At 36.2% G+C, this 72,089-nt stretch overlaps 1 protein-coding gene across 2 annotated transcripts; it reads left to right on the top strand.

The window, feature by feature from the left end:
- Positions 1-4,496: 4,496 nt before the first annotated feature.
- Positions 4,497-45,974, top strand: CRISPLD1 (cysteine rich secretory protein LCCL domain containing 1; the record flags this gene model as incomplete). Of its 2 annotated transcripts, XM_082858625.1 has the most annotated exons (14): positions 4,497-4,754; positions 28,836-28,954; positions 29,302-29,434; positions 30,466-30,581; positions 31,358-31,458; positions 33,115-33,255; positions 33,425-33,485; positions 33,595-33,661; positions 33,859-33,989; positions 35,837-35,880; positions 35,974-36,046; positions 39,076-39,151; positions 43,113-43,243; positions 45,885-45,974. In XM_082858625.1, the coding sequence occupies 14 exons, from the start codon at positions 4,497-4,499 to the stop codon at positions 45,934-45,936; spliced, it is 1,503 nt and encodes a 500-aa protein (XP_082714751.1). In that variant the 3' UTR covers positions 45,937-45,974. The 2 variants fall into 2 exon arrangements, with proteins under 2 accessions (XP_082714751.1, XP_082714752.1); XM_082858626.1 differs by lacking the exons at positions 4,497-4,754; positions 28,836-28,954; positions 30,466-30,581 and having other exon boundaries at positions 29,367-29,434.
- Between the last annotated feature and the right edge of the window lie 26,115 nt (positions 45,975-72,089).

Consider the following 72,089-nt stretch of genomic DNA (forward strand, 5'->3'; position numbering starts at 1 on the left):
TTTTTTTTTTTTTTTTGCGGTACGCGGGCCTCTCACCGTTGTGGCCTCTCCCATTGTGGAGCACAGGCTCCGGACGCGCAGGCTCAGCGGCCATGGCTCACGGGCCCAGCCGCTCCACGGCATGTGGGATCTTCCCGGACCGGGGCACTAACCCATGTCCCCTGCATCGGCAGGCGGACTCTCAACCACTGCGCCACCAGGGAAGCCCAGTGTGCCTCAGTTTGAGATTGAGGTTTGGGGTTGAAACTATACAGTGGGTGAAATACCCAGAGGTGAATATATACCCGAGTTTGCAATCATGGGGATAGAAAAAACACATAAGAATATACTTAAAGATAATTCCTAAGTATGCACATGAGCAGAACATAATAGCAGCAGCAGCATGGAGAAAACATGACATTGCCAGAGGAAAGTATCTTCTTTGTAGAAATGTATCTATTAGAATGCTTTAAGCTGCAAGTAACTGAATTCCCAAGTCAGTGTGGCTTAAACAATACATTTACTGCTTTTTATGGCTAGAAAAACAGAGGCTAGGTGTTCAATGATTGTTCAGTGTTAGGGAGACTCAGGCACTATCTGCCTTTCTGCTCAGCCAAGGTGATAAGTCTGTCTTCAGGCTTGTCCCTCTTTACAGGTGCATCTTTCAATTTCACAAACTGATATATCAGTGCCTGAACGGACATTTCCTCTTTTTGCCTCTTTTTATCACACAAGAAAACCCTTGCCAACCTTCTCTTCACCCCCAAGCAGATTTCTTCCTTTTTTTCAGTAGCCAAGTTTGCAAGGCAAGCCCATGCTAAGTCAATTACTGGTAACAGGGATGGAGTGTGATGATTGCCTTTGACCAATCAACATCCACCTCCTAAGGATGCCAGTTTGAGAGGATGTGAGAGGGCAAACACCCCCAGTAAATTGGAGGCTATGGGCTTGGAAGAAAGGGGGTGGGAGGCTGGTTTTGGGTTCGGCAACCAACAGTGTCTGCCACAAGAAAGTAGTAATGCTAAAAGCGACTGTGGCTTTATAAGTAACAGCCTTAGCCACAAACCAAAGTGCCCCTTTTACATGAATTCTGTGACATTTTCTTCTGTCTACACACAGATTTCTCAACAACAAATTAAAAAGTGAACACTATCATCTTTGAGTATTCCAGGATATTGTGTTTGATTACTCTTGAAGATGACATTTTCAGCATATATATTAAATCAGACATGACACGATGTATTATTGAAGTGTTAATACTTAATATTGTGAATGTTTAATTCTTTTATATAAAAATATGACCTGCAGTACCAAATTGGAAGCCGACAGAAAGACTGAGACAAGGAATACAAACTTTTTTTTTTTCCCTTACCTGGAGAAAGTTTTGGAATTAAAACCTTAAAACCAAATCTAATTTTCTTTAATGTAAGCCTTTAGGTGTCTGATTTGTATATTGTGTGGAAAGGTTTATGATAGAAACATTCAAGAGTCAGTGCATTTTTCATTTCTTAGCATCTCAATTCCCTTCTTCACAACTTAAATTCTCTTTGAAAATGTTTCAAGTAATGTTATTACTTTTAACTGTTTTTTATTTGATACTCAGTATACTTTTCAATACCACATTAAAATTTCAGTATATAAACGTGTTCTTCATCCGATGTGACAAATGACAGTTCTTTTACCACATACTTTGGGGTCTTCCATCAGTTTCCAGGAAGGAAAACCAATGCATGAGAGTTATAAGTAACTCTGAAAAGTGCAAATGTCAGTCTTTTTTTGTGCTTAAGCTGCTACAAAATTGCAAAATTACACCTTCTGTGAAAGTGGTACGTGCACCAAAACTTCACTTTCTGTGCCCTTCTGATAGGTCATGTTTCCCTTTTGTCTCTTTTCTGTACTGTGAGACGAAGGAAGGTCTCACATTCACCAGAGGTTTAGATTTGAATTTTTTGATCGGATAAAGTGTAATCGGGTGGTGTGGAAAGAGACAGGTTGCAACTTGGGATGATTTGGGAATTACTATCAGAATGTTTTACTTTCTTTGACCATAGGCCATAGACGCTAGCATTTAGAGAAAAAAAAATTGAGTTCATGGCTCACTACAGAAGGGAAGCAAAGGTAAGTAAATTAAATAAATGCTTAATAAAAAACATACCTGTAGAAGAGCACCACATTAATTAGGGTGAGCCTTTGTGAATTTAAAATGAGTAATTTTCCTACTTCCAAGTATAGCGTGAACAACAGCGAAACTGACTCAGTTCACTATCAGTTCTAGGTTTGGATTTTGAATTCCTGTCAAGGTAGCGCTGATAAATTAACTGAGGCTACCCTTCATATCAACTCCATAAATGATTACATCATTAGAAAAAAAAAAAAGTTCTGTGGTCACCTTAGGACCCGAATGCAACGCATTTTATGCATGAAGTGGAGCTCTCAACTGTCAGGTAATCCTGAGTCACAGATCACCCACCATTCTATGAAACCTCTTCCCCATTTGGTCATCATCATCAAGGTTTTAACGGAGCCAAAAAGAACAACTTCCCAATTCTAGACAATGGGTCTTGATAATGGAAGTGATGCCCTGGAGAAAATAAAAGGAAAAGACTTCTGCTCCCCAGCCTACCTTCTCCCCAGTCCCCTCTTCCCGCCGCAGTTCTCCTTCTAAATCGCCAAAACCCAACGTGTTAACCCCACCTCCACCCTCTCCGCAGGCCCTCTAGGGGGCAGCTCCTTTTCTGTAAGGGTTGTTAGAGCCATTTTAGTTAGCATCGAGTCAGGAAGGAACTAGGAGAAGGACCTCTGAAAGCAGGGGAGCTGTGAGGGGCGGAAGGACTTGGGGGCCTCCTTGCATACGCCTCCCACAGGGTCCAGACCTTCCACGCCCGGGTCCCTGAAGCCCAAAGCACACGCACAAAGGCCAAGTGTCCCGGCTTCGCTGGGCCGAGGGGTGAGGGGCGTGGGGAGAAGCAGGGCGGCCTCTCGTTGCTCCTGCCGCGGGCCCCCGTCCAGGGCCGGGCAGAGGTGGGGTGGGCGAGGAGCGGGAGCTCACGTCACGTGCGCGCGCGCTAGGACCGCAATAAATGCCCGGGAGCTCGAGGAAGCGGCGGAAGCGCTCGGCGCCTGGCTCTGCGCGGGGCGGCTGCACCGAGCGGGGGAGCGAGGTCTTCTCCAGCCTTCGCCGCCCAGCCCGGCCCGGGTCCCCGCCCCTCGCGCCGACTGATAAGGCTCCGAGAAGCTCGGGCGCCCACCCTGGAGAGCTAACCGGGCAGCCGCTGTTCCGCCCCAGCCTCGGGCTCTTAACTTTGGAGCACTTTTTGCCTGCTCCTCCTTCCAGGTCCAGGGAGGAGCCGCGGAGGCCGGGGCCCACGTCCCCCTGCAGGCAGCGCCCCCGTCGCCCGAGGACGCGCCGTGCCCGGGTCCTGCCCGAACCGGGCTGTCTATGTGCAGTCGTGCGTGCGGGCTGCGGGAAGCCGGCCGTCTTGTTCGGCTCAGCTCTCGTAGGGAACTTCACGCTGGAGAGGTAAGGGCATTTCTAAAACCGCACCGCCTTCTCCAATCTACTATTGGCTTCTTAAACTCAACTTAAAAAAATAAAAAATCAACGTGCAGAGAATGGTCGGTCACTGAGGGTGGGTGGGCTGCTCGGAAAGCAGCCACGATGGAGATTTGTGGGAGCTCCTTCTGAGTTTGTGAGTTTCACCTCCTCCCGTCGCGCCCTTTGGTTTAGGTTAGGTGAACAGTGCGCGCCTGCGGCGGGTGGGAGGAGAGGCTGTGAAGCTGCCCGCGTACTGTTGGCTTTATCGGGTGCGGGCCACAGGTTAGGCACACACTTTCTAGGAAATAAAGATTTTCTTCTTGACCTGTGGCTGTATAAGAAGAGACTTCCCCCAGCGACCGTAACTATTCACTCGCATTAATTCAGGGGTCCCTCTAGAAGTACCCATGGATATATGTGTGAATAACAGTTTGTACCTCTTTACAGCATTCACCCTCAATTTCATAATTTCGTTGACATTCTGAACCAGAGATGGGACACTTGAGATAATACCTTAAAACAGCGAGAGAAACGTGAAGCTCTGGATTGATTGATAAAACATTCTAGGGACATCATACGCTTTGCAGGCTGTATGTAATATCTAGCCATTTAAAGCTTTGTAATTCAGAAATTGTTTTCAAGCTTTGGCTCCTCTCGGTTACTTTTGCCATTTATTTTTGGCGTCATGCACATTATCTTGGAAAATGTTGCGGTCTATTTTGTGGAAACAATTGTGAAAAGTCCTCTGGAGGAAACATGGATGGGAGAAAATTTATTTCAAAAAGTGCATGTCCATTTGCTGGCATCATATAAACAAATCAAACCGACTCCATCCCTTTGTAACTGTTGGATTAGTTTTGTTATTAGAAAATTAATATCTGCTGGGATTTTCACCCTAATTACACTGCATGTCCTTATAGCCAGACGGAGTGGAAGAACCTTTCTTGGAGCTTTTCCCGGGGACATCCTGAGATCATTCATTATGAAGTGTACTGCGCGGGAGTGGCTCAGAGTAACCACAGTGCTATTCATGGCCAGAGCAATTCCAGCCATGGTGGTTCCTAATGCCACTTTATTGGACAAACTTTTGGAAAAGTACATGGATGAGGATGGTGAGTGGTGGATGGCAAAGCAAAGAGGGAAAAGGGCCATCACGGACAATGACATGCAGAGTATCCTGGACCTTCATAATAAGTTACGAAGTCAGGTGTATCCAGCAGCCTCTAATATGGAGTATATGGTAAGAAAAATTTTCAAATGGTATGTACATAGAAATGTTTAATAATGCTTTTAGCTTCCATGGTTAAATTCCATCATGCTAGTATTTAACCTTTTACTATTCATCCTCTATAAAATTTCAAAAAAAAAAAAGATTTTCTTCAAGAGTATCTTCTTCCGCATACTCTTTTATTAGGGCTCCTTTCATTCTAAGAGCTCTTGAATTTCAGAGTAGAAGTAAATACCTTTAGGTCTAATGTTCGTACTAAGTACTTTAAATTCTACTCTTAGGAGAAAGATTCCTATCCTGAAAGTGCTGATGGTTGGTGTATTTGCTTTTAAGTGACTTAGAATAATTGTTTCCTAATTCCTAACCGATGGAATCTTCTTATGAATGGTGGATCTGAAAAAAATCAAGGATCAATAATTTGAAGATGCTTTCCAGATGGCTGATATACATATATGGATACATAGGTAGATAGATATAGATATATGTCATTTCTTTTTTTTCTAGAAAAGAGTATTTTTATTAACTGTCTAATGCCCCCATATTACCTTTTTTCCCTACATTTTTTTTGAATTTTATTATTTTTTGTACAGCAGGTTGTTATTAATTATCCATTTTATACATATTAGTGTATATATATCAATCCCAATCTCCCAGTTCATCACACCACCACCACACCACCCCCCAATTTACCCCCTTTGGTGTCCATACATTTGTTCTCTACATCTGTGTCTCTATTTCTGCCTTGCAAACTATATCATTTCTAATGGGCCACTGTTTCTTAGAAGTATGTAAATGACATATTGTAAAGTGTACATTTCTGTGGTTGCTTTTTGTTAAGGAATACTTTGGCAATGGCTTTTTTTTCTTCTTCTGGATTTGTTTGTGAACTTTGACGTGTGAAAATAAGCCTGGGTGAAGGATTAAATAAAAATATGTGACTTATCCGTAATAACTTTATATTCACTCAGAGTAAGTTAGCAAGTTGGGGAAACAAAATTACTTTTTAAAGACTATTAGTTATTACTCTTGTAAGACTATAACTCATTAATATTAGCATACTTCATACCCTAAATATTCAGAAAAAAATTCAAAAATCTATACTACTTGCATGAATTAGGAATGCACTAGCAAAGGCTGATAATAATCATTGGTGACCGGAAACTTAAGGAACAGTGGTGCTAACATTTCTCCTTTGGACACATTGCAGGGTACAGTTAATTTGAACACATTCTGGTTTTTACTTTTATTTTTGCACTTATATTAGTTTTGATAGGTATTCTCTATTTAGGTAATTTTCATGAAACATGGAAATTCAAAGGTAACATTACCCATTACAAAATATTTCATTATATTATTTTAACTTTTTCTAGAAAAATATTTTACCCTAAAGAAAGTAGGTAGCACTCAAGAGAACTCATCAGAGATTAAGAATCAGGGCCCAAACATCAGGCCATCAGGGTTTAAATTCTGGCACTGATACTAGCTAGGTGACTGTAGGCAGCTTATAAATTTCCCTCTACTTCAGTTTCTTCATGTCTAGTACATGCACTCACCTCAGAGGGTTGTTGTGAGGATTATGTGAGGAATGAGATGACCTGTGTAAAGTTTAGCTCATTATCAGACGTATTGCAATTACAAGGTCCCAGTAAATGTTACTAAGACATATAACTAATTTTATGTCTCCTTATACTGTTTAAATAGAATATCTGACGAAATTGTTCGCTCTTTTCAAAATTCTGTGCACGATATGACATCCGTAATGTCTCACATTTCTGATTTTTGTGTATTTTAAAGTGTTTGTTCAAAGTACAAAATTCTATGACTTCTTCATCTGTGAGCTTTCAAACAGAAAGAGCCAATTATGGAGCTTTTCCAAGTAGGCCACTGTATGCTTATTCCATGTGGATAGGTATTCAGTTGCTTTTTATTTAAAATAAGGAAGAACTTGAGAGTTTAAACCCGCAAAAAGAAATCTGAGAATATGTGTGTGTGTTTTAAGTAATATGGGAATAATGAAAGAACATTCTGTGATTTGTTTTCATGTCTGACTTCCAAAGAAAATAACTGCCTATTGTATGATGTCTGGTCTAGGATGTTTATATGAGTTTCTTTTTAGTTTCACTGGTTTCATTCTGTCCTTGAAATGTAGATTCAGAAACCAGCCAGGGTTTATGTTGTGTTGCCCTTAGATACTGTTAGTACTGGAACTATGTCCTGGCCAATAACTGGGCTGCAGAGGAGTTTATTTCCCAGTGGTAGTACTGGAACACATTTTCTAGAAAACGTATTTATGGAAAAGTCTAAATGAACAATACTGTTTTATTTGAAATACTGTTGGTTTATAGCTTACATAGTAATAATGGAAGTACAGATGTAGATCAACCCGTGAAAACAAAATTTGTTCAAATAGTTGTTTAAAGTGTATTTATTTTGATAAAACAAAATTAAAAACTAACTGAAGAGCCACTTCCTATAAAATCTGCAATGCCCTATGATAAGTGCCACCACTTTTGGCCACTTACACTCTATGTGTCATATTACGTTAAAAATTTGCATAGCCAGTTACCTTATTTACATTTGGTGCTTATTTTAGTGTACTCTTTGTGCTTGAACTCCGGCAGCCAAGTCACATCCACGTTTATTAACATCACAATGCTACCCGTACTCTAATGCTCATTTAATAGGGTTAAAAATGGCTTCTGCAAGGTCACCTCTTCCCTTGAAGAGCTTATAGGCTGATTGAGAAGAAAGAATAGACATATTTGAAAATTTTCAAGTGAGCAAGGACACAGAGTTCTTTGTTCACGTGTATGAATAATGCCAGGGGAGCACAGAATAATGGAGAATAATTTAGGAATATTCCTAGGCGAGAGAGTTAATCAGTGGGGAAGATGAGGTTTATGTTGTTCCTGGAAGGTGATCAGGACCACAAATTGTGGCCAAGAGTGGAGGCCATTTCTCAGTTAGAAGAAGAGGAACCAACACACATGGAGTAAGTGGCAGGCTGGTTGTAGGAAACTAGAAGCAGAATAGGTTGATGAAAGCAAAGCCCTGTGGCAGAATCAGGAAGGGGAGAAACGAGTTGTTAATGATAGAAACCAGTGAACTTAAGGAGAGAGATTACCAGCATTTAACTTAGGATACATTGAAAAACTGGGGCTTTTAGGTCATCAAATGAAGCTGTTACTGAAGAGGCAATGGATTTTTGAGGAAAAAACACTGGCGCTGGACCTAGGTTCTCGTGTTGTCTCTGCTGCTTACTGGTATGCGAAGTCTGACGGTCAGCAATCATTTTGGGCATGCTTTTCTCATCGGTAAAATCAAGGTAGGAATATAAAACCCACAGGCTGCAATGAGGTAAGAGATTTGACCCTGTTGAGCACACTCTTAGTTTTCTTCAAGCCTTTGCTTTCCATGGGTTTTGACCCCATCACTTGGTTCTTTTATTTTTCTGGTTATTTCTTCAGCATATTCTTGTTTGCTGTTCATCTCTTAAAACTTTACTTTTGGCCCCAACGGTTTCACTTTCGGCCTTCTCCCTTCCTACAGGACTTTATCTACTCCTTTGACTTTAAATACCATCCGTATATTGATGGCTCTGTAGTTGACACTCCATCCAACAGTCCTCTTTGAGCATTGTTTCCCTATTTCCTACTGCCCACTGGGTCCTCTCCATGTAATTTGACTCCCCAGTTACTTCAAGTTTAAGATTTCTAAAAAGCAAATGAGCTGCTTTTGTTCCATCCTTGCCCACGGTCCTACTTTTCTCCCTGGATGTCATGGACATCGGCTTAGTCCTCTCTAAACAGAAGACAAACAAACAAAAAGAAAACTGGGCACATCCTCAGCTGCTGCCTTGCTCTCATTCCCCCTACCCACTTCCACGTAAAATTCACGCACAAACATAAATACACAGTTACTTGCCAGATTCTCTAGATACTGTCTCAGAAATGTCTTTTGAATCCATGTCTTCTGTTTCATCCTAACGGATGCTCGTGGTCTCGCCCTCCTCCACCGCCCCCGTGATGGGTACCGCAGCTTCCCCTGCAATGGACTGTACCGTCTAGTCCTACTTTATTTCTACTTTAGTCCGCCTTCCTCTCTGTTACTCAGTCTGTCTTTTCCCTCAGACAAATCTCTGGTGGTCACTCAGCTGCCCAAAGCTTCTGTGAACTTCTGGCTGCTCGCAAGCTAAAGCCCACCTTGAATAACTTACAAAAGGTCTAGCCCAGTATGCCCCATAGCCTCAACTCCTTTGCGTATCTTTGAATCTGTGTTCACACTTAAAATATACACTGTTCTTAGAGATGGTGGTGTTCCTCATGCCTCTGTGCCTCTTTGCTTGTTCAGTTTCCTCTGTGCCCGGAATGCCTGTGCATCCTGTCTCCTCCTGACAAATTCAAGAGTGCGCTCAGACTCTGTCTTTCTGTAAAGCTTCCTCTGATGCGCTCATTCCCCTGCCCCACTCCTTCTGTGCTCCTAAAGGATTTTATTCAAGCCTATTTATAGTATTGAAATTTTGTTGCAATTCGATATATACGTGTCTATTTCCCTTTCCAAGACTGAATTCCTAGAAGGGTAAGGATGTACCCTGCTTATATTTATAACCCTGTGCCTGATGCAAAGAAGTACTCAGTAAATATTTGTTGACTGAACATTGCTGAGTGATAGTAAATATGTGTTGAATAAAGGGAGGGATGGAAGAATAGGTAAGATTATATATGGATAAATATGAAAGACAGGTGAGAAAGGGGAATTAAAATAATAAAAGTTCCGGAAGGTAGGATATCACCAACACCAGAGATAGTGACATGGAAACTGGAAATACCAGAGATGAAGGAATAAATAATCCAGGATTTTTTTTAAAAATATTCATGCTATACTAAAAATCGTCCTGTAATATAGAGCTGCTGAGATAATACTCAAATGCTCTGGAATTTAAATAATAAATTAATTTAAATAATCATTTAATTACATAATTAAATTAATGAGTATTTACCCCTTCTAACAAATTTTTAATAGAGCCTCTAAAACTTATTGATTGGCTAAAATCCAAAATAGCTCACTGTGATAGAAAGCGTACCTAAGTCTAGAATGTATTTTAGCAACATAAGGACACGTTACCTAAAAATGACATGTGTCATTATATCATGCTAATTATATAAGCCATTTCCCACTATTATAACTATTTCCATGTCTTTTAGAGAACTGTTTTTAATTTTATTTATTTTTTATACAGCAGGTTCTTATTAGTTGTCTATTTTATACATATTAGTGTATATATGTCAATCTCAATCTCCCAGTTCATCCCACCAGCACCATCCCCCCGTTAACAGATACTCTGCTCTGTGCCTGCTTGCTCTCACTTCACATATGGTGAGACTAGGGGCAGAAACTTTGCACAGCATTTTTCCAAATGTAGCACAAAATATATCTGGATATTTATCCTTTTGCTGGGCAACCAGAGGCTCCAAGCCAAATAGCCAGTGGTACTTGCAGTCCATGGTACATATTGATGCAAACAATGGCTTAGTTCCATTTGTCACATATATTCTTTATATGGTCATGCTTAACACTGGAAATCCAGATATTTTTCTTCTGTGCTTCAGTGCAGCAGATAATTCCAGAAACTGGACAGGGGATAACCTAGTTTGCTGAACAGGGTGATGCTAGTCTGAGTTCTGCCCTATTTCTGACTTTCTGTAGCATGAATCCAAGCCTGAAAAAGTGATTTTTAGCTTGTGAGTTGCTCTCACAAAACAACTCTCGTAACTTCACATTTTCTGACATTATTTGCCACCAATGACATATATCCAGAATAAATGCAAAGAATGAAATGATGGCATCATAACTTATTTACCAAAGCTCAGTGTCTACACATTGCTAAAAGTGGCAGGAATTCACTATCAGGAAGGTTTTATTGCAACTCTTGATTCCTAAAACAATGATTTTTCTCTCTGTATACTGGCACTTGTCTGGTAGCTTTCAAAAGTTAAATATTTGCATCTCTTAATGATGTACAGTATAATCCATATGCACTTAGAGGTACATGAAATATCTTTCTTGCTTCAAAGAATGTTATTCTTATTTAAAGTTTATTGTATATTTAAAATAACATTTAATTTTCTTAAAGTGTTTTTTACTTCACTAATGTTGTTTACTTCACTAATGTTGTTTAGATACAATAAAGCTATGTTTTGTTTATTCCTCTACTGAATTTAAAAGTTTTCAAAACCTTAATTTGATACATAGTTGTTTGTTTTTTCGTTTTTGTTCTTTTAAAGACATTGACACTTTAATGTAGTTTCCTTTTTGGAAGTTCCACTGTAGATGGCAGTACCTATAGGAAGAGAGTGACATTGTAGCTCAGTTCTACTGAATTTAGTAGTGACATTGTAGCTCAGTTCTACTACCCTGGAGTTCTGGGAGATTAAGATTCCTCATTAAATGTAAGCAGCAAACCTAGGATCTTAGAAAGGCAAGAGACGACAAGCAGTTTCATTAGGAGAGTGGAACACCCAGAGCCAGAAAAGTGTCAAAATTTTAAAATTGTTATTGTTGTTTATTCCTTCATTCAGCAGGTATTAGGAATTTATCAAATGCCAGGCACTGTCTAGGACCCAGCAGTAAACATAACAAACATTCTTCCTTTCCTGGAATAGGTGTAAAGATCCTCATATCCCAACTCAGCAAGGGGGCCCATGTGGCTGACACAGAGTGAGTGTGGAAGTAATGCAGAAAACGAGGTCAGAGCTTTATCTGAGGAGAACAGATACACATCACTGTAGTCATTTTAAAGACTCACTCTGAGTCTGAGTGACAAGCCATTTGAGCCATTTGAACAGAGGAATATCATGGTCTTACTTATACTTACTCAGAATCGATTTGGTTTGTTGAGAACAGACTTTAAAGCGGTGGGAGGTGGGGCAATGGTGTGAGCAGGGATTCAAGGCTATTGCAACAATCATTCCAGCAACTGATGGTGGCTAGGAGTGGGATGGTAGCCTTGAAGGTGAAGAGAAGTGGCATGGTGTGAATCCACACTGAAACTCCTTTGTAGTCACAACATCAATATTGATAAATTCAAGGAAGCCTTGTTACAAGACTAGTGCAATTGACTTGGCCAGCCAGGCAGCCAATAGGCTGGGAGTTACTGCATCTGGTGCAAGGTCTAAACCCACCCAAGCCCTGGCTGCGGTTTTTGAAAACTGGTGGCAGTTTCCATTCTGGTTTAAATATCGATGGGGAACTTTCAACTTGTACTGACTTCAGAGTGGTTACAGAGATTCTAGAAATCAGGTTACTGATATCCATTTTGCCAACCCAATTCCAAGAGGTGAGAGGAGGTGGAAGCAAACTCTGCCTCCTTGCTTCCCAGGATAAAGGTGCTTGCTGTTTCTCCACGTGGTCTGCGCTCACCTCCAGTCTATTCTCCCACCCCCCCTAAAAACAAGAGAAGGTGAGAACTTTAGCAGAACAGGTCAGTGGCCCAGTTCCTGTTCATTAAGTACTAGTTGCACTATCATGGAGTGTGTTGTTGGGATTTTATTCCATCTTGGAGGTAACACAGACAGATTTTGGATGTGGGGTGTGGCTGTACAGATTTTGCCTGAGGAGCTGGAAGTATTGGAGTTACCATTTTTTAAGACAGGAAAGGATGTGGATAGACCAGCTTTTGGTAGAGAAAGCTGGAGCTCAATTTTGGATAAATTAAATTTAAGATTTCCCTTAAATATCCAAGTGAATTTGTCATGTATGCAATTAGATATATATAGTCTAATCTGGACCATACAGTTAGGATTCATCAGAATTTAGATGGTATTTAAAGGCAGTAGAAGAGATGAGATCATCAAGGGAATGAGTACAGAAAGAAGAAATGTTCAAGAAGTGAGCCCTCGACATACTTTACAGTGTAGATGTAGGGAAGGAGAGGAGCCGCAGCAAAGGGAATGGAGGACCAGGAAGAAAACCAGGGAAGCAACATGTCCTGAAAGCCAAGCGAAGAAAGGCAGAAAGGATTATCAACTCTGTTAAATGTTGCTTACAAAGATCAAGTAAAATGAGGACCCTTGAATTCTGAGATATGGAGGCCACACTGGAGGTCTGATAAAACAGTTTGGGTGGCATCATAGTGATCCTAGGATGGTTCAAGGAAGAATGAACCACCTCCTCTGGGCCAGGTGGGCTCTGCAGCCTTAACTCTCTTCTAACCAAAAGTTTTAACTTAGTTTTAGAAGAGGTAGTTTAGTTAGGGAACATATCCCAAACTTATAATTATGGTCAGTAGGAAAATGCAATTTCTTAGCTTAATTGTTTTTGTAGTTACCTTTACTGAATGCCTTCATTAAAAGCAAACGTGGTCATTTATAATCATTTATAATCACAATTAAGAGTGACGTTTAGTTCAAGAACATTCTTTGCTCTCGTTCAGCTTTGTTCTTTCACATACTTCTTTTAGGAATTTATACAACCACGTAACTGTACATGATTTAAAATTTAAATTCTCGTATTTTTGATGATTTTGACTAATTGAATTAAAGTTTATGAAACTAGCATAAATCTATGCTCGTTTTGTATGTTATTATGTCTTTTATATATATATATATATATAATATATATATAACATAAAACATTTAGTTCATTGGAAGAAAATGTGAAAATTGAAATGGTAATGACTTGTCTGGTGAAGGTATTACAGTAAGTATGCTTAATAACCCTTTCCTTATTTTTCTAAGTATTTGTTGTCTTCATAATTTCAAGAAGTTACAGAAAGGCATTTATAATTGATTAAAACAATTTGTTATTCTCATTGATAAATTTGTGATTAGAAAAACATTTAATTCAACAACTACTGATTGAGCATTTTTGTTCCAGGCACCGTTTTTTGGTGCTGAAGCATACATTAGTGTGTAAAAAGTTCAACAACTAATGAAAATAAGCAAAGTGAGATGATAGAGAATGATAAAGGTGGAGCTAACATGTTAAACAGTTGCGGAAGACCTCTCTGAGTTAGTGGCTTTTGAGCTGAGAGCTGAATTACGAGAAGGAGTCAGCTAAACAAAGCTCCAGAGATCTAAGCAGAAGGAATACTGGGCAAAAGGTCTTTAAGTCAGGAATGAGGTAGGAGTCTTCAGGGACCACAAAGAAGGCTAGGGTGGCTGAATTTTATTTAGAAATGAGGAAAGTGTTCGAAAATGAAGTAGACATATAAGCAGGGGTGAGAATTCCTTTTGGGTCATTGGTGAAGAGAAATTTGGATTTTATTTTGAGTGAAACGGAAGGTCATTGGAAAATTCTTGGCAAGGAATTGACCCAGTCATATTTCCTGTTTCATAAAATTACTCTATGTTATGGAGAGTGAGCTGCAGGAGGGTCACAGCTGAAAGCAGAGAGATAGTTAGGAAGCCACTGGTATCTTCTGAGTGAGAGATGATAGTGACTGAGACCAGGGTGACAGTGGTAAAGATGGAGAGAAGTGGGTAGTTTCAGGGTATGTTTAGATGGTATTGCTGATAGTTTTCTGATAGCTTTAATGTGAAGGGTGAAGGATAAGGATCTTAGATTTTTACTCAAGCACGTTGGTGGATAGTTGAAGCATTCGTTGAGACAGGAGGAGAAACAGAAAGGAGAAGGTGGCCATGAAATCAGGCGTTTCTTTCTGGCCAAGCTTATCTTGCGATGCCATGTCATCCTCAGTTGAGTTTAATGGTCAGTGGAGAGGTGGGACTTGAGATAAAAATGTGGAAATCATGTAGATGCTATTAGGGACCATCTTAACTGACTGAACAAAACCATCTGAGAAGATTTTTATGGACGGAGGTTGAATGCCTTGAATTGAGCCCTGGCCCAGCAACATATGGAGGTTGAGCAGAAAGGAGAAGCTAGCAAAGGAAGCTGAGAACAAGTGGTCAGTGAGGTTGGGGGAAAAGACAGGCTACCCTGGTGTCCCAGAAGCCAGGAGAAGAGAGTGCAACAGCTTCCATACTGCTGAGGAGTGAAGTAAGAGGAAGAAAAGCCAACAATGGTTTTGTGGACACGGAGGCTGCCGGTGACTTTGATAAGAGTCGTTTCAGGGGTGGAGTATGACCCGAAGTCTCACTGAAGTGGGAGGAAGAGAATGAAAGGTGGGGAAGTGGAGAAGGAACTAAGTAACTCCTCAAGATACCGTTGCTGTGAAGATCTGAGAAATGGAACTAGCTAGCGCTACACGGGTATATGGCAGTGCTCTTGGTTTTGTTCTTTAAAGAGCATGCTTGTAAGTTGATGGAAATGCACAAGTTGAGAAAGCACTTGACATGGAAGGGAGAAAATATAACTCCAAAGTCAGTTCATTTATTTTGACAGGCTGAGGTTGTAGGTACACAAGCAGGTCGTTTGGTGTATTTCATGGAAAAAGAATTTTCATGTGGTGCTTCTGTTTTTCCCAGTGAAGTATGTAGCAAGATCGTCAGCTGAGATTGAGAAGGCAGGAATGGAGGGGTGTGAGGATAGGATATTATGAAATGGTAATTTTGGAGTTACTATCTAAAGATCTCTGTGAAGTCAAATGTATGAGATGTTTGGAAGTACTTTAAGTTCATTTGGTTCACCATGCTTTAGGTTACAAAATCTAATAGATAGGGAAGAGGTTTACTAGGGTATGTGTTACTAGAGTAAGTAGTAGTAAAGTATTTCCAAAAAGCAGGAAGGTTTAAAGTAATGATTTCTCTAGTTTGCCATAGGTCACCCCACTCTTTCCAGCCACGTCATGTGGTGTCACTTGCTTGACCTCTGAAGACATTTGACTAGGCAGCTCCTGGAGATGTGAAAGACATTAAAGGCATGTTAGCCCGGGTGGGGGGAGGGCGGTGGATTTTTTAAGTATTCAGATAGTACATAATACAGATCAAGTACAGATACAGATATAGAGCAAATAATGTGTTTGAGGTTCAAATTGCAGAGTGAGGTTAAATACACATAGTTGGATGGGAACTCTAAAAATTAAATTATGGGAATGACCCAAATATGTGACTTGGATTAGTGGGTTATTAAACTCACCAAATGTAAGAACCTGGAACTATGATCCAGTGAAGCTTACTTTTTTTTTTTTCTTTTAACTAGTTAACAGAATCAATGAGGTGCAATTAAGTCAACTGCTTAGATATAACTTATTGGGAAAAAGGCAACAGATTTTCTCTAGTAGAAACTCATTAACCTAAAGGCAATATATGAATATGGATACAATCTACTTAATAGTCTATATTAAATGCTTTATATTTTGTTTCTAATCAAAGAAAAATTTGAAATCAAACGTCAGGAAATTGAGTAGCAAGTGTTTTTCATGGGAAAGCAGCTAGGTATGATTTGGGGAATAGAAATAAGGGGCTCTTTAGTCTAGTGCCACTCAAACTTTACTGTGCATACAAATTCCCTGGAACCTTGTTAACATACAGATTTTGATTCAGTAGGTCTGGGTGGGCCCCAGTATTCTGCATTCCTAACCAGCTCCCAGGTGAAGAGGCAGCTGCTGTCTGGGATTGGAACTTTGAGTAGAAAGCTTTAGGCTCTCCGGAGAAAGCGAGGTCTAAATTAAGACAAGTTGACGCGAGGATCCAGATTCTTTCTTTTTCGTCTCAACTCTCACATTCACCTTCTCCTTTTTATAGCAACTCTAGCTATTAGTGCAGGAAAATAGAAACTCCTTTTCACTCCCTTTCATGAAGTGCTTAGAAACCACAAAGATAAAGAAGCTTGAACAGTAAGAGTCCCCAAGACTCAATGTTTAAATCAGCTTGGAGGAGGGGTAGAAAATGACCCCAAGACTCAATGTTTAAATCAGCTTGGAGGAGGGGTAGAAAATGACCCCAAGACTCAAGGTTTAAATCAGCTTGGAGGAGGGGTAGAAAATGAAATGTCAAATTTAGCTGATGGCACAGTTCTGCAGGATGGTGGAAAGTGAAGTGCAGTCAGTGACAGGAGAGACTCTAAAGGCCATATGAGTGAGAAGGAAGTAGAATTCCAAAGCGAGCAAGAAAGGAGGTGGCAGTGTGGGGCTGGGAAGGGTCAACTAGATCAGATAATGAGCTATTAGGTAAGACCCAAGAATGAGCATGGGAGTTACTCTTTATAACTCTCCCCTTTGCGTTATTGTTGCAACTCAAACAGTACAAAGTAAGCAAACAGTACAAAGTAACCATCTAAACAGGGGAATAAAATATAAAACTATATCTTATGTTTGCTGAAGACATGGCAAATCCAAATCTGAAATACTGAAAGATTGACTGATATGCTCAAAAGAAGCTACAGTGAGATCAGATGTTGTCCAGAGGCAGGAAACCAAAGAGATAAAAAGGGGTGGGGGAGGGAGACTTTTGAATGAAGATGGAATAAAAGCATCAGAACTCCTGTCTAGAAAGAAAGGGCTGAGAGAAGAGCTTTGTGAACTGAATTCCGTGAACGTAGTGAATACATCTAAACAAATAAAAAGCGGTGCTATTTCACAGGAACATCTGTACTGTTATTCCATATACCTTGGATTTTTTTTTATGCTGTAGGGATCTTGCCAAGCCCTGTTGCTTTTGCAGATGTTAGAATGACTTATGTGCATCTCGTTTTCTCTCTAGTGAATTTCTGCTCTTCCTTCAAGACTCACCTCTAAAGACGAATCTGCTCTTGTCTAAACCCTCCTGTACGGAGTTAGGTGCACTTCACCCCAGTTCCCTGGCTTCCACAGCGTTTCCTACCTGCCTTTGCCTCTCTTATTTACATCCTTGTCTCTTTCTCTAGCCTTACTTTCCTTTGTGGGAAGGAACTGTGCTTTCGTAAGTTTTGCATTTCCCCGGCTGAGAGGCTGACACATGCTCTAAGCTCAGTTTATGCTAGTTGAAAGGGAAAAAAATGGAATGAATGAATGAAAAAATAAAAAGATGATTGGATTTTCAACAGTGATTCTAAAATGGGCAGAATGAAAGAGGATTTGATTTGTTTTGACAAGAAAATACTATTAGAAAGTTGCAAAAGCATTCATTTCAAAGTGTTTATGTTTTATTTTTAAGTACATTAGCTTTTTGGTTAGGGTAAAATCATTCTAATAAGTATGACAAGTGGCTAAATTAGCATTGGATTTTAGTGACTTTTCAGAGTTATATTGGGTTATGGACACCGCTGTCTCATGAAGTGGGGATGCCCAGACCCTTCAGCAAGTAGGGATAGAGTCTTCCAGGAGACACAATGATCAGAATGCCATGGCTTTTGCTGGAGAACTGTTTTCAAAATGTAAATCAGAGTGTGATAAGAAGTACAAATGAATATATTTTAAACTGTATATAAATCTAAAAGTATTTCAGAATAAAGCAGTAACCAGGAAAGTCTTCTTAGAAGAGGTACATTTTGAAATAGTGTTTGGAAGACGTTATAGTCAATGTGTGGTAGGGGCCGTGGTTGAGGGCATTGGATGATGAGAACCTTAACTGATAAGATGTTGATATGAGAATATGTGTACAGTTGATTCAAAGAAGAGGGCATGGCAGTCATGATCTGTGAGAACAGCTGAAAAGATGAAAATAATCTTGCTCTATCAAGTGCGACTCGTGGCAGACTTGAGCACCATAGCCCTATACATTTTCCTTCTCTGCATACCTATGAAGAAGCATTTTATTTGACATAATTTGGTATTAGTTTGACTTTTGTAAGTTATACAGTTATTACAAAGGATTTCCAAACTTTGATTTTATTAACACTTTTTAAACTATTCCTGTGTGTGTGTGTGTGTGTGTGTGTGTGTGTGTGTGTACACTAAACTAAGCCTAAACTACACAGGTACTTACTTGGAGGCTTCAGTGGAAATACCATCCTGGAAATTTAATGGGAACAAAGGTCCTGACTTATAGAGTTGATTGTCAATAGATTCAAAGCAAAGCCAGGCATAACTTACTCTAAACTTCATTTTATAACTAACAGTGTGTTAAATTTGAATTCTAAGAAATTTACTTTTTCACTGGAAATTAGGTGACCGTGATTATCTTTTTTTAATCATTCAAAATTTGGGATTTAAATTTCTTCCTTAGTCTCGTGAATATTAACAATGTGCCATAAAAAGATTATGTGAATCGCAGCAAATGAAGCAGATTCTTAGAGGAACAGAGGAATAAGAGAACATTTATTAAGATATATTAGGTATCAGGTAATATGTTAGGCAGCTTACTAATACACATTCTGTGAGATGTTTTTATTCTCAGATACTATTTCTCATTAGGAAAACAAATGCCACAATAACAAGGATTTAACGGGAAAAAATTAATGAAGGCTCTGTGTGCAGAGTTGTGGGCAGGGCTTAGGCGAGCCACAAGGATGGGGGACACCCAGGCATGAATCGTGGTACCACAGCCTGGCGAGGACCAGAGCCTGATAGTAGGGCTGTATGAAAGGACACAGGCGCCATCACCGTGAGGCAGAGTACTCAGGGCATGAGTGGGGTTGAAGAGGGGGTAATACATACTTAAATTCACCTCTCACCGTCTTACTTCCTGTCCATGTCTTCTACTGGCCAAATTCAACTAGAACCCAGGAGCCAAGAGAGCCTGAAGTAACTCAGGGTGTAGAGTTGAGCATCTTGGAACATAGAGTATGGCAGCAAGTGGCTGAGAGTGACCATGTGGGAAAAAATGAAGAATATTTAACACAATATTCTTTCTCAAATTTTCAAATGAAGACTTTGGTAAACCGTATTTTTTTTACATCATCTTCTTAGTCATTGTTTAGTTGTTGAAGACAAATGTATAGGCAAGTTCCTAAGGGACACCTAAACATCTGATTGACCATGCTATGGTTACTAAACCAGCTTTGAGTTTCCTAGCAGCCAAGGAAAACAGGAGACCATATGGTTTACATAGCTCTCAATGACTGTTTGGAAGCATAATAATTTATCGTTCTTGAAGCAGGAATTAGTGAAAACTTAACACAGAATTCCCAATATAGGAACAATGAGCAACTTACTATAGCAGTTTCATTAAAAGTATGTAAACATATGCATTTAAATGTTTCTTATATTAGCCTTTGGTTTAAGTTGAAGTAATGGTGTTAAATTTTAGGTTTCTGTTTCTATTTGTCCAAAAACTTTATCTTTTACTAATTTTTCCAAAAAGAAGTTTTCATGCGTTAACCCATCTCTTTTTTCTTTTTGAAAATTAAAAAGACATCCCCAAGTACAATAAATAAAAGCAATTAATATTTTATTTACTTGCAAAACTTGTTACTTTCAGTTTGCTATTTAAATATATGAACTGATGCATGCAGAGTGATTTATTATGAAAGTTTATCTTTCCTAGCATGCATATTTTAGGCTTGACTTTTAGATTAATCATATATCTATCTAAATTTATGAGCTATAAATAAACTAAAACATAGGTCCTCATTTTTATAAATTGGCTCACCTATCAGTTATTTAAGTAACTGATAGGTGGTACTGTACTTTCTGAAGTCTCCTTTGAGGTCTCCTTAAACATTCAAAATATAGTCTTGAAGATTAACTACTTCTCTCCTAAATGACAACAAAAATAATGAAAGCATTATAGTGTTGAATTTATCACAAAGTCAATACAAAGATAGATATATATGACCTTTACAAAAATAATCCGAGTTCAGCTTTTCAAGAATTACCTTTTGTTTAGCCTAGGTACATCATGAACACCCTTTCACCGGAGTTTATATCACACATGTATGTTTGACACAGGGAATTTAGGTTCCTGTATCTCTGATCCAAGTTATTGCCCAGGACAGGCCAGCTGAGGCTAGAGATAATCGATGAGTACATATTGGCAACATATTATATGCCAGGTATATTAGGTGACATTAGGAAAACACAGAAAAAGTATGAGACAGTTTTTGATTTAAAATTCTAGTTTGAGAATTAAGACCGAAAGTAGTAGAAACAGATCTAGGAGAACATACAGTAATTGGTAAATTATATGTTTAAGAAGGTTCAGAGAAGGGTGAGATAAATGGAGTATGTATTGTGGTTGGAATGACTTCCAAGAGGAGAGTGATTGTGAACAGGACTTTGGTGAAAGGATAAAGTTTAAGTAACTAAGGAGGGGGGGAAAGAAAGAACAGTCCTGTAGGGGAAAATTTCTGATGGATTCAATGGCCGAGAAATATGAACAGACAGGTACTAGAACCTTGCTTCTTGAAGTATTCAGTGTATGATTCTGGCACCAGTGTTAGAAATGTCATAACTTTTTGATTTCTCTCCTGACCTACCAAGTCAGAATCAGATCTCCTGATGATTTACCAGCACTTTAACGTTCCAGAGAGCCAGCAGTAGAGGACCCATGTTGAGGAGTGGGTTATAAGTGAGGTAGGTAAGTTATCGCCAGACTTGAGAGGGCCTTGGCAGGGAGATGAGAGATGAACCAGCAGATATTCTGTAGAAATGTAAGGATTTTGTTGAATTAATGTCTAGGCTGCCTCACAAAGACAATCCGCCCTACACCATGCATCCGGTCTATCTGTATAATATTGAAACAATGGGTTTAATTAAAATGATCTTGTCAGTTTATCCACACATTAAATTTTCATTCCAAAAATTATTTTAATTTTAGTAAAAGGAAGTGGCAATTCCCTAAATTATGTTTTTAAAGACTTTTAAGGCTTTGTTTTGAAGTAGATTTTAAGTAAAACTCTGCCGCATCTGCCTCGCATCTCTGTAATTTACAGGAGACCCTAATATGTGCATTGCCCTGAGGTAATGCTGCTACTTTCTCAGTACCAGGCAAAGCCTCTGTGTCCTGAAACACAGGTGTTCCCTTTGAAATCTGAGCCTCTTGCATTTTCCCTGTAACTACAGCCTTTTCAAAGGAGGTGAAGCACAGAAGTTAAACACCTGAGGTAATATCTGAGTTGTAAGGAATGTACTACTGTTTTCCATAGTGCTTTTTATACCAGATGACTTTGTCACAGAAACCTCATACACTCTTTCAGCGTAGATTGAATGATTGATTAATTGATTTCATTGACGTCTATTTCTTTGTTATAGTTCTGATAATTCCACCATCGGGGAGAAAAGAAGGTGGCTAAGATTTTATAATGAGGCATTATTTTTGGAATTTGAAGTTTTGTGAACCGTCAAATGTGTTACTTCCATAGAAAAACAAATTCTTTCCTGGAGATCAAGTTATTGCTATTGAGAGGATAACACTGACAGCTTATTCCATAAGATTTTGGGATTGCACTTTCTGGTTTAAGTAGGAAAACAACAGTGGTTTGGGAGGGATTTATGTTGTGACATATGATGGATATTTACAAACCTGTTTTTCCAGAAGGTATGACAGGACAAGAATTATCTTTTTTTTTTTTTTTGCGGTACGCGGGCCTCTAGCTGTTGTGGCCTCTCCCGTTGCGGAGCACAGGCTCCGGACACGCAGGCTCAGCGGCCATGGCTCACGGGCCCAGCCGCTCCACGGCATGTGGGATCTTCCTGGACCGGGGTACGAACCCATGTCCCCTGCATCGGCAGGCGGACTCTAAGAATTGTCTTTTAAAGGTTGTGTTTAGAAAGAGATAGCTCTATATGTCTTTGATTTTCTTCAACTGCTTCTATATTCATGAGCTGGTTGAAAAATCCTGGTGTTCCTTTTAGCTGTGTAGAAAAATTACGTGTGGAAGTCTGTGCCTTATTTCAAAGATTTTACCATTTGGTTTTCAGGACTAAGCTGAAGAGAGACCCATTTTGAACTTCTTACTGAGAATATCTTCTTGTCGTATTCAATTATGTTGAAGTTTTACTGGGAAGTTTTATGGAAGGTTTTCAGTTGTATTTCTCTGTTTTGGACAATATTAAAACTTTCTCCAGTAGAGGTGATTCGGAAACAGTTCTCTAGACTCATAATTAGAAGATTTGAAACCTTCTTGGCTTTGCAGTCTTGAAAATCACAAATCAACTTTTTCTTCTTAGCTAAGAAATAGCCTCTATTGTCATCAGAAATATTATTTTATGTTTGAAAGTTTTCATGGGATTCTACAAGCAATACAGGGCACTTTAGAAGAGACTGTAAGTACAAAATAATCGAATTTTAAAGCTAAAAGGAATTGAAGAGACTTACTCCAGCTTACTAATGTCAGAGACAAGGAAACAGAAGCCAAACTTGACATAATCCAAGAGATAAATTTGAAAGTACACAATTTAAATGGGAAAGAAGACTCTTCCAGGGTGTATCATGTATTTTAATTAACCTTAGTTTGAATAATTGGAACAAGTGCAAGCTTAGTTTTATCTCTGTCTATATAAAAAAAGGAAAGAAACACTTATCATTAATGACCTTGCTTGCATATGCCTAGAAGAAATAGCCCTAAGGAAAGAGTATTTTCAATACTCAAAGGTATTTTCAATATATGGAAAGCTGGAATGGTATCATTACTTCTGACAGCCAGTGACTGCTCAGAACTGAGGTAGGCTTAGAGACGTGAGGGTGGTTTTCTGTATGCATATGTATATGTCTAAAAAGACAAATCTTTGTGGGATTCATTTTCAGATTTTATTGCAAATGCTTATATAGTTTTTTAAAAATAATTTCATTGTTATTTATCGTTTTTAGTAGGAAGGTAAGACCAGAACTTTCAGCCTAGATCTGGATTTCCAGCGTAACTGCATTTTCAACACCACTGTGCTTTGATGTTATTACTTTGCCAGAGAGCAATGCATATTTTAAAAGTCCATATTAAATTGCAAATTGTGTCATGGACTGGTGTTAATTGCCATTTAATTAAGATACCTAATAGTAAGATAGTCAAAGACCTTTATTTTCTTTTTGCATTTATCTTGGAAATCCAGTAAAGCTGTATCAATTCTGCAAAAAGTTATAATGAATTAAAACATTATTTCTAGAGAATGGTAGAAAATCTTGCAATCCTATTTCTCCCTGCTTAGAATGACACTGAACAGTTTTTAAATTATGTGAGAGTTTCCAGGCAGGAGATTATTTCTCTGTGCATTTAAAGGTATCAGATCATGCTGGTCAATTTCCTGTTAAAATTTCTTTGTTTACTCATATATTTTTTCATTGCTGAACTTAACTATATAAAATAAACTACTTCACAGCTTCAGTGTCACCTAGAGTATTTCCTTTGGTAGACTAACTATCATAATATCTTCACCAAGAAGTGCTTATCAATACCTTTGTGGATAAAGGGATTTCCATTATCTCCATCCCTACTCTGATCTTTGAGGATTTATGTATGAAGAGTCTAATTACACAAATTTGCATCAAGCAGATAATATCACAAAACTTTACTTCATGTGCTTTAATGCAATCTAAAATAATAATAATTTAAAAGTTCAGATTAATGTTTGACATATTTGAAAAAGAGTCTACTGTTCACTTTAGTTTTGTATACTAATATTTTTGAAGCCTCAGTTTTAAGAAAATGGTCTTCAGACAAATTCAGTGACTAATTAACATTGGCTTTCAACTCTTGTTTAATGTACTACAATAATAATTTTGGCGATATAAAGAGTCAGTGATTTCCAGGACATGAATTTTAGAATTATGTAAATCTGGAAAGAGCTATACATTTACAATAATCAAAGAATATATTTGAAAATACTTAATCCTTTGTAAGAGAGAAGCTATTCTCAATATCAAAGAGAAAGAAAGAGTCATATTACTAATGACTGTTTTTGCCTAATGTATAGGGATACAACTTCTGGTAAGCTAGCAATATTAACCCTATTAAAAACTACAATCCTGAGTGATTTGCAACTGTCATTGTTATTATAATAGGATAACAAGTATTCTGATAGGAATATGAATTGTTTATGCCCACCATATTTCACAAACGATAGCAGTCAATGGAATTTTCTGTACATGTCTAGCTGCATAATTTTTGATTTTTACAAACAGTATTTTAATGCTGAAACGACTATATGTTCCTAGGTTTACTTTTGAAAGTCCTTTGTCAAGGTTTAAGGTTTCTTATGTACACACACACAGGAAACGATAGGGCCACTATGGTGAACTGGTTGAAAAATGTCACTGGAGACAAAGTATGTTAATAGTATTCTAAATGTTTCTTTTAGTAATAAAACTTCAGTTAAAGACTTTACTATGTTCTCGGAAGGAACAGCTTACTTATGTAGATGGAAAATAGACTGGTTTTTATTTCTGCACACCTCAAGTACCCATTCTATAAAGAAATGGTAATTTTAAGTGTGGCTTGGCTTTAAATTAGTCCTGGATGAATAGTTCAGAGAGAAAAAATGAAGCCGGTTAGGCCATCTTGACTTAATTTGCAATCTAGAATTTAAATAGAAATGTATAGAGAGTAACCTGCATTTAAATGGGATGGGTATGAATTATTGCCAGTCTTAAAACATTATGTTGTAGCATAAAAATATACATTCCATGCTGTTGTCATGTTAAATGATGGTATTTCTTACAGGACAGCTATATTTTCAGTGATCTGTTTAAAAAGAATGTCCTTGATTTGTATTATTGAACTTGCCCTAAACACCAATGCTTGATTAGATTTTTCAAGTAATTACTTTTAAAATTGTCACTAACTAATATTTATTAAATATTGATAGCAAATTTTAGTTGTATGCCCTCTGCCTCAGTTCTTATATTAAAATAATGTATGTCCCTATTTTAATATTATAATGGTTAATTTTATATGCTCCACCCCGCATTTTTAATGGATTAAATAGAAGACAAGTTATGCTATAAAACAACTTATCCATAATATATACTCAACAATTGATAACTCAGAGGGACCTGAGTTATCGTCTATCTCAACTGACACATTTTACAAATAAGAAAACATAGCTTAAAGCATTTTAATGATATGTCTTAGATTTTTTTTCCAGTTTCTACACAACAGATATATAAACAAACTTTGGAAATACAGCATATTTGTGAATTTGGAAATGGTTGTATATCTTCTCTAAAAACGATCCATCTTTAATTTCGTAAGAAAAACTGACATCTAAGGTTGTAGAATTGTGTGTAAAACAAGACTAAATTGACCTTGAATAAGGGTCTTAAGGACTCCCTTGGTGGGGTTTCTTGCTCTGGGTCTCTCACTTGTTTGCAGTGACCTGGACGTGCAAACTCACAGATCTCTTGACTGGGCTAGGAAAACTCAGACAGTGGGAACTCCTCTTGCATCTCTGTCTGTCTCTGTGTGGTCTCTCCATCTTATTTTTTTCAGCTACCTATTTAGGGTAGCTGAACTCCTAATTTGTGGACTCAGGTCTTTTAAGATGTGTGTCTTTAAAAGAGAAAGAATCAGATAGAGTCTGTATTTCCTAAACAAGCTTGGGAAGTCTCACAGCGCCATTCTGTTTGTTGGAAGGGAATCACTATCTAGCTTAAATTGAAGTGAAGGGGAGGGAATTCAACTCCACCCTTTGTGGGAAGAGTGTTTTAAAACCATCCCAGTGGTTTCAAGGCTTTTTTTTTTTTTCCGTCTAGGAACGTTTACGTTTTTCTTCTGGTTCCCGGCTGCTCTTTGACTATGAGATTGCTGTGTTGCTAGATTAGAAACCTATGGATAAGTATAGTTTCACTATGCTTATGACTAAAGTATTATATGAGAACCTGATTTCCAAGATTGAAAACAAAAATTTGATTGTCTCTTAAGGACAGCTTACTTTCCAGGGAACTCTACTTTGGAACATGTTTGCTTTTGAGAGATGACCATCTCTCCAACCTTCTGAAAACAAAAGGAAATCAGCATCTTACTCATTTTCTGGGACTTCAGCCAAATTCTTTGTTTCTTACCTAATTTGTCTGGGGATATAATGACAGCAAGTTGAATTATGCCTTTGCATATTACATAATACATAATTATAAAAATTAGGTCTAACTTAAGTAATGAATTTAATTAATAGTATGCTTGTATTTGGCAAATAAAGTGCTTGCCTGATAAATACTTACTGATGTCTGTATCACAAAATCAGTCATCTTGAACATTTGATATTAATTCAAAGTGAAATTCAAGCTTTTACGAAAACCGGATACTTTTGCTGCTGTTAATTTTTTAGTGGCATGTAAATACACTGTTTTGTGTGTGTGTTTTTGCTAGATAATAAAGATGCACTATAACGAAAATATACTTACCCTAATTTTGTATACATTTTACTTTTTGGCTTTGAAAGCATGATTTTATGTATTTCAGATCCACAAGTGAATGAGGAGGAATGTTTAATACAAAAAGATTATATGAAGAGTGAAGAAACTTCCCTTCCCCACACATACTTTTTTTGGTGCTTCTTTCTAGTGTCTTGTCCATTTGGCCTATAGTCATGATTAGGTTTCTTCCATCCTTAAAAATCAAAGAAAGTAAAATTCTCTCTAGAGCCTGGCATCAAATCTTCTTTGGCTTCTGCCCATCTTTCTTCTTCCTCTCTAAAGTATTAACAAAGTAACTGCCACTTGCCTTCTCCACTTTCTCTTTCCAGTCACTTACTAACCTTCTGTGCTGTGATTTTCTGCCTAGGACAGATCTGAAATTGCTCTTAACAATGAATTAGCACCTAGCAGACCTCATCTTCCTTGACTTCTCTGTAACATTTGACCTTAATTGCCCACTCTCTTCTCCTGGAGTCTCTTGTCCTGTCACTTTTATAATTTAATCCTCTTTCAGTTTTCTCTTAACCTTTCTGATTCCATTTTCCCTAGTTCATCTTACTAACTCATTGTTTTTTTCTCCCCTTCAATTTTGATAACCCCAGACTTTTCTTTTTATTTCTTTTCTCATTCTGTATCATCTTCCTGAAGAAATTGATCTCTGAGTGAATAACTTCAAAATCCATATCTTCAGAGTGTATTTCTTTCCCCAGAACCCCAGTCATCTATTTCCACTTTCTACTTGACATATATACTGCATGTATCACAGGCACCTCACACATCATCCTTGAAATATGCATTGAAGTGAATAGACATACACTTCTATTACAACAGTCTATTTCTCTTTCTGTTTTTCTTTCTCACAGTTTGGTAACCTCATCAGTCTTCACCCTTTTTTTTTCCCCCTCACCACCTTCCTTCAGTCATCCGTCAACTTCTACGAATTTAAATTCCTAAACATTATTTCAGACTGTCTGCTTTTCTCCAGTCTCACTGCTATCACCTTAGGTTGTGTCCTCATTTTCTAGTTCCAGGACTATTTTTCTACCCTCTTAACATGCCCAGAATCCTGTAATTGTGCCAATATTGAGTCCAGTTCTATCCAGCTCTTTGTTTTTACCACCACACTCACTATACTGCCTGATTTTCAAATTAACAAATTGAATATTAAACCCAGGATGCATGAAATTATTTCAGTAATAATTTTATAATTTTAAATATCACTTTATAAATTATTTTTAAAATATGAATTAATATTATTGAATTTTGTACACAAAAATGCATTTATATTTTATAGGATACAGATTCATTAACCATTCATGTATTGAGCAAATGTTTATTAACCACCTTGCCATATGGCAGACACAGATAATAGGCCGAAGGTACCAGCGTGAGTTAACTAACTGCCCCCAAGCAACTCACAGTCCCATGAAAGAGACATGTAGACGAATACTAACACTGCTGTGTAATAGCTGCTAAACAAAGGAGCATAACAAAGCTTTAAGAGCCCGAAGTAGGGAATAGCTTACTTCTAAGGGAACTGAAAATGTGTCAAGAATGTATTACATAAAGCTGTATTGTGAAGTAAGAGTTAGAGCCTGTTTAACAAATAATTGGGAGAAGGAAGTCTTAGGCAGAGGAAACGATGCCAGCAAAAGCAAGGAATAACATGTTTTATGACAAGGAACAGTATACAGAGATTTGTTGGATGCGGTTAGAGGAATCACTTAAGCGTATTTGTGTCCACTTAGGTAATTCTAATCACTTGTAGAGCAGATTGGAGGGATGAGAGGTGGATGAAAAGAGATTAATTAGGAGGCTAGTGCAAAAATCTATATGAGAGATGGAGAGAACCCAGACTAAGATGCTGACTTTGCTAAGAAGAAGGGAGAAAACATAAGAACTGAGTAACACTATATTGTAAAGAAATATCCAAACTGTATATATACATTATCTGTTCGTGTCTGTATTTTGTTTTTGTTTTGAATTGTAGACATGGGATGTAGAACTGGAAAGATCTGCAGAATCCTGGGCTGAAACTTGTTTGTGGGAACATGGACCTGCAAGCATGCTTCCATCAATTGGACAGAATTTGGGAGCACATTGGGGAAGGTAGCTTAAAATACAACTTCTTGTTTCTGAAAACATAAGAGCTTGAAATGAAATACTTACTAATTCATCTTTGTAAGTTTTCAAAGGCTTAGTGCCTAAAAGGAAAACAAGCAGTCACACCAAGACAAATAAAAAATAAATATCCTGCCAGAATGATCAGTAGTATTTTAAACTTATTTTTGTTTCAAGTAATTGATATATTAGTGATGTAAAGTGCAAAAGTATTTAATATTAATAAGTTACCCAAAACTGCCTCTCTACCCAACTTCATCAATCTTTTTGGCAATATTTGGTTTTATATTTTCTCCAGCCTTACTTGATTTTTGTGGTTATTTTCTTTCAAATAGATATAGACCCCCAACATTTCATGTACAAGCATGGTATGATGAAGTCAAAGACTTTAGCTACCCATATGAACATGAGTGCAACCCGTATTGTCCATTCAGATGTTCTGGTCCTGTATGTACTCATTATACACAGGTATGTTTTGGGTATATTACACTTTATTCGTTTAATTTGAGTTCGTGTAAACTAACAAAGTTTTTTTGTGTGTGTGTGTGGGAGAACTTAGGATACTGAACATTTGCCTTCCTTATGTCATTTATATGGTTATTAAAAATATATTAATATTGATTTATGTAGAACAAGCTTATAAATTTTTATAAACAAGAATAATTATCGAAAAAAGTACAGACATTTCCTTAAAAATATTATTTCAATGATTTTACATATAAAATACTTTAATATGACCCCAGTAAATGCAAAAGGGAAGAAATTTACCGTCTTCAAATTCAGATGTCAATTTTTTTATTTTCAAAAAATAAAAATATGGTTTTATTTACCATGACATTCAATATTCACATGTGTGCAGCATTTATCATGTTTTTAAATTTTCAGTGTTTGGATTGGGTATTGGACATGTTCTAAAACTTCTAAATCAAACAACAAATGGCAGATTTGACTAGATAAAGCTCACTACAGAACTGAATTTCTAGAATTTCTATGACTGATTATTAGTGACTATAAAGCAAATGGTTCTGTATGCCTTTCCATGGGACAAGATTAAGATGAGTATTGGACTCCCTGATAGCCAGTGGCACAGTGAAAATGTCACATTGTATAAGAAATTTGAACACCTAAACTTTTGCTCCAGTACTTTCTGCTTTAAGATGAGAAATTCTGTTCATTTGGTAGGTAAGTTTCTTCACAGGAAAATTAATACGGCATTTAGGACTGTGAGGATGTAACATTTGAATTGTTTAGTAATAAATAAGATGTTTATGTCTTATATCTGGATAGAGTTATATACCTGTGTATCTCTTTTTTTTTTAAAGTTAAATTAAGTATTTCCCCAAGTCTCAGGAAAAATATTGTTTCTGACATTGCCTCATTTCATTTTGAATAGTAACTGTTGGTTGTCCAGTTCACTTTTATGCATTTTCTCTCAGATATGTTGCTGTCTTACTTCATCTCAGCCTACTTTTTCTAAGCCTTGCTTTTCTCTAATGTAGGTGGTGTGGGCAACAAGTAGCAGAATAGGCTGCGCCATTAATTTGTGCCATAACATGAACATCTGGGGGCAGATATGGCCCAAAGCTATCTACTTGGTGTGCAATTATTCCCCAAAGTAAGTAAACAAAACACTACTTGCATATGTAAGTATTTCTTAACAACATAAAAATAACTTTATATTTTTGATTTTTTTCCTTATTTTCAGTGTGTATTATTGAGTAAACTGCATTGTTTTAACTGAGTTTATGTCATATGGCAACAATTATGGTTGCCTGATGTGTAAAATTGGTGCTTAAAAGGAATATGAAAATTGAAAATATAATCTTTGTAAAGATGGGAATCATATTTTTAGGGCTTCAGTTTTATTTATTGCACTACTATATTGTGTAAATGTTTAATAATTTCGGTTTATTAGAGATGAGAAACTACAGACTGAGAAATGTATTTTCACTTATGTAAAGACCCTTCAAATAATTACATTGAAAATATTGTACAACTGAACTTAGGGTCAAATCTACGTCTAAAATCTGTTTTTATTAAAACAAATGGGATATAGATGAATATTCCATAGCAGAGGTTAGCGTTTTGCAGAAGTTTGGTTTTTCAGTTTTTAGCAATATACATAACACATTATTTAGAATATTTTCAAAAGAATGAGGTAGCAGTGTATGTTTAAACTTAGTAATGAGATATCACTTCCCATCTGTCAGAATGGCTATCATTAAAAAGAACACAAATAACAAATATTAGTGACGATGTAGAGAAAAGGGAACCCTTGTCCGCTCTTGGTGGGAATGTAAATTAGTGCAGCCACTGTAGAAAAACAGTATGGAGGTTTCTCAAAAAACTAAAAATAGACCACCTCTTAATGGAGTGGATTATCTTTTGAAGGGGAAACTGGTGGGGCCACGCCCCCTACAAACATGGCCGGCCCTGTTCTGCTTGCCCACCTAGTTTTGGAGGAGGCTGTAGAGAAAATCTGTGCTACAAAGGTATGTGATATTGTGTTGTAATATTCAGTTTGATTTATATTTTCATCCCACTTCTGCATTAATTTGTGTTTGAAAGCCCAAAGCACATTTAATTATTACATGAAAAGTTTCTAGAACTCTATTTCAAATATTTAGAAGTCATTTAAAATATTTTTTTAAAATTTATAATATTAATAAGTCTATTATACCAACATGTATTTAAAGGAAAGAATTCATGATTATTCCAGATAACCACTTAATTCTACTTTGAAATTATCCCAGAGTGACAAGTATATTTTCATTTTTAAAAGCCATCTTGATATAGTGTTGACTAGAATTATTTCCATAAATGTCATGATTTCTGCAGAACTTAGTAGTTTAACACAATTTATTTTAAGCACTTTAAGAGTTTTTGCCTAAATACCTATCCATGAATCTTACTGAACCATGCCCAATGAATTATACTAATTCTCTGCTTCTTACTGCAGAGTATACAATTTGTCATGCCAAAATAACAACAACAACAAAAAATATATATATATAATAGTATTATAAAACTGTTGTAAAAAATACTGTCTCAAATGTACTGGATGTCCTCAAAAATAAATATAAATATGATGTCCTTTTTATAACACATGAAGATAAAACTTACCGGACAAAGCTTTGTGAAAGTCATGCTTTTTATTCGGCATCCAAGTGAACATTTTTACACTCTTGTACTATGTTCTTAATGATGACTAAATGAAGAATAATGCAGACCAGGTGTATTTGAAAATATGTGTAAATGCAGCCACTTTTCAGTACTTATAAAGAGATATCTTTTTTCCTTAATGATTGAGTGCTCACTAGCTATAATAAGTAGACAAGAAGTAAGCATATAGTTCACTGTGTAATATGAGCCATTGTTAATTCCTGAAAGCTTTTTTCATTGTGCCTGAGTCTGTTTTCCATCCCCCAGACCTCCAACCTGCTTGCTCCATTGCCAATGACCACAGTGTCTTACTAAAGCTGACTTTCCTCTGAATTCATACTTCCTTTTTCTAGATTCTGAATTCTTAGACATACATGCAAATAACCACATTTCCAAAATGTGCCCCTGTCAAGCTCTTAATACAAGCCAACCTGGAAAAAATATTAAATTCAAAGTTTGCATATTTTCCATTGTTAAGTTTAAATTTCTGCACATTGAATTTCCTTCTGCAGTAGAAACCTTTCCATGGAAACTGATATTGTGGTAAATAGCACAATTCTCCTTTCAGGAGAATTTTAAATGTGATCCTTTGGAGAATTTTAAGTGTTATCCTCCTGAAAATATGATTTCATTTGAGAAAACAAATTCAAATTCACTAAGCCCGACTTCATTAGATCACTGTGTAGACCTCGTGATGTCATTATGAAAGGTAATCACTGATACCACTTTAAAATATAAATAAAGTTTAGAAATGATTCCATTTAATGTTAGCATAAATGAGTCAAGGGCTCAAAGGTTTATGCATCTGTTTTATTTATTCCAATGCAGTATGTAAGATCACCACCTTAAGCCAAAACTTGTGCCAATATACAGTCCTGATTTTTCTAGTAGCTTTCAGTGTTAAACAGGCATATAAAGGTGTATCATCGGTAATTTGTGCACATTTAAGATGAATTCGTATTTCCTAAATCCATTCTCTCTAACAGAAGGATCAGATAGCTATTACCCTCCTCAAGAAGAAGAAACAAATGAAATTGAACGGCAGCAATCACAAGTCCACGACACCTACATCCGGACAATAGCAGATGATAGTAACAGAAACGAAGTCATAAGCACACAGCAAATGTGTAAGATCTCCGCATTATTTATATTTTAAAGTTTACATTGCTGGCATATTCAACTATATTTTATTAATCTGAACATTTTTAGAACGGCAAAAACTTGGCGTTAGACTGTATGGGATGAATTAGAGCAGCTGTTGCATCATCTAAATTATTATTATTTTCTAAATTTTAGCTCAAATTGTTTCTTGCGAAATAAGATTAAGAGACCAGTGCAAAGGCACAACCTGCAATAGGTAATATTTCTTATTACTCTCAAAATTAACTGGCAAGATATAAAAAATATTTTCATTCTATATGGACATTCAGAGAAGCTAAATTTTGTTCCCCATTTCTTTTATTTAGATATGAATGCCCTGCTGGCTGTTTGGATAGTAAAGCTAAAGTTATTGGCAGTGTACATTATGAAATGGTAGGTATTATAAATGTCATTATTTGAGGATAGGATCCTTTCATATAATATTTTGATTTTTTAATGGGAAAAATAACAATTTATATATGTATAGCTATTTTGCTCAGAATTGTTTAAAGCCATACATAGTAACAAGTTGTATCCTATGCAGAATTCTTATCATTTTAACATCCTTTTATCCCTTCCTTTTCTCCCAGCAATCCAGCATCTGTAGAGCTGCAATTCATTATGGTATAATAGACAATGATGGTGGTTGGGTGGATATCACTAGACAAGGAAGAAAACATTATTTCATCAAATCCAATAGAAATGGTGTTCAAACAATTGGGTAAGTACCTAAATAATCTTTTGGACCAGAGGTTTTAAGTTGTAACAATAAGTTACATTCATTTAGAGCAAAGCGTAGAAGAATTTAGTTTATAAAGAGAGAAGGTAATTTTCAAGGTTCATTTCAACTACATAATTTCCATGGGCAAAAAGAAGGAAAAGTATCTGAATTCAAAGTTGAACCCTTTTGCTTATAAAGATCATGCTAACATTCTAAATTTTCTAGTTTCATTAAGAATGTACAAATTTATAGTTTTTCCCATTGTGAAGCAATACATTTTTCAGCTATGATAAAAAGTGCCTGAGAAGGCTAATTGATTTGCATATTCTTCCTGCCCTGTTTGGGAGAATTATTTATTTCATGCAACAGTAACTTTGTTAATAAGGTAGATTACTAGGTAAAAGAGCATTTTGCAAAGTCTCTAAATGTGTAATACACTATGTCACCTTTCTTTTGTCTGTTAAAATGTGATTTGACCCAGTATAAAAGCGTTGATTAACTTTTGAAATGTTTGTCATATTAAATATGTATTATTATATTATATTATGTATTATTATAAAACAACATATTTTCATATATACTCTATAGAAAGTAGAAAAATGTAGGCTTTTGAAATATCTTTGTAGTTTCTCTTTCTCCTATGTAAAATAATAGACATTATTGAACCTCATAATGGAATGCCTTTTCTTAGGAAATATGATAGTCTCCCTTCCTTTGTAATGAACGATTGCATGATACTCCACAGTATAGAATTCATAATGATAAGAAAGAATTTGTTAAGAATCCTTGTAAATTGGTGGAATGATGCCCTCTGTATACAATTTTATTCAAAGGCCTGATGTGTGGTTTTTAGCCATTAGTGATTAATCTCTTAAGTAAAAGCTTTACAGAAACACTTATGGATTAATTTATTCACTCAACAAATACTTATCTTAAATAAATAATAAATATTAGTTTTTAGCTTTGGTAAGCCAAACATTGGGTGTTGCATTAAAGAACATTTATTTCCTATTATTTACCTTTTTCTTTTAACTTGTTTTTTTAATTGTTTATTATATAAACTCTCTTGAAACGTGTGTGTGTCATATTAAAGTACCATCACAAATAAGCATTACCTTTTGCAATAGATGTTTTTTATGAAAGCCTGGGTATAGATAAACTAATTAAAATACCTATTCTTATATTCTTGCTTTTGAATAAAACATATAAGGAGGAATTCATTCATTTATTGTAGACATTTTACTAGATACTAGGGGGAACAAAAAAATGAATGATGCATATTCCTTTAAGGTCCTTATTATTTAGTAGTCTTTTTACACTGCCTTGTATTGACTATTTTGAAAGATTAAATTGTTTGCTTCCATGGTAACAGGGAATGAGTATATTGAGAGTTTTAATTTTAATAGGAAACAAATATATAGATACAAATGTGTATTATTTTATGCTATTATGTATAAGTTTTTGAGATTGATAATGAAGAGATTTTTCTCTGATATCAAGAATGGTATTTATTTGGCTCATACTTGAATGTAATATGAATTTAGCATAAAACAGATGATTAATTCTTATACTGCTACATGTCTAGGTATAGAATTCAAAGTTGAACCCTTTTGCTTATAAAGATCATGCTAACACTCTAAATTTTCTAGTTCATTAAGAATGTACAAATTTATAGTTTTTCCCATTGTGAAGCAATACATTAAATAAGAACATTTAAGAAAATGTTCTTAAATAAGAACATTTAAGAAAAAATCAAACATTCATAGACTTAAAAAATATAAGAATTTATGTTGATGGTGATGCATGTAAGATGTTGATGATTGAAATTTTTATGTTTTTATCTTCAGCAAGTATCAGTCTGCTAATTCCTTCACAGTCTCTAAAGTAACAGGTTAGCACTTTTTTCGTCTTATTTTCTTACCACTCTGTTGCACATTATTCTTTCTAAAGGATTTGCTTATTGTTTTGTGTTTGAATTCTTCAGTTCAGGCTGTCACTTGTGAAACAACTGTGGAACAGCTCTGTCCTTTTCATAAGCCTGCTTCACATTGCCCAAGGTACTGTTTTCTAGATTTTCTCCGTTTTTAACCTGTAAACAGGGGGCCTTTTACCCTGGATAACTGCTTTTGCCTGAGATTCTGGTGTCTCTAGGACTCAGAAGATGTATCATCTTGAACTGCTAGCAGCAGGGAGCAATGGACACCACAAACTGCATGCACTCTAGGCACTCCTAGTGTAGTTTCTCCAAAAAATGTGTGTGTGTGTGTTTTTTGTTTTTTTTTTGTCTCCACGAAAATCTTTATTTTAGCATTTAAAAGAAAGAATCACATGTTCATTCCCCTACAGCTTTATGAGGCTTGGCTGCCCAGTAAGTTACAAGTTACGCACGTCAGGCACTTGTCTGGTCATTGCATGACTCTTTAATGGATCACATCAGGGCCAAGCAGCCCCTTTCCCTATGATTAGATGTAAAGGCAGGTACTGTTAAAATGTGTCAGCATTTTTATTCAAAGCATAACGGAAGTTGTAGACGAAGGAATGTTTACTAGATCATTATCTACATTCTCACAAATATATAACAAGGTGTTAAAACCAGAGACTAGAACTCAGACAAGCAAAAAGCTCCTGCAGTCTTTCTTTGACCTGAACTTACCTACAAAGAAATGAACTCAGTTTGAATCTACTGATCTTGGCCTTCCACAGACCAAGTGCTAAATATGGTTAAGGTAGAGCATGCACAGCATGATCCTAAGGGCAGAACAGCTGGTTTTATCGCCATAGGGTGGGTAATGAATGCGCAGCAGTTCTCAAATGCAAAAATAAAATTTTATAGTCAATGGGGACACCCTTCCTCCTACAGAAGACATTTTTTATAAAAATCAACCTTTAATTCAAAGTTATAAAAACTCATTCATTTATTACTTATATTTAAGTGGTTCTGGTTTAGATGCTAAAGTGTACTGTGTTATACAAATTTTAGGAACATGAAATTTAAATAAGAAATGTAGCCATTTCTTAAAAACTGTGTTGAAGAAGATTGGCTTCAATTGGTAAAGGTAGTTGCAATGAAGTTTTGTTTTTTTTTTTAAGAATACTTTTAGGAAACTGATACTTTTATCAAACAATGATTTTCATATAGTCATTTTGTTGAGACTCTGATTTACTATGTAGAATGAATTATGTTTTTTCCAGTCTTAGCTTTGATTTCCTTTTAGTGTATGAGTGTGTGTACTTGCGTGTGTGTATGTGAATCCAGAAGAGCCAATCAATTTAAATAAGTGCCACTTGGCAGTTTCTTAAACTCTGGGAGTGAATTTTTAAAAATATCATGTGACTGACTGAACACTGATAATTGGACCCTATGTTTAAATAAAAGAACTTTTGGAAACTTTGAAAAAAGGAGCTAAAGTATCAGGAAGGGAGTAGGATATCTGGAGAAAGAACATTTCCATTCAGAGGGAAAGATAAACTCAAAGGCCCCGAGGATGAGATTATTCTGTATGTTTGAAGAATAACTATTAGGCCAGTGTGACAGGAGCTGGGTGAGAAAGTGAAAGAGGGGTAGGATATAATGTCAGAGAGGTAATGGGAAGACAGAATACTCAGGGCTTATTGGCTATTATAAGGATCCTGTCACTTGTTCTGAATTAGATGGAAAGCCACTAGAATATTTGGAGCAGAGGAATGATATGATTAGGCTTGTATTCTTCAGTGTAAGTGTGTTGCAAAATTGATTGGAGGGGGCAAAATCGGAAGCAGGGAGACCATAGGGGAGCCTATTGCAGTGAGCTAGATATTGGAAGATAGAGCTCAGAGTTACAGTGATTGAGGTGCTTAAGGATGCTCTGATTTTATTTCAGTGTACAACGAATAGAAATTGGGTTGAATATAAGGTTGAGGTAAGGAAGGGAGTTAAGGATAGAATAAAGGTTTTTTTTGGCCTGAGCACCTGAATAATGGAGTTGACATTTATTGTCGGAAGCCTACAGAAAGAAGATATTTGCGGACTGGGTGAGAAGATTAGGGATTTGGTTTCAAATATGCTAAATTTGAGATATTTATTAGGTCTACGTGGAGATATTCAGTAAGCAATAGGACATACGGATTTAGAATTAAGAGAAGAGGTCCCAACTAGAGATACAAATTTGGAAATCAATAGTTTATAGATGATAATCAAAGCCATGAAATTGGATGAGATACCAAAGATGTGAACGTAGAGAAAAGAAGCTATGAGATGTCTGTGGCAGACAATGATTCAGTTTTTCCAAGTTATGTGTTTACTAAATTCTGCAGTCATATTGGGTACCAAATTCCCAGATACTGAGAGAGAGATACTTCCTGATGTTTCTTTCTGCTTTGGATCCCCAAATTAGAAAGCTTCCTGGCTAAGCTTTTTTTTTTTTTAAAAGAAAAAGAAAGAGAAAAGAAACACATCTGTGCCAAAAGCTGGAAGTAGGTAAAGTAAGCAGAAGCAATTGTGCTTACTGCCGGGATTGTACAATTGACCTATTTCAGAAGGAAAACATGTGTATATATACACTGGAATGCTACTCAATCATAAAAAATAATGAAATTTTGCCATTTGCAACAACATGGATGGACTTGGAGGGCATTATGCTAAGTGAAATAAGATAGAGTAACACAAATACTTTATGATATCACTTCTATATGGAATCTAAAAAAAAAAATACAACAAACTAGTGAATATAACAAGAAAGAAACAGGCTCACAGGTACCGAGAACAAACTGGTGGTTACCAGTGGGGAGGTACAGTATAGGGGTAGAGGATTAAGAGGTACAAACTATTAGGTATAAAATAAGCTGCAAGGATATATTGTAAAACACAGAATATAGCCAATATTTTATACTAACTATAAATGGAGTATAACCTTTTAAAAACTGTGAATCACCATATTGTATACCTGTAACATATAATATTGTACATCAGCTATACTTCAATAAAAAATAATGAGTAGGATTTAGAATGCTGAGTTTACTTTTGTGTATGCATGTCTATGATCTTACTAATAAGAAAGACTGAAATAACCAGCTACTTAATATTTGTAAGTATGTATTTATTTTTTAGAGTATACTGTCCTCGGAACTGTATGCAGGCAAATCCACATTATGCTCGTGTAATTGGAACTCGAATTTATTCTGATGTAAGTACCCTAATTTATGCAGCTCTCAGTATCTATCTATATGCATGCACACGTGTTTAAATATATATATGTACATTTATATATAGAAAAAGGAACAGATTCTGTGTTGATATACATATTCTTGGAAAGGTCAATCATCAGTAACACTAAAAACTAAATATCTATATGCAAATATGCATGCATAATCATTTATCTTAACTAGATTTTTCTTCATATCCTATCTCTATCTCTTATATCAGATACTAAATGAAATAGCTTGGATGCATCCTTGGGAAGGAAAAAGCATTTTATTTTTCTTTAACCTTCCTTTTGGTTCTTCAGTACTTGAAGTATAAACTGGATAATTAAGAGTTTGTCAAATGTATGAACAATATCTCCACTGCCAAATGGGCATTTAGCAAGTAGCATAGAATCAAAACCAGGTAATCATTAAAATACATACAAAAGGAAACCAGTTGAGGGTGTATTGTAATGGATGCCAAGACTGGGGTTGGACGAGGAAGATTAGCTGTGATGGCTTCAGGGCCGATAAGTGCTTTCTGATCCAGGTTTCAAGTGTGGGTTGGTAAAGAGGATTAGCGCACATTTTAGGTGGGGTGAATGGCACCTACAAAGACATGGAGATGAGGTGAGAGCAAGTGAGCTGAAAGTGGGCATGACTTGTAAGTTTGCTTGTATCTGAGCTGGTGAGATTTGAAGCTAAAAGGGGCTGCAGCCAACTTAGTGTGAGGGATGGAGGGAGGGATCCGGCTCTTGAAACATGTAATTGGAGAGTCTAAATACATGCTGATAAGTTTAGATTTTATGTGGCAGACATTTGGAAACCACTACCAATATCTAATCCAAAGAGTTCCAAAAGAAATATATTCTTGATGTACTTATTCAGTAGAATACTATGGAAATATAATTGTGAAGAGTCCTGAAATGTGAGTATTACCACCACTTGGTGAATTCATTTCGGGTTCAGGTTTTTTTGTTTTTCAGTTCAGCTTTACCGTTAAAATTATTCTCCGAATCTAAGTCTCTCTCCCAGCTCCAGGTTTGCAGTATTCTTATCTGCAATGTCAATGTCCTGTTGGTATCAGAATTTGGTAGTCCTCACAATTTGTGCTTATCTTCTTGTCTCTGAAAACATGCCTTTTCTAATTTTTCTGTGAACATCATGGTCATTCTTTACCTTCTGAGTTATTGCCACTTTCTCTGTGAAGTGTATTGCTGGTTCTCCTAACCCAAGTATGGTGTTGCTTTTCTTTTTTTATAAATTTATTTACTTTTTAAACTTTTTGGCTGTGTTGGGTCTTTGTTGCTGTGCGTGGGCTTTCTCTTGTTGTGGCGAGCGGGGGCTACTCTTTGTTGCAGTGCGCGGGCTTCTCACTGTCGTGGCTCCTCTTGTTGCGGAGCGCGGGCTCTAGGCACACGGGCTTCAGTGGTTGTGGCACGTGGGGTCAGTAGTTGTGGCTCACGGGCTCTAGAGCTCAGGGTCAGTAGTTGTGGCACATGGGCTTAGTTGCTCTGTGGCATGTGGGATCTTCCCGGACCAGGGCTCGAACCCGTGTCCCCTGCATTGGCAGGTGGATTCTTATACCACTGGACCACCAGGGAGGCCCGGTGTTGCTTTTCTTTAACCCTATTACTTTGCTTTTTCCTTTTATTTAGCACTTAACTGATTCTGTTAGGCATTATGATTGTTTCCCCACCTCTTTTATTAATTTTTAAGTTTCTTGAAGGCAGCTGGGCAAATTATGCATTATTTTTTCATCAACAATTTTACATGTGCCAAGCTGTGAACAAGACAGGCCTAGTTCCTGCTTTAACAGAACTTAGAGTACGCAGTGTTATCAGACATTTGGCAAACACCTTGAAACATAAATGTTTGTTTAAAAAAATTAATAAATATATATGAATGAGGAAATCTAGAATCATCAGAGATTTCCAAAGAAATCATTCTTCCCAGGTTGTCCCCTTAAGTAAAAAAACTTTTAATTTTACTCATGTCTGGTGAAAATCTTTCAAAATATCCTATACACTTCTGTACCTATAAGCCATCTCTTTGCTAGAGTTCAGGTTTTTATTAGAACTTATATCCTGAGATCATTTTATCTTTCTATCTCAGTGAAATGGGGTAAGAAATTTTGTATTACTATGCAGAACAAGTTGGAAATGTATATTTTTTATGTGCTAAGTACAGAATCGGAGATTCAGCCATTAATTAAGCAATCTTCCTATCCCTTACAAAATACATTATCTATTTAAATACAAGATATGGAAAAATGAGAAACAATCTATCAATCTCCCTCTCTCCCCCATCTTTCTCTCTTTCCATTTATAGAGTTACAACTTGTACATTCTGTTGCTTTGAGCTTTTATTTCTCATTTGTGACAGATGAAATTAATTTCTGCATTCATTAAAAATGTTCCACTGTTTTCACAGATATAGTTTTTTCTTTTCGTGGTATATTAGTTCTTATAATGTGCGGGTAGGAAAAGAAAATCTCTTGTGACCTTTGAACTCAAATCGTAGTGCCTGCTGACTGCATAGTTATGGGCAAAACAATAGTTTCAAACCATATTAAGTGCTTGGATTTAGTGAATGTTATATCTAAGCACTTTTATTGCCTTGGGAAAAGTGCTGATGATAACCTTTTAACAGAACAGGATAAATACTGAAAAGTGTACAGTTATTTTTAATTCCATCTGTTATGAACCATATCGGACACCAATATTAATTCAGTGAGGGACTTTAAATGGTGAATAAAATGTGTCCTCAGAGTAAGGGTATGGGGTTTTGGATGTATGGTATTTTGTGATATAGCAAAAACATGAAAAGTATTAGACAGCTTGGCATTCGGTGTCTCTGATCTAATAAATACTGACTGATGCCACAGAGTTCAGAGCACAGTAATAAAGCAAGGTCACGTAAGATGCACATGCTTATGTGAACTTAGAAAAGCACATTAGGTCACTCACATGTGCATAGAGATAAGAAAAGAATACACCAGTGGGTTCAGAAAAGACCCATCGGGATATGGGGTAGATTGCTTTATACTGAAACAGCTCAAGCGTTTCATTTTGTAGGATTTTGTCAGGCTATGCTCAGCTATTGACAAATTTTGGTAGAACATTTGGATGAAAGCAATTGTCAAAATCTACAGAAGACTTTAATTGGCCAAAAGAAAAGCGTTGACTTCTAGAACTCAGTCGTGTTAAAAAAATGGAAAGCGTTTGTTGGACCTGAGACAATTTTCTCCTTTATAGAAATTCCATTCAATTCAGATTATATAACTGGTACAATGCAAAAATAGAACTTCCTTAGTACCTCATGTCAGACCATTCAAACCAGAGTGATGTACATTGCAAATCTAGGTAGAAGCGATGGTTATTCTTCATCTTTTTTTCTTCTTGGGCTTATTCTTTTGGGCAAGTTTTCTCTACATAGGTTATATTATCTAATAGGAAAAACCTCCTCATTTAATGTATGCCTGTATTTTGGAAAAGGGACTGTAGAGATATACAGAACTATGTTTGAGTTGCTCAAAGTCAAAACTGAATATAAATGAGGTCCAGATAATCCCCCCTGTGAACGTTTGGTCAGAGTGACCTGAGTAGGAACTAGCAAAGGCTGAAATTTAAGAGTGATAAGTAGGCCCTTGAAGAGATAAAAGGAGCCAATTTGCATTTTATTGCTTGGACAGTAGTAAAAGCTTGCTGTTTGGACAGATTAGCTGGTGAAAGGATCTTATCCTTGCAGCCACCCTTAAGATCTACCTTCAGGTGCGACTTGCTTGGCTCTAACTTTGTGTCTTTTAAAACATTCCTTTATGCACAAAACATCATCCTGTAACTGCTCACTGGGTATCCACACAGAGACAGATGTCAGCGACCTTGTGTCCAATAGGAGAGTAGGCTGGACAAGTTCAGCAGACGTTTTCTAATGATGGTGGTTTTTTCCTTTCTTCTTCAGCTGTCCAGTATCTGCAGAGCAGCTGTACATGCTGGCGTGGTTCAAAATCACGGGGGTTATGTTGACGTGATGCCTGTGGACAAAAGAAAGACTTACACTGCTTCTTTTCAGAATGGAATCTTCTCAGAAAGGTAAATAAATTGATATATATGTTTATAAACATATATGTATTTAGATATATCATCTTTCCCATTATGCTGGCTTTACAACCAACTCTCCTTAGCATGGCTTTGAGGTTTTGTGACTGAGCCAGTGTGCTTCCTTTGCACGCTGTGTAATAATAGTAGATCTTCCAGGGATGGGAGAAGCTGCAGTACCAGAGATGCCTGTCTCCTGCAGGCTTATAAAAATCAACATGAAAATCGGATTATGAGTCAGAACCACTCTTTTGTTAATTGATCTTATAATAAGGAAATTTCTTTCATCCTCTTTTGGATTTTCTAGGTTAGTTTTTACATGTAACTCTTTCTAGGTGAGCGAGGCACTGAATATTTCTCTACTCCAGTTATCTGACAAAGTATTTGACCAAAACAATGAGTCTGATTTTCCCCGGCACCAAATTCTCTTTTTGATTGGAAGTTCGATGCCTAATATGATGTAAATGAGCTCTTTCAGGTCATCTGGTATTTGGCTCATTAGTATTATATATTTCAGTGGTTTGAGAAAATTCATGTGACTTACTTTATTGAGTAATAATAAAAGTTAAGAGAAAAAAACCCTGTAGTGATTTTTTTTAAATCATTGGTACTTGGGGAAGTAATATTAAGTCCCATGTATTTTGTATAGATACAGATAAATCCCTAACTTTTAAACATTTACTAGGTTCTTCAAAATTGCCAGTGGAGGGTTTGCACATATGGTAAAGTTTCTGTAAAGGACACAAAAGGATATGCCATGCAGGATACCTAGATTGCCTTCCACATAAGCCATCCTCATAAAATGACAGCTTTGTACTTAGCATCTATTTTCAGATGAGACTGTATCAGGAGGCCATTGTTAAGGAGGTGGCTTCTCCACAGCCTGACTTAGCTGGCTCATATCAATGCCCTAGAGTACTAACTTACCGTTTCTTAAGTCTGAAAAAATGTAAAATGTATTGCCATCATACTTAGTAATATTTTTAACATCTAAAAAAAATTTAGTGAGGAAATTTAATGGTCAAACCTGTAAGATCCTAAGAATTTCTTCACTGAAATGTAAACAAACACACAGAGCTCACTCCCCACACCCTTCCCCCATCTCTCTCCTTCTCTCTCTCTGTCTATATATATGAAAGGCACAATATATAAAGTAGATGGAGTTATAGAGTATGATATGCAGTTTTATAAGCTAAACTGAGTAATGTGCCTTCATTTACCTGTCATATTTCTTAAATTTATTTTAAACCTATAAGGTAGATGATATCCTAAGAAAACTGAGAATAATAATCATTTATGAACATCTACTATGAATTTTCCAGATGCCCGAGGGCCCTTTAAGTATATTGACTCAGCTCTACCAGTAGCCTTACAAAGTCGGTTCTCTAAACCCTAATTTACAGACATGTTAACTGAGGCTCAGAAAGGTTAAATGATACGCCCAACGTCATATAACTAGTCAGTCTCAGAGCTCAGATTCAGAACTAGTTCTGTTTTAAGTTCAAAAATGTGTATTTTTCCGGTGTATCACTGTGTAAAAAGACACTTTCCAGGGCACTTTGTCAGTTTGTTTCCTACAAATAAAAATGGCTTTCAATTAGCCGTCTACTTGTATGAAAAACCTGGCTTGTGTATGTGTGTGTGTTTATTGTGTAATGTTGTGTGTGCACACTTGTGACATTCTCATCTCTTCTTCTAAAATTCTCCCCTTTCTTTCCTTACACATGAATAAATATGTAAAAGAAATTGCACTTTGTCTCTCTCTTAGCATTTGTGTTTATCTCTAAAAGCTTTTTTGTATTATTAAGAAAATAATACTTTATGCAAAAAATATGGACTTCAAAAGTTTACATTTGATTAGAATAAGTAATAATTAATGCCATTATCAACCAGTTTTAACTTGAGGCATTTAAGCAAAACATACCTTGATTAATATTGTCAAATAAAATATAAATAATTTAATAAAGAGTAAAAGGAATGCTTTTGCATTGCTTTAAAGTCCTGTTTTAAAATACTTCTGAAATGAGATTGAGTGCTCTGTGTGTGTGTATGTTTCCATTTCAGTGAAGAAATACTTAGGACCTTCCAGATTTGACCATTAAATTTCCTCACTAAGATTTTTTTGAAACCACAGATGTTAAAATATTAATAAGTATGCTAGCTATATAATTTAAATTTTGTCAGACTTAGGGAATAATAAGTTAGTATTCCAGAGTATCTCTTAAGTATCTCCACTCTTTAACTTGCAGTTAGCTTTTAACCATGCCGGTCAGTTGTAAACCTGTATCTTAGTATTTCCCCAGTAAAATGGCATAAGAGCCACTTAACTGTACTTTATTGGAACTAAAGGTGGTAATATATGAAAACATGACCTGAAATCTATAACGTTCTATATAAAGGACTATTATTACCACTATGCACCTTACATTTTTTTTAGCAAACTTGTGTACAGCCAAAATTTTAAGAATTATGTCATCCTCACTCAAGCTTTCCAATAACTATAAATTATAGTAGTCTAAGAAAGTTGACCATCTGGATTCATAGAGCTGCTTTCTTGACTGTCATAAGAAAGCATGATTTGTTTGAAGGATTATATATGGAGATGACATCAATACACTCTGTGTATTTTTTGCAGTTTACAGAATCCTCCAGGAGGAAAGGCATTCAGAGTATTTGCTGTTGTGTGAAATGGAACACTTGGAGGAGGAACACTATTCCAAATGCCATATTTCTGAAGTTTGTATAAAACTGTAACATTACTGTACAGAAGATATCAACTATTTTCAACCCCCCATGAGTGTCAAATGCATATAATTTGTGATAGACTACATCTATAAAATAAAACATGGGACATTATTAGTTTAGGGAAAAGTAATGAATATGTAATGGTTTTAGAAATCCTGTGTTAAATATTGCTATATTTTCTTAGCAGTTATTTCTACAGTATTACATAGTCATAATTGTTCTACATTTCATATGTTATATTATATGGTGCTTTGTATATGCCACTAGTAAAATGAAACTAAACATTGAATGTGAATGTTCCTCAGAAAATCATCTGGTGCATTTAAAAACAATAATAAAAATAGTAACTCTAAAAATGAAAAAAACACATACTGCATTTTCCCAAGTTCAATGCTATGATTACCTACTCCATATAATATCAAATTATTTTCCACATAATACCTGTATAGTTTTTCTCTTTTATTAAGTTTAGGCATATAGAATATTAAGTCCTGATATTGCACTTATTTTGTATAAAATAATTCCTTAATATCCAAGTGAATCTGTTAAAATGTTTGATTTCTTGGGAACGGTCTTAATAGTAAATGGAATTACGTCAGAGTAGTGGTACGAAAACATTTCTAGTGATCATATAATAAATGTAGGATTAAGCATGGGCAACCAGAGCTTTCTATGTATTGTTCAAACTGGGGTCACACATTTATATTGTATCCTGGCAAATACTCCTGCGGGCCAGGAAGTATAATAGCAAAAAGTTTAACAAACATGAACTGATGTATTGCATCACCATTGCCACTGATTTTCTTAATGGTAAATGGCCTTGTGTATAAATGTTGCCATATTATGGTATCTATAATGGTGATATATTTGTTTGTATGAAAAATGTATTGTGCTTTAAGACTAAAAACTGTAAAATGTTAATTTTGGTAATTTTTTTTCTGCTAGTGAATTTACTCTTTCCTTGTAAACATATTAAAATTAATCATGTTTCAAAGTATTTTTTTAGTCCCCTTTGTATCCTTCTTTTGATTTAGAAATCATTTTCAGTTAACAAAATTATTGTAAGTCTTTTGAATTTGGGTTTTGACATTAATCTAAACAACACCCCTTATATCAGATGTTTCAGAGTCACCCTGATTATTTAGTTATTTGTTTGTGAAAGACGAGACAGACAATATATATTTAGAAACATTATATTAAGGGAAATTTTGAAAAAGAGAGGTTTATTTATAAACTAGAAGGAAGGAATCTGAAAGATACAAAGTGATTATGAAAAATTGGCAACAAATACTTCAAATATTTTTAGAAAGGAAATGAGTAGGTGTTTAGGAACAGATAAAAGAGAGATAAATTACAGGAGGGATCAGAGAAAGCAAGAGATCTGGATCATACCAAAAAAGGAAAGAAAAGAGGGGCTCACATAGACAGCTGCTGGAGAGGCAATAGGTGAAGAAACTAACATCATGATCAGTTATCAAGTATTGGCTGGGAATTGGTTCAAAATGTAGGTAATCAAAAAGTAACCATTTATATATTAAAAATGTCAAAACTTAAAGCAAATTTTGTGGGATCATATTTTTTTCCAAAAGACACAAACACCTTCCTAAATACTGTGATTGAAATGTAAACACATATAGTGAGATTCATCTTCTGTTCCTCACTCCTCCCCCCGACCCCGAGTAGGGACGCCCCATTAATTCTGTCAGTATAAGAATTGTTATATTTGTCTCTCGTTTAGCTATTCATCATCAGTTTTCTGTACTATTGCCATGTCTCCAAGTGGAGCCTTTTCATTTTGTTCCTCTCCATTCTTTTTCAGTGCATCATTAATTTTTACTGGAATTACCCTCTTCCATAAGTCCGTTATTTAAGAAAACCAAATCATCTTATAAAAGCATTTAAGACCCTCCATAGTCTTGCTCCATATTGCTTATCTCTGCTGTTCTACAGGGTGTGGCCTGGAGTAAGTTACGTAACTTTCTATGCTTCAATTACCTCACCTGAAAAATGGGACAAATAATACCTCATAGGGATTGCTCTAAGAATTAATTGAGATCTTATGTATAACCTACTTAAAAGAACATTAAACACACAATATATGGTCAATATACGTTAGTTTTTATTACTAATATCTTTATAATCATTTTTGTTGTTATTTACCATGGGGAAACTATGCATCTGTCATAGTACACTACTGATCCTTCAGCATTTAACTAAATGTGAAATCCTCCAGGAATTTTTCTGCAACTCTCCTGGTAAGAATAAAATAATGCTCTCTAATATGCCTTTTTAACTTAACCATATTAATTTTTAAATTTTGCCTTATATTATATTTAGTTCTTTAACTTTAAGGATAAGCTCCTGGATAATGGTAATACTCTTATCTATCTCCGTACCCCAGAGACACAGTAATTTTTATCCTCTATAAATAGTGGGTCAGTATTGTTGAATGAACAGTCCAACAATTCCTAATTTTATTCTTGATGACATAAGTAAACATTGTGCATGTTGTCACAGCAGAAATAAAATATTATAGCTAGTTAAAATAGTTTATTGATAAACATTCTAAATGTGGACTTAAAACAGAGTTCAATGCTTATATAATAGTATCAATATTAACATCATTATTTTAGCTTTCAAAGGTTAACAGACCACATGTTAACTATTACTTTAATGTTATGCATCTAATAAAAATAATGTGGGCATTTCAAGTAAAGCAGAGTAATCAAAATGTTTTTCTTTCCTAAATCTGTTGATAATTTACATGCTATAGTGTCTATTTTTCTATTCAGTATTGTAACTTGAAGTCTTGACTTTTCTCTAGCATTTCTACTATGTTCTTAAATATAAACTCACTTGAAGAACATGGTGAGCTAAGCAAAGAAACAAAGCAATGATTTTTGCAAACATACCAAACTTCAAGATTTAGGGTTTAAGCTAATTTATTGCACAAAGAATTACATTGTTTAGGTGGATTTAAAACACTTATCTGATGTGGTATTTCAACCCTGGCACCATAATATTTAGGAGTTGAAGAAATAGTTTAGTCAAATTACCTGAACCTCTTTCACTAATTTGCTGGAATTAAAGGCTAAATTATACTTTTGAGATTTTTAAAAGACAAACTTTTTAGAACTCTACTATTATGCCTACCAGTTAGATATTCTCTTTTTTTCTTGTTCTCCGATCCCTGTCATGTTCTGCAAAATAATGAGTGTAAAACAATGCTGATAAGCAAATATCTTTGTAGTAGATCATTAAATTGTGAAAACTAATTTTTCAGCGACTACTAAAAAATATCTTCTAATTAAAACTCTAATTGTCGACTATATTTATGACTATGCTGATGAAGATGAAAACAGAGGGCCTACACAGGGCTGTATCTGATAAGCTCACTTTTAAAAAGGGACGTGTATGTAAGATGAAATAGAAATCAGGAATAAATATTTAAAAGTGTATGGATTGATTTAAAGTAACATTAGGAGTGTTAAAATCCCAGCCTGACTGAGCTCTTAACTTATGATAAAATCAAGATTTTTTTTTTTTTAAAGCCGTATGGGAACAACTTGGTTAGGAACAATACAATGAAAAACATGAATAAATGAACAGATAATAGCCCCTCCTGAAGCTTTCTGCTTTCATTTATTCTAGGAGAAGGGATGACATGTACTGAGCACCAACAATGTGTTAGAAACACTGCTTTAGATTTCATGTATATTATTTGAGTTCTCACAATTTGTGAGGCAAGATTATTTTCCCAAATTTATGTATTAGAGTGTAGATTCTAAAAGGCTAAGTAACTTATCTCCATGTGAACTCTCAGAAGTTATTTAAATAAAGTTACGGACTTTATTTCAGATATTAATGAACTAGATTCAATCACTTTAAATCAAATTTATTAAGGTATAATTTACATTCAAGAATGTGTATGCATTTATTATACACTTTGATGAGTTGTATTAGTTTCCTAGTCCTGCTCTAATGAAGTAGCACAAAATGAGTGGTTTAAACAACAGGAATTTATTGTCTCACAGTTCTGGAGGCTAGAAGTCCCAAATCAAGGTGTTGGCACAGCCAGGCTCCCTCTGAATGCTCTAGGGAATGATGTGTTCCATGCCTCTCTTCTATCTTCTGTTGGTTTGCTGATATTTTTATGTATTCCCTTGGCATGTGGCATAAACCCAATATACACACGTTATCCTCTTTATGTGTGTGCCTGAGTCCAAACTTCCCTTTTGTATAAGTACACAAGTCATCCAATATGACCTCATCTTAACTGATTACATCAGCAATGACTCTATTTCCAAATAAGGTCACATTCTGAGGTACTGGGGATTGGGATTCAAACATGTGAATTTTGGAGAACACAATTCAACTACATTAGTGTTGACAAATTTATACATTTGTATTTACTACCATTATAAGGAGATATAAAACATTTCCATAAACCCCCCCCAATTTTGTGTTGCTTATTTCCAGTCAGTCCTCCAAATGCCCTCAGATTTGGCTATCACTGTTGTGCTTTTTAATCAGTATTAGATTGAACACCTCTAGGGGTTCATATAAATATAATTATCTATATAGTATGTACTGCTTTGTGCCTTGCTTCTTTTGCTCTGCATAATGTTTAACGTTTTTAAGATTTACTCATGTTGTTATATTTATCAGTAATTTTTCTTTTTTAAACATTGAATAGTACTCTGTTGTATGAATTTCCATCAATTTACTCATCCATTCATCTATTGCAGATGAATGTTCCATGTTTTAGGTAATATTGAATAAAGCGGCTACGAATATTCATGTACAAGGCTTTGCCTATACACATATTTTCATTTCTTTTAGATACATAGGTAGAAGAATTGCTGGGTTATATAGCAAATACGTGTTTAAAATATTTTTGCTCACCTTTTTTTCAAAGTGGTTGTACCATCTTACAGTCCCACAAGTAATGTAGGAGAGCTCTTGGTTGCTCTACATGTTTGGCAAACTTGATTACATTTAATCTTTCTAATTTTAGCTGTTCAATACATGTGTAATCCTCTCTCATTTATGGTGGTTTTACTTTGCATTTACCTCATGAATAATAATGTTGAGCATTTTTTCATGTGCCATTTATGTATCTACTCTGTGAAGTGTCTATTCAAACCCTTTGCCCATTTTTAAATGATTGGTTTTCTTTTTATTATTGAATTATAATATTTTTTTATATATCCTGGATATAAGGCTTTTGTCATATACATCCATATACATATAAGGATATGTATTTTAAGCAGTATATATGTAAATATGTATTTGCTACTTTAGTGAGGTTTTTTGGAGAGCAGAAAATTTAAATTTGATGGAGTGCAGCTTAATTTTTGTTTTGTTTTGTGTTTTATTACAAGTGTTCTTCAAAAGTCCTAATTTTGCTTTAATTTCTAAAAACTATTTTCACTGGATATAAGATTCTGTGTTGACAGTTGTTTGCTTTTAGCGTCTTAAAGATGTCATGTCATTGCTTTCCGGCTTATGTATTTTCTGAAGAGAGCTTTGCAATCATTCTATTTGTATCCGTCTCTACATAATGGTTCTTTTTCCTCTGGCAGCTTTCAAGATTTTCTCTTTATCACTATGTAGAGATTGTTTAGTCTCATACTGAGGTCTAACCTTTTTGGGGTCTCTATGAAGTGCTCCCACTGATACGCAAGGAATAGCCACTCCGGATGCTCAGAACTTGTTTCCTGGGTCCTGGTGAGCTCTGGAAAAGGTTCCATTTATTCTTCTCTCATTGCTCTTTTTTGAGTCAGGCTGGTATTAAGCAAACACTCCAGGGGATCCTATGAACATTTGTGAACCTGGGCCGACCTTGCCCAGCGGCCATCTTCCTAGGGCTAGCGGCTCCTCCAGCTGCACCCTAGAAGAGGAGCGAAGAACTTCCTTGCAGCCGGACTCAAGGCTCTGCGCCGTGAAGGTACACAAAGCCAGAGTCAGGCCTCCCACGTGTCTCTCACCAGCCGACTTCCCGGTACTGCCTGGGATGGCAAGACTAAGGAGTTCACCTGAGATCTGGCCCGGAGTCCCCGGCCAGATGAGCCTAGCCCATCCCTACAAGGCGTCGATCTGGGACCGATCCGAAAGAGCCCGGATGCCGAGTCGCAGGATGCGCATGCGCAGTTTGGCAGTTCGCTCGCCCCGCCCCCCCTACCCCCCCACCGCCTCACGGAGCACCTGCTCTCAGGCGTCCAGGAGCTGAAGGGCTGTGTGAACAGGGCCGGTCTAGCCTCGCAGCCCATCTTCCTGGGGTCAGCTGTTTACCCCACTGCACTCCTGACGTGGAGCAGGTAAGGTCCTTGGAGCTAGACGCTCCGTGGCCCTGTGCCGGCAAGGTACACAGGGCGGCCTCTGTGGGAGTCAGGCCTCCGAGGCATCTCTCAGCAGCAGAGGACTTTCCCACGGGGCCCTGGACATCAAGACTGAGGAGTTCCTTAGATTGGCTTCAGGGGAACAGGCGACTCTGTTTTGGGGCGGGCTGGACCTTGGTAGCGCCTTGCTGCTCCGGAATTCCCAGCCTGCGGCCTGGCCTCTCCCGCCACTGCCCAGACCCGGCTGCGCAGCGGGCTGGACCTTGGCCCGGCCTTGCAGTCATAAAAATAAGCCAAATCCTGTATTTGCACTTAGCCGGGAGGTGAGGGTTCATCTATAGCTGTTAAATACAAATAACCTTTTTTTTTTTTTTTTTTTTTTCGGTACACGGGCCTCTCACCGCTGCGGCCTCTCCCGCCGCGGAGCACAGGCTCCGGACGCGCAGGCCCAGCGGCCATGGCTCACGGGCCCAGCCGCTCCACTGCATGCGGGACCCTCCCGGACCGGGGCATGAACCCGTGTCCCCTGCATCGGCAGGCGGACTCCCAACCACTGCGCCACCAGGGAATCCCTTTTTATTTTAACTTAAAGAATTCCACTGGAAGTCTTTAATTGACTTCAGTTATCAAACATCAGAGAAGAAAAGAATTGGGAACTGTTGTCACTGTTTAATAATAAGATTTTTGCTCCTACTTGGCTCATTGCTCTGGCACTGCTGAGATGTGCAATGTAAGGAAATAATTATGATAATGTATCCAGAGCAGATGTGCTGGAAATTGTTCTATAACTTTGATACAGTTTTAATCGACCAAAAAAAAAAATCTTAGCTTCCTTTGAGAACTATAGTTGGACAACCTCTGTCTATGTTGTATATGAATTTATGTGTGTGTAAATTTACATTTTTTATAGAATGATGGTGTGTTAGATAAATGTCTTAGTGTTCATCTAACTACCATTCATCATCTCAGTTTGCAGGTGGAAAAACTGAATATGCACTGACTTGGCCTAAGTCTTATAGAGCTGTGAATAATTTTAAGTAAGTTCTTCAGACTTCCAATCATATTTTCTATATTTCCCTGAGATAAAGCCAGGAACAAGCATACAAACCCAGTGTTAGAGTCCCGGTGCCTAAATGCTTTGAATACATCCTTGCACACTTCAGAAAGTATCAACAGTCAGTGATTATACTACAAACACTCTACCAGTAAGGGTGAGTACCACACTAATAAAGAATAAACTAATTCGGTAATTTAATGTATCAATTTAGAAGCATATTTGTTTGTTGCATCAGAATCTCTTTTTTAAAAAGTAAAAAAAAAAACAACAAAAAAATTCACAACATATACACTAAGTCTGTAAGACATTAAAAAACTACCAGACAACTGGTATTGCTGTGTGAAATACTAAGAGGCCTATCAAATGATTTTATAAATAGTACTAGTAATAGCCATTTTCATAGAGTGCTTATTACGTGCCAGGCATTGTCCTAAACAGTTTATATGGAAACTCACACAGTCCACACTACAGTCCAGTGAGGAGAGGGCCATTATTATCATGTTCATTTATAGATGATAAGAGTTCAATAACTTCCTCAAAATCACCCATAAAGTAAATATTGGAGCCAGGATTTGAACTCCTAAAATATGGCTCTAGATTCTGGCCTCTTATTAGTTATTTCTCTCCCACAGCCAGCATCTTTTATTAGCTGTATACACAGCCTAATCTCTGTATGCAAATATACTTTTCAGAATGGGTACAAGGTATGAAGATACTTTTATCATAAGCAAATGCCCTATAAAGTCATCTACTGCAGAGGAGGCTTCAATAACTAGGCCAACAAGCTCTCCACCTGGGTAAGCGACATCACCTAGACAAGTAAGTTTCCTGTTTTTCTGCCCCACGTTTTAGCCTCTAATTGGCCTCGTGTTGTGAGGGACTCCCCAACCCCGTGAAAACCTGTCAGAGCTTTGACCAGTAAAGTTTGTGTGTGCTCCTGCCACCTTGTGGTTGTATATTGTTCCTTGGTCAGCTCTGAAATCCCCTACACTTGATATATATTTTCCATTTTGGTCATCTGTTTTTTATTCCTTTGTTCCTCCTTTCCTGTCTTCTTTTGGATGAGTCAGGTATATTTAATTATTCCATTTTTTTTTTTACTTTTCCATTAACTTTTTAGCTCTATATTCATTTATTTTTCTCATAGTAGTAATTTATAGGGACTGTAATATGCATTTTTTATTATATTACTGTCTATCTTAAATTAGCACATTTGTCACTTCTAAATGCAAGTGCCTTCAAACAGTTTAATTCATTTACCACCACTCCTGCCTTTTGTGCTCATGTTATCATAATTTTTACTTCTACATTTGTGATCTGCCTTATAAGACGTTGTTGTTCATTGAAGTAGTCAGTATTTATTTACATTTACTTTTTCCAGGGTTTGTTTACTTCAGAAGTTCTGTGTTTCCATATATTGTCATATTTTATTTAATATGAGAAAACATACTGTAGTGTAGGCCAACTGCTCATGTATTTGCTCAGCTTTTATTTATCTGATACATCTTTACTCCATCTTCAGTTTTGGAGGACATTTTTGCTAGAGAGAGATTTCTGAGTAACTTGTCTTTTTCCTTTTGATCACTTTAAAGATATTCCATGGTCTTCTGCCTTCTATAGTAATGATGACCATTAAGCTTTAAGTTTAATTTTTGTCCTTTTGAATGCAAAGTGTGATTTTCTTTGGCCGCTCTTAAAATTTTATCTTTATTTTTTGGCAATCAGACTGATAACCAATTGGTAACTAAAATACCTAAATCACCTGTAGATTTCTCTTTCGTTTTTTATTTTTCTTTGATTTGGGGTCATTTGTTTCTTTTCTTTTTGCATGCTTCATATGTTTGAATTGGAGGAAAATTGTAGAAATTCTAAATGATGTTATCTTCCTCCAGGTGGGCTAAATTTTCTTTTGCAAAACAACCGCAGCACTATTGGATCACCTTGGTCCTATTAAGGTTTGGTTTTCGTCTTTGTTAGGGCTAGTTATTTTATTTTTGTCTTCATTCCCAAAGCCCTCACTATTAGAGCATAGCCTTTCTGGGGTCTCAAATTAAAGCTCGGGGTAGTAACGAAAGCCACCCCTAACTTTGACTGAGTTTGAACTCCAGCTTTTCTCCCTAAATCATGTGGCTACTGCCATGTCTGCTTTAGCATTTTAACCTCCCAGATGCTACTTCTAGTAAGTTTTAAAAACATTTTTGAGTGTTACCCTGTGAGTGCACAGCAGGTCAGACAATGATTTAGGGGAGATGTGTATACTAATTTTTAAGCCCTCTCTCTGAGGTTTCCTTCTCCACTGGTGTTTGCCTATTAAATCCCAGCCAGTATGGCAGCACCAACATCTGGCCTCAGTCTTCTCAACACAGTAAGACTTACACTTTCTGCTTCTGCTCTGTCATCTCCCTTGTCTGATATTTCATTATACAATTCCCTTCTCACAAGGGTTTTACCCCTTCAAGCCCTGCCTATATTTGATGCTTTCCAAATCCATGTTTTATAGATTTTTTTCAGGTTTTATAGTTGTTCTGTGCTGGAAGGCTAGTCCAAAACAGGCTATTCTACACTGGCTGGAACCAAAAAGCTACAAATGTTTGTTTTTATAAGCTGTATTTTATTTGGAAGGGGTAATGAAGCCCATGGCAACAATAAAAAAATTCAGATGTTCTAAAGATATATCATGAAAAGTATGTTACTTTGAATTTATAAAGTTTCCCTTTATAAATTCAACCAAGCCTCATATGGATTTACAGTCACAGATCTGCATGTCTTTGTATTTATGGATTTGTGCATACATGCATGTGAACTCTTAACCATTATGCTATTCTGTCTAATTAAGAAATTAACACCTCCTTATTAATTTAAAATATTTTGACCAGTCATTTTTCTTTTCATTTTTAAACTTGTATGTGTATGTTGTTAAATTTTTTAAAAAATTAATTAATTTATTTTTGGCTGTGTTGGGTCTTCGTTTCTGTGCGAGGGCTTTCTCTAGTTGTGGCAAGCGGGGGCCACTCTTCATCGCAGTGTGCGGGCCTCTCACTATCGCGGCCTCTCTTGTTGCGGAGCACAGGCTCCAGACGCGCAGGCTCAGTAGTTGTGGCTCACGGGCCTAGTTGCTCCGCGGCATGTGGGATCTTCCCAGACCAGGGCTCAAACCCATGTCCCCTGCATTAGCAGGCAGATTCTCAACCACTGCGCCACCAGGGAAGCCCCTGTTGTTAAATTTTTTAAATCTTTTCCTTAATGATTTCGGATGTCATTCTGCTTAGAGGAGCCATTCTTACTTCAAGCATACATTTAAAAAAAAAAACTTCAACGTTTTCTTCAAGCACTTTAAAGTTTTTATTTATTATGTTTAAATATTGGATAAATCTACCATTTATTTTGGTATAAGGACTGAGGAAGGAGAAATCCAACTATATTTTTCCAAATAGCTATCCATTTTTCCTAGCACTGTTGTTTGAATAATTCATCTTTCCCACATAAATTTGAAAATGCTGTCTTATTTGAACTAAACTTCCATAAATATTGCTATAATTATTGGCTGTATCTTCTGATCTATTGATCTAGCTATCTATCAGCCAATACTAACATGCCTTGTTAATTTGCTTTGTAACATATTTTAATGTTTGGTATGGCTTATGGCTTACTACTTGTGTTTTTTAAAAATTGCCAGCGAGTCTCACATGTTTATATTTTCATAGGAAGTGTAAAAGTCATTTTTTGTCAGTTAATAGTCCAGTTTGAGACACAGGTATAATATTAGATGCCTTATGCTTTTGGTTATAGTTACAGTTCCTGCTACCATAATTTTTCTTCTTTTTATTAAACCGGATCAATGATATCCCCAGAGCCTATAATGTGAGGTCATATGTTATACGCACTTCGTGATGTGGTGACATTCCTGCTCCCACTGTACACATCCTCACTGCCCAGCAGAATGCTTCTGGGAGAGATCATCCTTTTCTCTTTCTGTCTCGTTACAAAATAACTCTAATCCTTCTAAGTAGGATTTAGTAGACATAAATGTATAAAACATATCACAAAGAAGTATTTGATATAAATAGGCAGCAAGTTGTAGTCTCCACCAAAAAAGAATAACATAACCAGTATCTTTCAACATAGAGCTGTGCACTGAATTTAGAGAATGTTTTCACTTAGTTCCTGGTTCGCATTCTCTCTGCTATAAATATGCATTGCACTGGAATATACACAAATTCTAAAACTTTGCAGCTTGTACCTTTTAAGTTATGATTCCAACCTACATTTTATGAAAGCAATAAATACCATAAAACTCATTTAATATTAACATTTTTCTTTTACATCTTTTAGTAGAGGAAAATGATCTTAATTTGATTTTTGTTAGTCTGATGAACATGTCAAATAATAATTCCTCAAATTCCAGTACTGTCTTAAAATTTACAAGCTTTTTTCACATATAATATTTAATTTGAGTTTGACAAAAAGTCCATGAAATAGATGTTTATTTTTCCATTCTACAAATGGGGAAAGCAAAAGCAGAGATGTTAAATGATTTTAGTGAACTCCAAAATGATTTGAAAATAAAATAAGACACTTCTGCTTTAAATATGATTGCTATTAATTTTGTTTATTAAAAAATATTAACCTATGGAGCTGATTCTGAAATTTTCCATGCATTTACTGAAATAGTGAAATTATTGAAATAGTAGAGTGACATACACATTTTAACTGTTACTTATATCAGAATATTATATTGTCACAGGAGGTTCAAAAATATCACTTTTTTCTCAATCTAGAGCCTGTGAAATTTTTTACATCAAAAAAAACAAACCATCGATAATCACAAGGACATAGAAGAGTGTTACAATCATACATTCCAAAAGGGGAAACTAAATATTTGTGTCATTTACTACTTTATTTGAAATATCTATCAACTTAATAAGGAGACATTTCTACCACATAATTTTTGAAACTGATGTTGAGTCTTTGAGAAGATTTCTGGTCTTGACTCATGTACCAAAAAAAGTATTATGTAGTTTAAGGATTTATATTGGATCTTAGTTTAGATTTTATTTTATGCTTATCATATAGTCTAAAATCATTAGAAATATTTCACCCAGAAATGGTTAAATGAAATAATGTAGATAAAAATTGAGCAGAAGTTATGTTTGGAGAAAAGAATTAGAAGGGCAGAGAATTAGAAGAGGCTACTTTTATAAATGATTGGAAGACAAATGACCCTTGGTATATTTGGTTTTTTTCACAGAGTTAACAGATACAGATTAGAGACTGTTTTAAATATCCTCAGTGCTTGGAGATAATCCTTCATTCATTTGGTTAATGCTATATTGAAATACAGGGCTAGTGCAGTCACATAAGTAGGGCAGACACTTAGGATCAAAAGTCAATGAGTTGTTTTGCTGACAAGAAGTTAAGAGTTGAGAGCTTTGATAGTGTCAGGTCATTGGGGGAACCCAAGATCTGGAAGATCAAAAAATGGTGGGAAACTAGGTGGTTGATAAATTAGGCTAGAGTCTGGAATACCTAAAGTTGATAAAGTAGAATAAACAATAGAAAAATAAAAACAGTGAGAATACAGAAGAGAATAATAGTCTGGACAGGTTTGTCTGTGATGTCAAAGAGAAACATATGGTTCAGCTGCCCTGAAGGCTTGTGTAGGATAGACGCAACAAAGGTAAGTGTGTCATGCGTGTCTTATGTACATTACTCTAGGAGAATTTATCACTATACCTTTCCTTGTTGAAATAGTGTTATTAACCAAAATGCTTGACCTTCTAACTGCTTTGTGTAAAAAAGAAGTAGTGATGCATGTGATCTGGTATGGACCCAACTAAGATTATTTAAGAGGATATTAGTCCATTACAATGTAAGTTCTACTTTGATGTATTGATTTTACTGCCTTTAAGAGACTTGTTACATTATAAATCAGGATTTCATTGAATACTGCCATATTTTAATCATTAATTTTTTTATTCATAGGATAGAGTTTATAAATACTTGTACATTTTTATTTATGTACAAGAATACACACACATAGTATATGCATATTAAGAACAATTTATGTCTGATCACAAGAACAATAATTTATTTTTTATGTATGCATTTTTTCTTTTTATCTGCACACACTCTATTTCCTTGCAATACCACAGATGAAAAGTGTTGAAATTATAGCATCTCACATGTAATACAGTAAATATGAAACTTTGCAAACATTTGAAAATAAGAATATAAATTAGGAAATCATTCATGTGCTCTTTATTAACAGGTATTACTAAATATAAACTTTATTGCATGTGTTAAATTGTCTTTTCTGCTTTATACGAGTCATCTTGTTTAAACCATTTAAACATTTTTCCTTTTGGCAATTGAAGAAATATAACAATTCCGAAAGGAAAGAAGGAATGTTCCTCCACAGTGAAAAAAAAAAAAAATTAGACCAACCCACAGATAATTTCTGCTGGTTCTAATGGCTCTTACCCAGCTCTTTTGGTTAATAGGACATTCTGTTTGACAGTAGCCTTCAGTGTAGCACTGCCAGAGAAAGCTAGCCTGGGCATGCAGCAGCCAAATATTCTTCCACGTCGTCGCACGCTGAGTAAATCTTTGCTTACTGGCAGCCTTGCCCGCTGGTTGGAGCACTTGACTGGAAAGGAGAAACAGATATAGATGTGAAAACTTGGGCAGGGTGAAAGAGGAGAAATGGAAAAGTTCAGGAAAAAACAAGGGGAAAGGTTTTGAGAATTATTTTCCATAAAAATAAAAAAGTTAAAAAATTTTAGAATGATGAATCAAAGCGAGAAACGTTCTTGTGTAATTCATAGCCACACAACGATTGCTTCCATGGATTTTGAAAGCAAAGCAATACAATGAAAACAGTCTTTAGATAGAAGTATCAACAGTATTGACTTTTTTACAGGTTATTTACACTTAGACGAAACACAGTTCTAGCAAGAGTAGGGTGAAGGTTTACTTCCAGGGAAACATGCCTCCATAATGAACAAGGAAGTACTGTCTTTGTTCTAATTATTTATGAGCAAAAATTTAGCATATATATTATTATTTAGATAATTTAAATATTGAAAATATTTAATTGTAGGGTAATAACCTAAGTAAAGCATAATTGAATTCCTGAGAATAATATAACCATAACTAACATAAACATTGTAATAATATTTATTGAGTGTCTGTTATGTCCTAGATGCATATAATTTATCCTACACCTTATATAATGAAGTGGATAAAACCTAAAAGGTTTCATTTTTGGAAAGATGACAGTGAGGATCAAGCACAAATAAGTCTTTGAAAGACAAATATCTTTTCAAGAGCATTATTGAAAATAACTACAAGTATAGATTAAAATATTTAGGAGTCTTAATGCCCCATGCTTCCTATCCTACAGCCATTCTTTTTTTTCTACAGCCATTTTTAAGCAAACCATTTCCATAAGTAAAATGTATACAGGTGATTGAATTTGTGTGAGGATAGAACAACAAACCACTGTCTTACAGTATCAGTGGTGACTAAACATCCATGAATGGAAAATGTATGAAAAACTGGCTAATAGCAACCCTTCCATCAGATTTGTCTATAAAGATACTAGACAGGAGAAGATAGATATGTAAATTTTCATAAGCATCAATTGTTCAAGGAGAGGCTTAGATATCTTGGAAGAGCTGGATGTGTCATATAAAGGATTAAAACAACAAAATATTACATAAAGAAATTAGGATTAATAGAATAATAAGGCATAAAATAAAAGGATGCACATGATGTGGGTGAGTTTCGTTGAAGGCAGGACAGACATAGAAAGCAAATGAGAATAATGGAGCGGGTATCAGGGGGTTAAAGATCATGGTCTGAGATAGCGTAGCTGGAAAATAAAGGTATCCCTGAGCACTAATAGTAAGATAGATGTAGCTGGTGAATGAATGAGTTGAGAGATCAAATTAAGAAACTCTCCCAAAAAGCAGCATGATCGTATAAAGTTATAGAAAACATACAACAATTGCTAAGAGAGAGTGAGGCCAGAAATAGAAATACATAAATCCACACAGAAGCTTCAGAAAAAGAGAAAAATAAAAGTAAAAAAAGAATTTTGAAGAAACAATTTACATAAAATTTCCCAGGATTGAAAAATACATGTGAAAGACTTGTGATTGCAAGTATGCAGAGAGTACAAAACAGAAGAAAGGAAAATTCACACCTAGTGTAGTGAATTTTAAGAATATCAAAGTCAAAGGGAAAATTCTAAATATTTTCAGGGAGAATGAAAAGACCTACAAAGGAATAAGTTTCAGATGAACATCAAGCATTTCAATAACACCACTGGGTACAAAATTTCAAAGGGGTAATTTCTTAAGTTTTCAAAATAAAGAACTTAGAATTTTCTATTCAAACAGGTTGCTTAGGAAACTCAGGACTTGAGAGACTCCTTGGGGGTGAATTCCCTGGGTTTCTTTATTGCTTCACCCTGACATCTGGTTAGGCTGTTGCAGAAACCTCCAACCTGGAGCCATCTAAGGATACAGATATTTTTAAAAATTTCCAAGAAAAGGGTAGCCTAAAAAAGAAAACGTTTTTGGCAATATCTACTCAAACATCAACAGAACAACTGCCCCTGCCCCCATGGTTCCAGATAAGTGGAAGATGAGGTTGATCTTTCAACCCACACCTGCCTCACAGAATCCAGTGATGCTCTGAATGCCCCCCACCCCCACCCCACCGAGTGCTGACAGGATCAAGTAGGCAGCTGACCTTCCCTCCTCAACCAACTGAAGCAGGAGGTGTTTCCATTCCTTCGCTGGGGTGATGGCAGTGGGGCTGAGCAGAGCACTGATGTCTATTCCACACCCAGCAGAAGCAGGCAGCAATCCCTCCAGCACTGCAGCCAGGTAGTGTCAGTGTGATCCAGTGGTGAAGTAAGCCTCCACTGCAACCTGGCATCAAAGACCCCGAACAAGGTGGTGCAAAGCCGGCTACTCACTCCTCTCCTCCAGATCAGTAGGTCTCAGTGGGGAGGGTGAGTATCTACCTTCACCCAGGATCAATGAGGCAAAAAGAAGTGGTAAGAAGTAAGGCTAGTCAGTATTCAGCTTCTCCCTCTCTCTTCCCCTAGTGGCAGGGAGCCCAGCGGGGAGTTGAGTTTGTACCCCTGGTTGGAGATGGTAATGCTGCACTAGTAGACACCCCACTTGTGTGAGGTAAGATGGTGAGGCCAAGCAAGAAGCTGATCCCAAATGTCTGCTTGGCCCTTGTGTATGTTTCAACATGGAAAAGGTCTGCTATAAATATGAGTACAATATATACACATATACTTATTTATTCCAGTGTCTTATAATGTCTGAAAGTCTAGAATGCAATAAAAACCATATCAAGAACCAGGGGAATATCATACTATGGATGAGAAAAGACATTCAACAGATGTCAAAAAAGAAACAAATCAAACGTTGGAATTACCAGACAAAGATCTTAAAGTAGCTGTGATAAAAGCACTTAAGCAATTAAGAGTTCTCTTGTAATGAATGAAAAAAAAAAACCAGAAAATCTCAGCAAAGAAAATATCAAAAAGGAACTAAATGGAAATTATTGAACTGAATAATACAATAACTTAATACATAATTCTCTGGATGGGTTCAGTAGTGGAGTGGAGATGTCAGAGAATAAAATAAGTGAACTTACGGACATACTCGATAAGATTTACCTGATTTAAGTAACAGAGAAAATGGAATAAAGAAAGTTAGTGGAGTCTGGGACTGTGGGACAAAAACTAAATAGCTACCATTCATATCATTGGAGTCCCAGAATGAAAGGAGAAAAAGAGTAAGACTAAAAATAATGACTCTCCTCTGCAAAAGACACTGTCAGAACAAGAAGACAAGTTACAGCCTAGGAGAAAATAGTTGCAAAACACATTTTGATAAAGGAAAATTATCCAAAATAAACAAAGGACTCTAAAAACTCAACAATAAGAAATCCAATTTAAAATTGGGCAAAAGGGCTTCCCTGATGGCGCAGTGGTTGAGAGTCCGCCTGCTGATGCAGGGGACACGGGTTTGTGCCCCGGTCCGGGAAGATCCCACATGCCATGGAGTGGCTGGGCCCGTGAGCCATGGCCGCTGAGCCTGCGCGTCCGGAGCCTGTGCTCCAGAATGGGAGAGGCCACAACAGTGAGAGGCCCGCGTACCGCAAAAAAAAAAAAAAATAATAAAAATAAAATAAAAACAAAAATGGGCAAAAGATCTGAATAGACCAAAGAAGATACACAAATGGCAAATTATGAAAAGATGCTCAATATCATATATCGTTAAGAAATTGCAAATTAAAATGGCCATGAGATATTACTACACAACTGTTAGAACTGGAGAAAATCCAAAATGCTAAGATCATCAAATCCTAGGGAGGACGTGGAGCAACAGGAACTCTTATTCACTGCTGGTTGGAATGCAAAACAGTACAGCCACTTTGGAAGACAATTTCTTTTTTCTTTCTTTTTTTTCCTACAAAACTAAGCATACTCTTGCCATACGATCCAGCAATTGCACTCCTTGGTATTTAAACAAATGAGATCAAATCTTATCTCCACATAAAACCTGCACATGGATGTTTATAGCAGATTTGTTTATAATTGCCAAAACTTGGAAGCAACCAAGATGTTTTTAAGCAGATGATTGGACAGATAAACTGTGATACATCCAGACAATGGAATATCATTCAGTGCTAACAAATCAATGAGAAAAAAAATATATTGTTTAGTAGAAAGTTTTGGGAGAACTGGTTTATGATATGAAGAAGATTAAAAATGGATTCCATCCTAACCCAGTACTCACAGGTGAATGTCCAATGAATTAATGTCAGATGTCTTAATTAGGAAAGGTAAAATACTAAAGATAATAAAACTAAGGGAGGGCGCATATCTCTGCGACTTAGAAGGGAAAAACAACTTCTTCAAGATCACAAACCAAATCGATTCTTTTAATCATACCAAAACTAAAATTTCTATTTAACAAAGAATACCATAGTAAAGAAATTGATAATTATCAGAATGAGAGAAAATATTTTTAATGTCTAGAATCAATAAGGGATTAAGATCTAAAATATACAAAAATCTCTTAAAAATTATATAAAATATGACCCCAATGGAAAAAAACAGACAAATTTATTTGTCAAAGAAGAAATCCAAAAAGCTCACAAAAATATGAAGACACACTCTAACTCATAAGTGGGAAATACATGTTACAACAACACTGAGGTATCACTTTACACCTATTGGACTGGAAAAAAAGTAGAAAACTGGAGAATGGCGGGTGTGGGCAGGAGTGGGGGGATATAGGACCTCTGCTGGTGCAAAGTCTGACTATTGCAACCATTCTTAGAGCAATCTGGCAGTACTTAGTCAAAGTCTGTATATGTATACCCTACCTATACATCCTCCCTGACAGATTTACTTGCCCATTTATAGTTGGAATGTTGGTTGTCCTAATTTGGTACAACTTATGAATGAAGTTGCATGTTTATCGTTATCGTTGTGAGTTCAGTCACCCCCTCTTTTCTGTTTTTTTTCCTGCCTCTTTTTCCACTGTGCCTCACCTCAATAAGACATACAACTGCTACATTCATTTATTTTGCTTTAATGGAAAATTAATTTTAAATATTTGTTAGAAGAATATTAAGTGTGTGGTATAGAAAAAACCTGGTCAGTGGTAACATAACCTTGTTACTCGGTTTCAGATGAAAAATAGTTGTTGTAAAGGTAATTTAAATGATATGGAAACTATTTCCAAAATGAGAGAGTCCACAAAGATCTCAGTTTTTCTTTTGATTCAGTGATAAGGTATGGAACTATTTGCTATCCCTGTCTGGAGGTCGGGGCACTAAAACTGTAGAGGTTGTGTATTTTGTTTCGATAAGTGAGTCTAAAGGAACAGGGTAGATTAAGTTTTTAGATTCTTGCATCATCTCATTGATAGTCACTATAACTAGAAATCATATAGTTTTTAAATGAGAGAAAAATGCAGTGCCTCAGGCAATACTGATGTTGAGTATTAGTCCCCTTTCACTAATAGTGTAGAGGTGGGTGGCAGTCTAGGGCAGGAAAGTAGCTCTGCTCCCCCTACGTCATTTAAGGACTGGGGTTCCTGTTTGTGTTCCTGTTGCTCTCTTCTTGGATGTTTCCCCCATCTGTATGGTTAAACCTGTGCCACTGCTGTGAACACATTTCAGCTTATCTGAAGGAGAAGGAGCAAAGATGAGGATAAGCTCTCTATCTTTCAAATGATGATAACAGGACATTTTCCCCATTACTTTTGTTCACATTAGTCTGAACGTTCTCATATGGTCACCCCTAGTTTCATGGAAACTGGGAAATGTAATTCTTATCTGCATGGCCATAACCTGCCTAGATCTCTGTTATTAAGCGTGGTAGAGACTGGCTAGCTACTCAGCAAACCCATTTTTTGGTAACCTTTATTAGTTCACTGTGGAAAAGGGAAAAACATTGTAGATGTGGGGCAACTAGTAGTCTGAAATGCCCTCCGTTATTCATTGTCAGATTGGATATAAAAGCAAGTTCCAACCAGCTACAAGAAAACCACTCTAAATGTAAATACACTAATATATTAAAGGAAAAATAATGGAAAATGATATGTCATGTAAGACTAATCAAAAGATAGCCAGAATGGCTATATTAGTGTCAGATAAAGTAAGCTTTATAACAAGGAATAGACATTTCATACTGATAAAGGGGTCAATTAATGAAAAGGATATAGAACTCCTAAATATGTATTCACCTAATAACACAGCTTCAAAATACGTGAAACCAAAACTGATCTAAATTCAAAGAAAAATACAGAAATTTTAAATTATATTTGGTTAAAAAATGCACCCTTTCTCCTTATAATCAGAAGCAAGGTGATGATATCTGCTCTTACCACTTCCATTAAACATTGTATTGTTTAATGCTGTTGGGTTCATATCCAAAAAGGGCCATATCCATATTGGCCCAGACCGATGTAAAGAAGATTTTCCCCTATGTTTTCTTCTAGCAGTTTTACAATTTCAGATCTTAGGTTTAAGTCTTTTATCCATTTTGTGTTGATTTTTATATGTGGTGTGAAATGTTCAATTTCATTCTTCTGCATGCCATCTTAGAATAAAATAGGGCAAGGAAAAGATATAGAAGTCATCCTATTTGGAAAGGAAGAAGTAAAGCCATCTCTGTTAACAGGAGTCATGATCTTCTGTGTTAAAAAATATATCATAAGGACTCTACAAAAAAGCAAATATAGTGGATAAGCTTATTAATCACATGCACACTAAAAACTCCCCCCAATATTGCTGAGGTGTATCAAAGACCTAAGTAAATGGAGAGATGAACCCATTCTCCTACATCTTTGTGGTCCATACTCTGGGACCCAGGGTGCCAGAGCAGTATCTAGAACATACCTGCTGACTCTGTTAAAAAGAAAGAAGAAGACTTTAGAGCAACTTTAAGGCTTGTAAATACATAGAACAAATATTTAAAAAAGCAAAAAGAAATTGACTCAATACTATTTCTTTTCACTTTCAAAATATAAAGAACAAAATAAAGACAAACATTGCAAGCTTAAAAGAAAAAAAAAATCAGTGAGATGCTCTTAACTTTTAAAATCTTCCTTAATGTTTCTACCTACAAAGTGGCTCATGTTACTTCTGCTCACATTTTATTAGCCAAAGCCACTGGCCAAGTTTATTTTAAAGGATGCAAGGAAGTATAATCTTTCCCCAGGAAGGGGCACCAGATATTGTTGAACAATAATACAGTCTATCTTACCATCCAAGTTATTGATTAAAATAAAAAGGGGAAATTGCTCTGGGATTTAAGGTTTGGAGTTTTGGCAATGGAAACTAGTAAACCGTGTTTTCATTTTGGGAGACACCTCTAGGTTGACTTTAAATGTAGTACAGTCATATAAAATTCTTATCTTAATAAAGATGCAGAGGTCATTTCATAAATTGGGGCTGTTTTCAAGGAGTTCCTTCATTTTTCCTGTGGATCACCAGATATCCATCAGCTTTATACTCACTTGAGTTACTTCCACCTTTCCAGTTATGCAAGGATTCTTCTCATCTGAAAATCTCTATGGTATAGAATGACTTTTCTTGGTTCTTTGATTCCTTGCTGTCCCCAAATATGCACACATTTATTTTAGTTTAGGGTTTTATTACTAGTGATCTTAGAATGTAAGCTCCATGAGGGCAGGGAGTTTTGTCTGTCTGTTGCCGTATCCCCAATATGTGAAAGATACTATATTCAATAAATATTTGTGGAATGAATAAAATTATAAGAAGTAAATGATTGCAACAAGTTTATTAATTAATTAATTTATTTTTAGCTATGTTGGGTCTTCGTTTCTGTGCGAGGGCTTTCTCTGTGGCAAGCGGGGACCACTCTTCATCACGGTGCGCGGGTCTCTCAGTATCGCGGCCTCTCTTGTTGCGGAGCACAGGCTCCAGACGCGCAGGCTCAGTAGTTGTGGCTCACGGGCTTAGTTGCTCCGCGGCATGTGGGATCTTCCCAGACCAGGGCTCGAACCCGTGTCCCCTGCATTGGCAGGTGGATTCTTAACCACAGCGCCACCAGGGAAGCCTGCAACAAGTTTAAATAATGATCTTATTATAGGGTTGTTCAAACTATCTTTCAAATTATACTGCCTTTTATAGAAAATCTCTTCTTTTGTTCTAAAAGAAGATACTAACTTGTATAAAATGTCATAGATCAGAGGAGACTAATGAGATGTAACAAATAAATGCATGTGGTATCCTGGAACAGAAAATGGAAATAGGTAGAAAAATTAAGGAATTCCGAATGAAGTCTGAAGTTCAGTTCATAGTATTTTACTAATGTTAATTTCTCAATTTTGATAATTGCATGATGGTTATGTAAGATTTTAACATTAAGGGAAGCTGAATAAAAGACAGGAACTTTTCTGTCCTATCTTTGCAACTTTTCTGTAGGTCTAAAATTATTTTGAAATAAAAAGTTAAAGGCATTTTTGTGACCATTAGGAAGTTTTGTACAACCTTAATTATATACTTTAGTGTGTGTTTTTAATGTGATAAAAGTCTTGTTAGACTTCTTGAACATCCTCATCTGATAGTCATTAAAAAAATAAGTATTTAAGGATGGAACATTTCAGTTTTTGGATTTCCTTTAAATACTTCCACAAAATAGATAAGTGTATAGGTGAAAAAAAACTGGCAGAATATAGAAAATTATCAAAGCTGATAGATTGGTACAGGGGGTGGTTTCGTTTATTTATTCACTTTGCTTTAATATGTTTGAATTTTCCCTAATGAAACTTTACAAAAAGAATTAAGAAAAAAAAACACACACTGTTTATCTTTGTGTTCTGACAAATCTGTCTTTCATGAATACTCTGGAAAATGATACTGTTGGGCCTACCTAATACTCTTTCCTCATTTGTTTATAGAACCCCAATATTCTCAGGAGCTAAAATGCTCAAGGAAGGTGCATCCTTCCCTACTCCCCAGGGGATGAAGCATGAATATCTAAATGAAGCTTGGTTACCACATTTACTCTGTCACAGATTTTTTTAGAGATGATGAGGTGATTGAGTTACAGAAGAAGATATTTAAGGAGACATCTGCTTGGGGTCAAGGTGGCTCTGGTAAGGATTTTGCTCCATGGATATAAAGAGAGCAAGATAAACACACTCCTACCTTGAACAAAGTTCTGTGGCGATTTGACAGCTTGGAGTTGTGCTTTTCATTATGTAGCTAAGAAGTGACAAGCATTTATTTTAATAAAAGCTAATATGCTGAGGATGGCAAAATGGAAAAACAGTGAGAACCTAGGACATTAATAATTTTGTTGAGTTATGACATCAGGCCTAAAACTTCCTATCTGCAAAGTTGTTAAACATCTTTATTTCATAAATCACCTTCTTTGAGCATTGTATTTCTTGCAGTCAAAACCATTTTCAGGGACTTCCCTGGTGGTGCAGTGGTTAAGAATCCGCCTGCCAGTGCAGGGGACACTGGTTTAATCCCTGGTCTGGGAAGATCTCACATGCTGTGGAGCAACTAAGCCCGTGTGCCACAACTACTGAAGCCTGCGCACCTAGAGCCCGTGCTCTGCAACAAGGGGAGCCACTGCAATGAGAAGCCCGCGCGCCGCAACGGGGAGAAAGCCAACGCGCCACAACGAAGATCCAACGCAGCCAAATAATTAAATAAATGAAAAAATATATACACTTGCAGCTGGCACAGTTACATAAACATTACTCATGATTGTTTCATGATCACCTCTAAATATTCTTTTATTTCCTTAAAATCAAATTTTCTGGGCCCACTTGAACTAATGTAAAACTATTAGGTCCTCTATTAGAATATTTTTTTCTATTCTTGAGCTTCAGTTTTTTTTCCCGGCTTTATTGAGGTGATATTGACAAATAGAAGTTGTATATATTTTCAGTGTACAATGTGATATGTATGTATATATATGTATGTATAGATGTATATACATATGTGTATACATACATTGTGAAATGATTACCACAATTAAGCTAATTAACATAATCAGCTCCTCATGCAGTTATCAGTTTTTTTGTGTGTGGTGAGAACATGTAAGAACTACGCTCTTAGCAAATTTCAAGTATACTATATAGTATTATTAACTATAGTCAATATGCTGTACATTAGATCTCCAGAAATTATTCATCCTATAGTACTGAAATTTTGTACCATTTGACTAAAATCTCCTCATTTTAAATGGGGGCTAAAACCCCACCATACCCCCAGTCCTTGACAACTACCATTCTAATCTCTGTTTCTCTGAGTTCAAGTTTTTAAGATTCCACATACAAGTGGGATCATGCAGTATTTGTCTTTCTGTGCCTGGCTTATTTCATTTAGCATTATGTCATCCAGGTTCATCCATGTTGTCACAAATATAGAATTTCCTTCTTTTTTAAGACTGAAAAATATTGTGTTTATGATAGATAGATAGATAGATAGTCACATTTTCTTTATTCATTCATTCCTCATTGGACACTTAGGTTTTTCTCCATATCTTGACTATTGTGAATCATGATACAATGAACATGGGAGTGCAAATATTTCTTCCTGATACTGATTTCATTTCCTTTGGACATACACCCACAAATGGGATTGCTGGATCATATGGTAGTTCTGTTTTTAGTTTGTTGAGGAATCTCCATACTGTTTTCCATAATGGCTGAACGAATTTACATTCCTACCAACAGTGCACAAGGATTCCTTTTTTTCCATATCCTCACCAACACTTGTATCTTGTCTTTTTGATAATAGACATTCTCGCTGGTGTGAGGTAATGTCTCACTGTGGTTTTGATTTGCATTTCCCTGAAGATTATTAATATTGAAAATCTTTTGCTACACCTGTTGGCCATTTGTGCATTTTCTTTTGAACAATGCTTATTCAGTCTTGGCACTTTTTTTTAATCAGGTTATTATTATTATTGCTGTTGAGTTGTTTGAGTTCCTTATATATTTTGGATATTGACCCCTTATTACATATATGATTTGCAAATATTTTCTCCCATTCCATAGGTTGTTCCTTTACTCTCTTGATTATTTTCTTTGATATGCAAGAGCTTTTAAGTTTGGTATAAACAATTTGTCTAATTTTACTTTTGTTGCCTGTGCTTTTGGGGTAATATCTAAAAATTATTGCCAAGGCCAGTATCAAGAAGCTTTTTTCCTATGTTTTTTCCTAGTAGTTTTACAGTTTTAGGTCTTATATTTAAGTCTTTAATCCATTTTGAGTTGATTTTTGTAGATGGTGTGAGATAAGGATACAATTTCATTTTTCTGAATATGGATATTCAGTTTTCTCATCACCATTTATTATTGAAGATACTGTCCTTTCCGCATTGTGTTCTTGTCACCATTGTCAAAGATCAATTGACTGTAAATGTGTGGATTTATTTTTGGGATCTTTATTCACTTCCATTGATCCATATGTCTGTTCTTATGCCAGTACCATGCTGTGTTGATTACCATAGCTTTGTAGTGTATTTTGAAATCAGATAGTGCAATGACTCCAGCATTGTTCTTTTTGCTCAGGATTGCTTTGGCTATGATGAAGGATAAAAATCATATGATCATCTCAAGAGATGCAGAAGAAACATTTGACAAAATTCAGTACCCTTTCATGATAAACATTCTCAACACTCTTTCATGATAAAAACTCAACAAGTTGAAAACTATCAGGTATATAGAGGGAATGTACCTCAATGTAATAAAGTTCATATATAACAAAACCATAGCTAACATCATACTCAATGGTGAAAAGCTGAAATCTTTTTCTCTAGGATTAGGAACAAGACAAGGATGCCCCCTCTCACCACTTCTATTCAATATAGTACTAGAAATCCTGGCTGGAGCAATCAGGCAAGAAACAAAATTACAGTCATTCAAATCAGAAAGGAAGAAGTGAAATCGTCTCTATTTATAGTTGACATAATCTTATATGTAGAGCACCCTAAAGACTCCACTGAAAAACTGTGAGAACCAATATGCAAATTCAGTAAAGTTACAGGATACAAGATCACACAGAAATTACTCATGTTTCTATACACTACCTACGAACTATCTGAAAAAGCAATTAAGAAAACAATCCCCTTTGCAGTAGCACAAAAAAATACTTAGGAGTAGAT

Source organism: Leucopleurus acutus, assembly GCF_964270905.1.
Source record: "Leucopleurus acutus genome assembly, chromosome: 17".
NCBI classification, from domain to species: Eukaryota; Metazoa; Chordata; class Mammalia; order Artiodactyla; family Delphinidae; genus Leucopleurus; species Leucopleurus acutus.